This window comes from Porites lutea, chromosome 1, assembly GCF_958299795.1.
Source record: "Porites lutea chromosome 1, jaPorLute2.1, whole genome shotgun sequence".
Lineage (NCBI taxonomy): Eukaryota > Metazoa > Cnidaria > Anthozoa > Scleractinia > Poritidae > Porites > Porites lutea.
The window spans coordinates 18,346,336-18,418,424 of NC_133201.1; the positions used below are offsets into that span (position 1 = coordinate 18,346,336).

General features: G+C 38.8%; 2 protein-coding genes and 2 long non-coding RNA genes across 6 annotated transcripts; 1 reads left to right on the forward strand and 3 right to left on the reverse strand.

Annotated features, from left to right (window-relative positions):
- Positions 1-10,907: 10,907 nt before the first annotated feature.
- On the forward strand, positions 10,908-12,985 carry LOC140935835 (uncharacterized). Its single transcript, XR_012165266.1, has 2 exons — positions 10,908-11,019; positions 12,795-12,985. It is a non-coding gene; the product is annotated as an uncharacterized lncRNA (long non-coding RNA).
- Positions 12,914-15,617, reverse strand: LOC140935825 (uncharacterized). 3 transcript variants are annotated; one of them, XR_012165265.1, is made up of 3 exons: positions 15,342-15,617; positions 14,533-14,629; positions 12,914-13,257 (listed from the first exon to the last, which is right to left on the reverse strand). It is a non-coding gene; the product is annotated as an uncharacterized lncRNA (long non-coding RNA). The 3 variants fall into 3 exon arrangements; XR_012165263.1 differs by having other exon boundaries at positions 12,914-13,240; positions 15,342-15,616; XR_012165264.1 differs by lacking the exon at positions 12,914-13,257 and adding an exon at positions 14,351-14,401 and having other exon boundaries at positions 15,342-15,616.
- An 8,688-nt stretch (positions 15,618-24,305) lies between these two features.
- Positions 24,306-37,287, reverse strand: LOC140946170 (forkhead-associated domain-containing protein 1-like). Its single transcript, XM_073395255.1, has 6 exons — positions 36,943-37,287; positions 35,424-35,475; positions 34,547-34,660; positions 26,737-26,808; positions 25,398-25,467; positions 24,306-24,546 (listed from the first exon to the last, which is right to left on the reverse strand). The coding sequence occupies exons 1-6, from the start codon at positions 37,062-37,064 to the stop codon at positions 24,464-24,466; spliced, it is 513 nt and encodes a 170-aa protein (XP_073251356.1). The 5' UTR covers positions 37,065-37,287; the 3' UTR covers positions 24,306-24,463.
- Positions 37,288-59,950: 22,663 nt separating this feature from the next.
- On the reverse strand, positions 59,951-63,364 carry LOC140946180 (uncharacterized). The gene is made up of 4 exons (XM_073395267.1): positions 63,226-63,364; positions 60,888-61,042; positions 60,330-60,496; positions 59,951-60,064 (listed from the first exon to the last, which is right to left on the reverse strand). The coding sequence occupies exons 1-3, from the start codon at positions 63,257-63,259 to the stop codon at positions 60,350-60,352; spliced, it is 336 nt and encodes a 111-aa protein (XP_073251368.1). The 5' UTR covers positions 63,260-63,364; the 3' UTR covers positions 59,951-60,064; positions 60,330-60,349.
- Between the last annotated feature and the right edge of the window lie 8,725 nt (positions 63,365-72,089).

Genomic DNA, 72,089 nt, shown 5'->3' on the forward strand with positions numbered 1-72,089 from the left:
AGTTTCAGGTACATTTGCTCTTGTTAGTGTCCACTTAAGACAGCGGTTAGCTTGTTCCAGGCTCCGAGATGGTTGGGTCCGTGAGAAAGCGCGAATGCGAAAATCAAACGGGAGGTAACCTCCTTTTTCCAGATTATGCGCTCATCATTTTCGTGCGCCTTTCACTTACGCGTTATCCCTACCATCTGATAGTGCAATGATCTGAGAGCCTGGAAGAGGCTAGACAGTGAGTGATCCGCCTTCATGATGAAGGTTTTTCTTTAATGAAAAACAAGCCCGTTTGCGGTTTTTAATAAAGATTTTATTGCAATTTGTTCTGAATAACCTTTAAAAATTTGTTGAAAACGTAGATCAGAAACTATGGTCGTGTAATCTTGTCGGGTTGAAAGTGGTTCTTTGCAGTCAATGAAGTAACTAACAACTGATACAACTTGGCAATAAAAAAGACCAAAAACAGCTAACGTCGCTTTTGTCGAATTGGTATCCGCATTTGACATGAAGTGACGTATACCTTAATGGCACATCTTTTGTTTCTAATTCTGGTGTGGTGTTCTAGTCACCAATAAAGTGACTGGTTTTGAGCAAAATACAAATTGCCTTTTGGAGTCCTTTTTTAAACATGTTTCACCTATATTGAAACGTGGTTTCTATTATAACAGGAGACTCTCTTCCTACCACACTGACTACTGCCTGTGTACGGTCGCTAGATTCCAGAATTATTCTCTTTTGATTTGAGCCATCATTCGGCAAAAAATGGTTAATTCTGAGGTCACTAACAAAGCAACATGAAACTCCTCAGTCATGAAATTGCATGTAGAAGTGATGCAAGGGACTCCTTAACGAAAATAAATTGGGTAATTGCTGGGTTGGAAATTGCAGATTTTCAGCTTTCACGTAGGGTGCGAAAGACGGAAAGAATGACATTTAATATTCATTCTTGTAAAGGTGTTGCTCAGGTTTGTGCGCAAAGAAGCACCTGCATAAAAAATCTAAAACTCCGTCAGACTGTGTTGGATCGAGTATGGTCTTCTTTGGGGATCCAAAAAAGCATAAGCCACTCTAAAGGAGCTGAGCAACAAAATTCATTCCACCAAATTGAGAGAAACATTAAAGATAACCCCTCAAAACATTAAAAGAAGGTACAATTAACAAGGCAAATGTAAAAGAATGCTCGCATGGACAAAGTTTAAGAAGATTGAAACGGATTGCAATTCTGGGTTTTTAAAACTAATTAGCCCTACAGTTATTAAAAGTTGTTTGCAACGTTTGATATAATGCTTAGACTGCATAATGTTTGACAAGAAATTGTAAGTTTATCATTTACAAGTGATTTCTTTGCTAACGTTAAGTTTCATAGCGCATTAACACAATGAACTAGAGTCTCCTCTCCTTAAGAAAACCCAGTGAAAAAAAAACAAAACAACAACTCGTCAGGTTTATCAAACTTTTTGGTACGTTTGTAGCCGCCCACGGCTTACTGCACCACAACAACGTGACATTCTCTAATGCAACGTTTTATGGGGTGTTAACCCGTAAGCTGAACATTCGTTAAGGAATTCTACTCTTGGTAAAGTCACCTGCATTTGACATATTGAACAATCTGGAAAAATCCGGTGACAATTCGATGTTTGAAAGGATGCGAAAATCATCTTATTGGTAACTCGTTGCTACTGTCGCCTTTGTGATTGCTAAGCGATTGCAAAGCCGCTTGTGATCACTTTAAACAATCAAAATGCTGTTTGAAATCATTTCACGACCATTATGTGATGCTTTCTATTTTTACTATTATCAGAGCTGGAGGAGAGGATTCAGCGTTTTCTAATGCAAGCATAATTCATCAGCTTCGTGAGCAAGTATCGCAGTTGCAAGCGATTGTACAAGAGAAGGAAGAAAACGAGAAGGCAGCAGCGCAGAAACTAGTGATGTACCAGAATCAACTGCACGCCAAAAACAATGAAGTTGCTACTTTAAAGGACCAATTACAGGCACAGGTTTGTCCTAAATATTGCCAGTGGAGATACTCTCCATGATGCCTATACGGGGAGGCCCCGCCCAAAAGGGGTACCTTTTTCAGGCTTCGGGTATATGTATAGAGTAAGGATTTCGTGAGTTGAAGTATATGAAAGGGTAGGGAAAATCGTCTTTTTTATAGGTGTTCAGAAGGGGTTTTAACTTGAATATTTCTAGCCGACGCATCTTACGGCCATATCAATTTAATTTATTAAACGCTAGGCAAGAAGACTAACTGATAGTAGGTATGAGATAGGGGTACCATTTGTCAATGGAATGTAACTGATAGTAGGTATGAGATAGGGGTACCATTTATCAATGGAATGTAACTGATAGTAGGTATGAGATAGGGGTACCATTTGTCAATGGAATGTAACTGATAGTAGGTATGAGATAGGGGTACCATTTGTCAATGGAATGTAACTGATAGTAGGTATGAGATAGGGGTACCATTTGTCAATGGAAGGTAACTGATAGTAGGTATGAGATAGGGGTACCATTTGTCAATGGAATGTAACTGATAGTAGGTATGAGATAGGGGTACCATTTGTCAATGGAATGTAACTGATAGTAGGTATGAGATAGGGGTACCATTTGTCAATGGAAGGTAACTGATAGTAGGTATGAGATAGGGGTACCATTTGTCAATGGAAGGTAACTGATAGTAGGTATGAGATAGGGGTACCATTTGTCAATGGAATGTAACTGATAGTAGGTATGAGATAGGGGTACCATTTGTCAATGGAATGTAACTGATAGTAGGTATGAGATAGGGGTACCATTTGTCAATGGAAGGTAACTGATAGTAGGTATGAGATAGGGGTACCATTTGTCAATGGAAGGTAACTGATAGTAGGTATGAGATAGGGGTACCATTTGTCAATGGAATGTAACTGATAGTAGGTATGAGATAGGGGTACCATTTGTCAATGGAAGGTAACTGATAGTAGGTATGAGATAGGGGTACCATTTGTCAATGGAATGTAACTGATAGTAGGTATGAGATAGGGGTACCATTTGTCAATGGAAGGTAACTGATAGTAGGTATGAGATAGGGGTACCATTGGTCAATGGAAGGTAACTGATAGAAGGTATGAGATAGGGGTACCATTTGTCAATGGAAGGTAACTGATAGTAGGTATGAGATAGGGGTACCATTTGTCAATGGAAGGTAACTAATAGTAGGTATGAGATAGGGGTACCATTGGTCAATGGAAGGTAACTGATAGTAGGTATGAGATAGGGGTACTACTTCTCAATGGAAGGTAACTGATAGTAGGTATGAGATAGGGGTACCATTTGTCAATGGAAGGTAACTGATAGTAGGTATGAGATAGGGGTACCATTGGTCAATGGAAGGTAACTGATAGTAGGTATGAGATAGGGGTACCATTTGTCAATGGAAGGTAACTGATAGTAGGTATGAGATAGGGGTACCATTTGTCAATGGAAGGTAACTGATAGTAGGTATGAGATAGGGGTACCATTTGTCAATGGAAGGTAACTGATAGTAGGTATGAGATAGGGGTACCATTTCTCAATGGAAGGTAACTGATAGTAGGTATGAGATAGGGGTACCATTGGTCAATGGAAGGTAACTGATAGTAGGTATGAGATAGGGGTACCATTTGTCAATGGAAGGTAACTGATAGTAGGTATGAGATAGGGGTACCATTTGTCAATGGAAGGTAACTGATAGTAGGTATGAGATAGGGGTACCATTTGTCAATGGAAGGTAACTGATAGTAGGTATGAGATAGGGGTACCATTTGTTAATGGAAGGTAACTGATAGTAGGTATGAGATAGGGGTACCATTTGTCAATGGAAGGTATACGAAAAGGACTACCTTTTCTGTCAAAAATGGTATATTAACAGGTAACAGTTTAGATAAGGCCTTTACCTATGGAACGTTGTTGAATCCTGATTATATGAGCTTTGCTTCTACAATTATGAAAAGGCTTTTGAGGGTGTTTTAACTAGCCGGCCGTAAGCAAGATTATAGTTGTTATTATGATTAATAAACATCGTACTTGTTCTCAATGAGAGATGGCAAAAGCACGGTAGAAGAGTATTAATTATAGCTGGAGTGTGGTGAAACAGGGAATGATTACAAGCAGAATGTTTTCAATCTGCGTGTTGCTTCATGTGCTTTAAGCGCCGGCAACCGGAATTTTACTTGAGTTACTATGAAAAACTATAGAGAAAGTAGGCTTACTGCAGTAAATTTAAGGGGGGAATTTTTCAAGGCTTTTTTTTCAATGAAGGAGGAAGGATTAGCAGAGTTGGTTAGTACGCAGCCTTCTGTGCGGGAGGTCCTCAGTACGATTCCCAGGTGTGACCTCAAATCCTTCTTTCGACTTCTTCCCTTTCTGTGAAGCTTTAAATACGCGTAAAACGGATCACTGATGGAGAGAGGTCGGATAAAACGAGCGCACTGACGACCTCAGGGTTGTTAGGGTGGATTTCCACTGTCGCGTAATTTTTATCGTGAGAACGCGCGTAAATAAAATAGAGACAATGTGTGGAAGGTCACGCCTAAACGGAAAAGTTGATCCTTGCTCAACTTTCACGTTTACGCGTGGCCTTTCATACATGTCTCTATTTCATTTACGCGCATAAATTTTACGTCCGTTCACACGGAAACATTACGCGACAGTGGAAATCAACCCTTAGTCAAGTGACTATTTCGAGCTACCGACATAAAATAAGGACTCTTTACCTTTACCTGTTACTGTTTATTGGGGCGCTTGTTTATGTATTTTGATTTCCTGAAGGAAGTTTTCTTCGACAACTTGGAAAACGTTCTATTTTAAATAGAGTTTCACTGTAAAAGCTTATGGAAGTTGGATATTTTTGGTTATTATTCACAGCCTAAGGCTTCCGCTTGGGTTAAAACGGACCCAAACGCAACCACAAACAAGATCGCATCGTTGCGCACTGACATCGCTGAGAAGGAGCGAAGAATTGCTCAACTATCCAACGAAAATGAAAAGCTTAACAAGCAAAAAATGCAGTCCACGACACTGCTGAACGGGTTACAGAGAGAAAACTCTGCAAAGGACGCCTTAGTGCATCAGGCGAAGAGAGAGATTGGAAAACTTAAGAAGGAACTACGTGAAAAGGATTCAACAATTTCCACCATGTCGACGAAGGTTAGGTATAATACACGAAAACTAACGTTGCCTTAACCTCAAAGATAATTTTAAACGTAGCCTGCGAGTACAGCTTTCTCTCAACACTCCCCCTTCGTTGTGAGGTTTCGAGAGGCGCCCTCAGCTACGTGGAAAAGGCAGTAGCAAGCTCTCCATTTCTGGAGGTAACGAAGCCAGCCTCAAGGGACTCGCGACTCCACCAAATGGCCATGGAGAGTTTGTTCGCAGGGTACGACGTGAAACGATTACTTTTTCCGCGTTACACGTTCGGCTGTATCGAGGGTCACCAATAGGTTTTTTTTTTGGGATCCGGAATTTCCCTTATTTGAATCTCGGGATTCGGGAGTTGCCTTATTTGAGGGCCGGGATTCGGAATTTTAAAGCAAAATGGAGCTGAGATGTGCACGGGATGCTAGTCTCCCTCGCAGCCGTTTTAGTGTCGTCAGACAACGTTCCTAGTGGAGGCAAAATCCTTTCTCAGGTTAAACCATAAGAGTTAATGCAAAGATCTGTGTAGCCTACGTGGCAGGCGCTATATCCCCTACCCCTTTCGACGCCTGCTACGTAGGTTTTGAAATGTGGTGATTTGAGTTCGAATAGACGCCTTTAAACTGCCAACAGCTGTCTAATATGAAACTTTATAAAAAACAGCCTGCGAGCAAGCTTTCTATTTTGTGTGGGGCGAAGCGAGCACGTGTGAGGCAGAGGAAAGTAAAGCCCTCGTTTCTTTCTTCAACCTACTCTCTCGTGTCTCCTGTCGTGTGTCGCTTGCATGTGGCTTCAAACAATGTAACTCCACTGAAAAGCTTGCTCGCATGTAGAGTAACACGGAAGAGTCACTTGTACAATCAGTCGACTACACATAAGGGAGTTTTAGTAGAGGCGTTTTGAGCGACGCACGTCAATCGGACGTCAGGTCATTTCCCTGTTAATGCCCTGACGCCACCAGATTTGTATTGCTAAGTGTTTTAACTCTTATAGAGAAAATTTGCCCAAAAATTAGGGCGAGGCCACTAGCCAAAAGGCAAAAACGCTACTTCCAGTTGACGTGCATCGTTTCAAAATGTCTTTTTTTAAGCTCACTAATGAACCGTTGAAACTAAAGCTACAAGGCAGCTTAAGCAACTACGACGGCGACGGCCACGAAAACATCTCTTAAAAAGTGAATTCGCGTGGCTTTAAACTTTATCGCGCTTATTCCATCTCGTTCAATTCGTCAAATATTGACAAATTTTCCAAGAGTTGAACTCTAAAAGACTGTATTGAAGTTCAGAGAAAGAAAAAGAAGGTCGTTGTCTTGTGTTCACGTCCTCCACAAAATGTGAAATCAGGAAGTTTCACGTCGTAGTCGTGCAGTGACGGGAAAGAAATGTACAAAAAAGCGTGATGCACGTGCAAAGTTGTTGTTTTGCCAATCCAAACCTATTGCTTTTTTGCTGTTCTCGTTGCCGTCGTCTTTGCTTAAGCTCACTTATATGTCACTAAAAACGACAACGTTCAAAGTGCCCAATCTCCTTTTAACATCCTGTAAAGTATTTTTCACTTAAGGGTTAATGAGGGGCACCCAACGACGGTTTGCTCCTAAATACGTTGAAAACACTTTTTAGGCTATCCAGAGTACTTAAAGATATCTAGAAAAGCATTCTAAGCGGCGTTGTAAAATTTGTATATGTTCGGTCATCCTAGGGAAACTTGAGTCTTTTCGAAATTACAAGGGCTTGAATATTATTTTCCCGAAATTTTCGATGAAATTTGACGTATTACGAAAGTGATACATTTTCTTATTGATCTCTCCGTCACATTTTTGAATCGGAAAATTCTGGGTCTCCTTTTTTCTATGAAAAATAACCTAACTTGGGAAGTAAAATGCGAAAACTAATCTTCAGAAAATCGTCGGGAATTTATTAGATAAGCTTCGAAAATTGTTGATGAATGGAACGGTCGTCTAGAAATTTGTATCCGTCGTCCAAGTGACTGATAGAAAATTCTAGGGAATAGTTGCTTTTCCGAACAAATATTTTAAAGAAAACAGTCGTTGGGTGCCCCTGGGTTAATAAATATGTACAAACTGTATGTAACGTTCAAGCTTTCTTTCTCTTATTTTCAGCTGGGAAGGCAGAAGGCCGCTAAAGAAGTGGAGAAAGAGGCACAAAAATTAGAACAAGAGCTTTATGCAACAAAAGGGGTAAGAATTGAGTGATCTGTTATAAAGGTCTTCCCATCTGAAACATCACCTTTTTTTATTTTAGAGTTCTGGGTTTAACACCTTGTAATCGGTCTTATAATTAGTAAACAGCCAGTACATTGGTACAGTTTCCATCGTGTTTCATTTTCTATTATGTGGCATAATGGTTAAGGATGTACTAAATAATTAGTTAATTTAACTATCTTAACCATTTTTCTAAGAGCCTGTTTACAGGGAGGTGGGGGACCCAAGGCAGGTGAGGTAACCCGCCTGTCCATATAATCTCTCATTTTAATTTGATCACGTCTACATGATGGGTGGGGTGACCCGCCACATGTTACCACACCTACCTGGGGTCCCCCACCTCCGTGTAAACAGGCTCTAAATCATATGCTTCTCTTCATTGAAATTGCGCCCGCAGTAACATATTAAATTCCCTTTTCAAACGTTACCAAGGACCTGTCATTTGGTTAGTAGTCAGTAGTGAGCTCAGAAACTTGACAAGCCTCAAAACATTCAAGAAACATATACGCGGTGTGGACCTTTCTAGCCATATAGATAATAATAGTAACTGCTGTGACTTGTGTAAATTCAGAGTCATGAACATTTGTATATAGTTTTAGGTTTTAGGTAAGATCATTAATTTAAAAGTCATGTAATAGATTAGGGCCAAGTCTTACGAAAGTGTCCCCAATTAGCTGATATAACTGTTGAGCTAAATACATTGACAATAAAACAAAGTTATTATTATTATTCTTAAACGCTTAAAACTTTTTTGTACTTATTTGTTATTACATACATAACGCAACGGAGTGTTAGAGATATGTTAAGCCTATATTTTTCAGATGTTTACAGGATAATTTGGTTGGCTAAATTTCATAGAAATTGGTCAAATATTCGCAGAGTTATGACGCTATGAGGGATTAATTCATGGCAAGCCTTACATAACTCTAATCAACAATGTTTTTGTACAAAGTTACATGTAATAAGTAAAGCCAAGACAATTAAGTATCCTTTTATCGTCATTGTTAACACGTTTTACCCGAAGGCTATTGATAAACTCACATTCCTTTCTGTCCAGTTCATTCTCGTAAGCCGCCATTTTGTTTTCGTGCACAGTAATTTTTAGGGAGTTATTATAACTCCAAAAATGGAGTAAAAATTTTAGGTACAGGATAAACCCTTTTTGGGGGGTTTCTTTAACTCCAAATCTGGGTGATTTTTACTCCTGAAAAAGAGTTCTTTGAACTCCTTTTTGGAGTTAAAATAACTCCGAAAAAAATAACTCTACTGTAAGGTGTTAAATTAACCCCACTAGAGCAGTTATTATAACTCCTTGAAAATTACGGTTGCTATTAAGCTTCCGAAGTGACTGTATTACGCTTGCAAATGCGTGCAGCGAGCGTGCAGCAGGAAGTTCGTTTACTTGTTTACTTAGTGTAATGGATTCGGCTTTTGAGCTTTTGTGTTGTTGATACATCTTCATGTTTTAAAAACAAAACGAGACAAATGTCCTTTTAGGAATGTCAATAAACTGAATAGTTATGTTTCCCTATAGTTTCTTAGTTAATACCAAAGAAGTCTGGATTGTCCAAAATTAAGTTTTATCACAAATTAAATATCCTTGTGTCTATTAATGCTCTTGTCTGTCGCAAAATGTCTGTTTTTTTTTTCTCATTCCGTTGTCTTTAATGGGGTCATAATTCGTTCTATATTGTCTAAATGTCTAGGTTTGATCTGATCTGAGCGGCTGACAGGTTTTCAGAGTCCGTTGAAGTCCAATGAATGTCAAGCCACTTGAAAAAAACGTGTAAATTTTCTGCACAGAGCCACGCAATATTTTAGGTTTATCGGGAAAGTCACACTTTCAATTTTTGCGGAAAGTGAAGCGTTCAAGTTTCCATGAAAGCGGCTACTGGAAGAAGCTAATACCAACAGTAATCACAGTTTTATTTCGTTGTAGTTATACATGTAATAATTTCAATGCATGCTTGTATTGCAAGCTCGTTAGCGCAGGTAATTCCTTGTAACTAATTGTTCGTTTAAGTAGCTTTTTCTTTTTCTGCCGGTTTTTCATGCATTAAGTTTAGCCTCAGGATTATTTGTAAACGGCTTGCTTTGGCAGTTCATTGAGATATATCATTTGTGCAGCGTTGCCCAAGCCTGTATTCAAACAGAGCGTCGACTCTTGTCTGTTCCTGTGAATGAGAGTACCAATTATGTTATTTTAATTCTTTGATTTCTTTTTTTGCCCTTTTCAGAAACTTCAAACCACAGAGAAGCAATTGAAGGAAAGGATTAAAACCATCGCTGATTTAGAACACAAGTTAGAGAAGATGAGAGATCATCTCAGCGAAGGAAGACAGGTTAGTTGCCATAGCACCTAGACCTGAATATCCCGGATGTTGTGCCTGAATCAGAGCAAGTCCAACCACATTGCGGAAGTTCATAATATTACCAAATTTTATAATTCTCCAAGCAGGAGTCGAACCCATGACTTTCTGGTTATTGCCTTTTTATAGGAAATTAACGACGCACGAATTTAAGTCGCGTTAATTTTTTGAAACGTTAATTTTCCCGCCGTTAATGTGGAGCTTTGATTTCCACGATCATAAAGGGGCTGTGTCACGGCTGTCCAGTTCACTTTGTCAATATCTAGTGCCAATTATGCGTTCTTATTTGCTATGGAACTTACAGCTGAACTTAACGTTATCGGAGAAATTACTCGTAAATGACAAAATCCCACGCATTATAGTAAACGCTAAAAACCACAAAAATGAATCTTCTTCAAGTTTGTCCATCTGTGCCTTCTATTGTATTTGTTTTGTTATATATCTGTCTGGATTTGTTAAAACGTGGCTAAAGAAATTTCAAGTGCATTTTAACTATTTGACATGGGAAGCAGTTAAAAGTCACTAGCTGAAGCTAAACAATGACAGCATTATTGCTGGCAATAGACGGTAAAGTTCTGTCACAGAAGTAACAGGATTTTGCGATGAAATAAACAACATTTGAAACGTTCAGAAATTAGTCAGCCAAACGGTGAGGCCCACAGCTCAGTGTCGGCCGAAAACAGATTAAGAATCCACAATCTTTGAGCACAGAATAGGCTTTCTAAGACAAAATCACCTAAACTAAACACTCACGAAGCGTTTTTATGCTTGACACAAAGTATTCTAGTAACACCAGCTCAACCGCACATACCTGAGATTTGTCTGTCAACACTTTCGGTAAATCACACTATGAATGACTTTCGCGGCAATCACAACACTTCCCAAAACCACTCATAATATTTCCACACTTAACACGGGCGAAACATCGTCAAATTACTCCGTAAAACTCTCGCTTTCTCCACATAAATCGTCACATGGAACATTTCTCGACTCACTGACAGTCGATTTATTCAAGATCCCGGATGTAAACCAGCGGTTGAAAAGGAGACATACAGCCCCCGCCTTTTGCACAATTTTTACTGGGCTGCCTGTGCGCCCAGTCATAAAATGGTCGTGACTAGAATGGATACTCCAAAATCAGGTATCCGCTCGGAGACTGGAACTGAATAAAATTAGTTTTCGGCAAATCGCTCCGACTCTTGGTATAAGTATACAAAGACTGAAGAAGGCTAAGATGAGAATGGTTACTCCAAAATATGGATCAAAGCCTACATAGAGGTTAGTTGTTTTTCACGTTCTTTGTAAGAATTTAGTACAAGGAGCAAACAATGTCTGTTTAATTACAGTACCACTACCGCGACTGCCGTGTAAAGCTTATTCATAGCAAGTATCTGTTTGGATAGCTCAGAATAAGGTAGATACTTCAGAATAAGAATGGCTTAAATATGGAAGTTTTGGCCATCTGGATTATTATTACTGAACTTCCCAATATAAAAATGATTGTTACGTTTACAAAGAGGGTACAAATACAGTCAACCATTGTGTAATTATGGCTCAGTTAATTCGAAGCTTGCTTGTAGGATAGCAGCCCGGTGTAAGGTGGGGGGGGGGGGGGGGGCGTGGGAGGGGTACTCGACCAATATTTGGGTGTAGGTGAGCCGCGGAGGGTTTGAAACCCATACCCTCTTTAGGATAACACCCTCAACTTTAGTACCCAGATAGGACAACTCCCTCAGATGGGGACAAGGTTATTTAGCACACCTGTCAACTTGTACTTATCTTGTTTAGACAAGGGTGCCAAGAACAATAACATTTATATTTATTCCAGTAAATGCTTTGGGTGATGACGTACTAAATATCTGCAAACATTTGCACTAAGACGCAATCGATCATGCATGAAACACCCTGTTTATAATTAGAACAGACTCGCACAAATCATGCACACTGTTTAGGACAGACTTGCAGGAAATTGTATACCCTGTTTAGGACAGACTTGTGCCAAACTATATACCCTGTTCAGGACAGAGAGGACGAAAACCATACCCTGTCCAGCGGCACATCCCCATGGAGGCCATATAAGGGAGTGCCCCCCTCCCCCCAAGGGATAGCAGACAGTTGTTCAATTTATGGCTCAACATAAACTATTTCTGTTTTCATATATACTATTGTTGATTTTTTTTTCACTTTTAAGTGGAAAGTTGCTGTTTAGTTTAGTGTGAGAAGAATGGGTACTTTTTAATTATGAGATTATAAAAACCAATTGAAAGTGACCCTCACAACCTGTGGGATACTCGGGTCAACCTTTTGGTGCGCTGGGTATCTGGTACAATTAGCCAACCAGAACCCAAATCCTTTTACAGTCTTTTCTATGACCAAAAGGCCCAATGTTAGCTACTTTTGGCAAATGTAAACTATGTGATTCCAAGTTAGTCATTTTGTATTCCTGAATCTGCTGTATGAACCTTCGTAATTTCCAGTCACATTGAAGGTGTTGAAAATGCAGCCCCTTTATTGTCCATCCTGTCATGAAATGTTGCCCCATCCACAGGTAGCCCAAAATCTGAAAGAGTTTGTTGGACTTTGAATTTATAAGAGAATGTATGACAATAAACAAAATACGTCCTAAATTCCATTTTTTGACAAAAATAGAAATGAGAATGACTTACCTTGTGTTTTTGTTTTGTTAAGCTAAAACGGCCTGGATATACCCTACTTCAATAATTATTATTTATTTATCAGTATTTTAGTTATTCATTTTGATATTAGGCAGGTACCACAAGGAAATGATTTGGTTGTTCCTTTTTAATTTAGATGATAGATAACTTTGTAGGTGATAATTATGATAATTAACTGAACTGGGGGCCTTTCTCTGCTACCAAAAGAAAATCTTTAACTTTTAAAACAAAAGGGTCAAGGCTTCTTTGCTGAATTAAGGCACTGTATCGTGGAACACAGTGCTTTTTAGAATTACCGCCAAAGTAGCAGCTTTATTTCCTGAAAGAATGATTATAATGGAAGCTTTATTTAATGCATGGCTAATTTCAAATTTTCAGGTGACTTTCCACCCCAGGTATAGAGGGTACATAAAAGCACATTGTGGAAGTGGAGAAAGAGTAAGAGTAAAGTAAAGCAGAGGAAAGAATTATGGGAAAAGGAAGAAATGAAAAAATGGTTGTAGAATTGTAAACAAACAACTTTATTTTTATAAAAGTAATAAACAATTTTTTTTACACATTTTATCAAATTCTTAGAGTGGTTTGTTTGTGGTTTTGAGAATTTTATTAACCAAATGGTCAAGCTACCCAGACATGCAACTGAGCAGCCAACTGCTTGGCCTCAATGAAAATTGTTTTTTTTTTTTTTCATTTTATTTGCTTTTTCTCTTGAAGCCTTCTCCAATTTTCTTCATTTCTTCATTTTTCTCCAACTGGTTTCTCTGTTCCTCACAAGCACTTGACTTCAACACCCCCCGGACCTCCAACTCCTCCTCCTGTTACAGCTGCAACATGGATATACCTGCATGATCATTTTTATTCCATTTTAAATTTATGATAAGCTCACCATACTGAGTGAAAAACAAAAAAATAGCCCATAACCAGCTTAATGCTGAAGGTCTTGTCTCATCAGGAGCTCAGAAGGCAATCAAGGAAATAGGTAGTAGGTCACAGGGAGGGGAAGGAAAACACCTTTCCCCCCTCCCCCCTTGAGTGGAGGAAGGGGGAAGAAAAAGAAAAAGAATTCATCCCAGAATCAACCGGATCTATTTCCACACTTTACAACACCATGATGGTACCACTTGGCTGAGGACTGTTGTCAGAAAGTTCAGTGTGGAATAGAGTATTGAAGGCAGAGAGTTTTGGTGACAATGAGGCGCCTAGGATTTGAAAAAAAAAACAAAACAAAATACAAGTGCAAAAAAGCAACTATAAATAATTTTGCAAAAATGCTAATATTTAGGATAAATAAATTGAATTGATACTAGAGTTTCTAGTAAATGTAAAAAGAAAGCAGGTGAACATGGGCGGGCTGGCAGAGGCCAGCAGTAGATCTAGGGGAGGTCCCCGGCCCTCCATATTTCTAGATCAAATTGAGGACAACCGTGCCAAGAAAATTCTTTTCTAGATTGAGCTCCTCCATACCTTAAGGTTTAAGGTCTGGTGAGAATCCTCCCCCCCTGCCCCCCCCCCCCCCTCTTCTTATCTGAAGGTTCTGATCTGCCACTGTAGGCTCCAGGTCCTATATCAGAGCTATACAGAGACACTACACTAATACAATCTGCAGGACCATTTTTTTTTTTAGAAACTTGCGCATATGTCTGCCTGCGCTTGTAATAGTGATCACCAAGCTACAAGAAGTATGACCTGAAGTAAATTAGGGACCTGTCATTTATTAGAGGTGGGGCAGGGCTGGTGCAATTCTTTTTTCCAGGTGAATTTTTTTTATGCCCTCCCCCAATTTCCTGCAGAAAAAAATGTAACCCTCCCCCTTGTACGGCCCAAAATAGTTATGACCCTCCCCACGCTAAAAGATATGACAGAGATTATTAAAAGAGATTAACTTTTACCTTGTGATGAAGGGAGGCGCCAATCAGACATTCAGGAACAGGTATGTAAGATCACCTCATGCATTGAAGCAATATTGAGCACGAACAATCCTGGTGCTGCTGGAAAATTTTACACGACCGATTATGCTCTTGTCCCAGCTGATTAGTTAATACTGAGGGCGAACATTATGAAGCTCAGTGAGTTACTAGAGAACATATCAGATATGGATAGACGCATTAAAGCTCACGTTAACACCCTGTTTCACTCAAAGACTGGTAATTTTATACGAGGAGAAGAGTATTCTAAATCGTTTGATGAAGCTGTTATTACAAGGCTTGATGAAGCTAAAAAAAGAGTATATAAACAGTGAATTGAAATATCTTAATGAGGAACTTGATCAATGCAAAGACATGTTTCGCAGTGTGTTGCTGTTGAAAAACAAATCAAGAAAAAGACGTACATGTAGGGTTGTTGGGTAGTTCAGGTTGATCATTAAGAAAGTTTAAAATGCTTACTGTGCAAGGGACTTGTTTGTTAAATAATATATTGAATTTGTTGATTTATTTTTATTTTAAGTGAACAGCAATGTTTGCTAAAAATGGTATGGCCCTCCCCAAAGCCCAGCTTAAATTTTTGGTGACCCTCCCCTTTTTGGCTACATAAAATTTAAAGACCCTCCCCCCGATTGCACCAGCCCTCCCCCGCCTCTAATAAATGACAGGTCCCTTATGTGTTTTTTACTATTGTTAACACTTGGAATCAACTAACCCATAAAATTACAAGATGGTTAACTGACCTTAACTGTATTTGTACCCTCTTTGTAAACATAACAATCATGCTTGTATTGGGAAGTTCAGTAGTAATAATCCAGATGGCCAAAACTTCCATATTTTGGCCATTCTTATTCTGAAGTATCCACCTTATTCTGAGCTATCCAAACAGATACTTTGCTATGAATAAGCTTTACGCGGCAGTCGCGGTAGTGGTACTGTAATTAAACAGACATTGTTTGCTCCTTGCACTAAATTCTTACAAAGAACGTGAAAAACAACTAACCTCTATGTAGGCTTTGATCCATATTTTGGAGTAACCATTCTCATCTTAGCCTTCTTCAGTCTTTGTATACTTAACTCAAGAGTCGGAGCGATTTGCCGAAAACTAATTTTATTCAGTTCCAGTCTCCGAGCGGATACCTGATTTTGGAGTATCCATTCTAGTCACGACCGTCATAAAATGGGCTTTCGGTCGTCGGTGTCAAAAAGTGGTCTCCCGGGGGAGGGAAGACACGAGGGTCTGGTACCGAGAAACGATGTTCTCACAAATGGTTTCATATGAGTTTCTCTTGCACGAACCCTAGCTTGTACGGATACTTTTTGTACCTCGTCTGCGCCCCCCCTGAAAAATCCACAAAGCGTTGCGAACCTGAAGAAGGCTATTTGCGTTGTTCGAAGCGATTCGATCATGGGAGTCACTCTATAATTTTTTTATTGTTCGAGTTTAAGTCAGTTAGATGATGTTGGCGCTGGGAAACTCAGAGAAATGCTCGCGTTGCATTCAAACCGACACGCCGTTCACGGTAGGTTCACACTAAAAGATGACTTTGAGCGTCAGGTTTGGAACGCCGTGGCCGCTTCGTGAACTCAAAGAGAGAATTATCGATCGATGTAGTACATGAGCAATTAAGAAGCACAATTTATGAGCAAGGTATTTCACCAGTTGACGACTCTATGGCTGAAGACTTGATTGTAAGCCTTCGTAGTCAGTGAAGCGAACAACTCAGTTGCCGATGAATGGCACTACGCACGTCTATGAGCGAGGGACGTGACAACTTTGCCATGTTAGAAGACTGGCTTTTCCTTTAAATATTTCCTTCTATTTAATGCAACACACGCCACTTTTGAGGTCTAACTTTCGGATACTGAGGATAAAGAAGACACGGACAAAAATAGGGACTCTGAGAATTTCGCGCACTATGCACAAGTTTAGAGCTTCACCGGAACATCCCATCCGGGAGCTTCACAGAGAGCGACTTGAGGAAAATAGGAGCTATTACTGACAAGGTTTGGTGACTGAGTAGAGCATACAAGTGTAGCCCACGTCGAGGTTTCAGGGGGTTTGCTTTTGTTTGTATTTGTATCTTGCTAAGCTTTTATCATTAAATTTGTACATGATCTTGTGATCACAATTCTGTGTTTTCGCCCATTCAGCAAGCACACTATATTGATGTCAGCATTAGCGAGTTTCAGAAACATGCCTTTGAAAGTTTTTTAGCTCTCGTGATGTTTCTTAATATTTCTTTTACCATTTTATGAAGATGTTAACTGAGGTCACCGCAAAATGGAAACTTAAAAAAGCGTATAATCCATTTATCTCGAAACATAACACACGTGACTTATACGACCTTTATTTTCGTAAAGGTGTTTTGAATACGAACGAACACAGTCAATGTGAGGGGCAAAAACAGCATTAATATAAATGAACCATAGGGTTTTAACTAATATGAGGGTCAATTATTGTGCATTGAGATGAATCGCTTGAAAAGAGAGACTTCGCTTGAAGATGTGATCAGAAGTAAACAAAGGCATAATAGTGCGTCACGTTCAGTCTTTTTAATATCCAAGGAGTCACTGTGAATAGTGTTTCCATATTGTTTAGCTGGCACAAAAACTTCGGACGAGTTATAAAGCGGCATAGTTATCTTCCATGAAGAAAAGTTCGTCTTGGGTGAGACAAACAGAACTGGAGCGAATTTTTAACTCGCATCGGTATCAGGTAAAAAATATGTTATCGATCGTTTCATCTATTTACATTGTTTGAAGTGCGTGCTGGTGAACGCAACATGCGAGCGAGAAGTCTGTAAACTTTTTTAGGTCTCAAAATGCAAAGGATTTTATTTCTTTAAGTTAGAGAAAAATACCATGAAGAAAATCTTAAAACTGAATATTTTTCTTCTTGTGGAAAAAATAGTGCGTTTTCTTGTAGACTGTGGACCGCAAATTAGGATCGCACTTTTCTCAAGCATGCGAATTCCGAAGTTCAGAAGCCAACCGACGATTGCGTTTTTCGCTGCTGTCAATCATCTTAACGGACCTCTTAGGAAACAAAACTCTACTCCACGGGTTCAAAAGGTCATGGTTTGTGATTTGTGGATTTCGATCCGTTTTGTGTGTTTCTCTGTTTCAAGGTTCGTTGCTTTTGATCGTAATTATGATTGACGGCAGCGATAAACACTATTTGTCTCCATTTTGGTAAATATCCGTGCTATTTAAAACAACTGATCAAGTTAAGATCTACTGCTTACTCCCTACGGGGTACTAATATTTTATCACTTCCTAAGCCGTCTACAACCACATATGGTCTAAATTCCTTTAGCTATTTATCTGTTAAGTACTGGAATTCTCTACCTGATCACTTTAGAAAGACTGTAGATTTTAGTGAATTTAAGCGCAAATTGTTAGTGCACGGTTTTAGTTAATAATACATTAAGTAATATTATATTATATATGTTGTAACTTTTAAAATTAGTTAGGATCGGAGATACTAGCTATGTAAGCTACACTAAAATCCGAGGATAAATAAAGTTTATGTATGTATGTATGTATGTATGTATGTATGTATGTATGTATGTATGTATGTATGTATGTATGTATGTATGTATGTATGTATGTATGTATGTATGTATGTATGTATGTATGTATGTATGTATGTATGTATGTATGTATGTATGTATGTATGTATGTATGTATGTATGTATGTATGTATGTATGTATGTATGTATGTATGTATGTATGTATGTATGTATGTATGTATGTATGTATGTATGTATGTATGTATGTATGTATGTATGTATGTATGTATGTATGTATGTATGTATGTATGTATGTATGTATGTATGTATGTATGTATGTATGTATGTATGTATGTATGTATGTATGTATGTATGTATGTATGTATGTATGTATGTATGTATGTATGTATGTATGTATGTATGTATGTATGTATGTATGTATGTATGTATGTATGTATGTATGTATGTATGTATGTATGTATGTATGTATGTATGTATGTATGTATGTATGTATGTATGTATGTATGTATGTATGTATGTATGTATGTATGTATGTATGTATGTATGTATGTATGTATGTATGTATGTATGTATGTATGTATGTATGTATGTATGTATGTATGTATGTATGTATGTATGTATGTATGTATGTATGTATGTATGTATGTATGTATGTATGTATGTATGTATGTATGTATGTATGTATGTATGTATGTATGTATGTATGTATGTATGTATGTATGTATGTATGTATGTATGTATGTATGTATGTATGTATGTATGTATGTATGTATGTATGTATGTATGTATGTATGTATGTATGTATGTATGTATGTATGTATGTATGTATGTATGTATGTATGTATGTATGTATGTATGTATGTATGTATGTATGTATGTATGTATGTATGTATGTATGTATGTATGTATGTATGTATGTATGTATGTATGTATGTATGTATGTATGTATGTATGTATGTATGTATGTATGTATGTATGTATGTATGTATGTATGTATGTATGTATGTATGTATGTATGTATGTATGTATGTATGTATGTATGTATGTATGTATGTATGTATGTATGTATGTATGTATGTATGTATGTATGTATGTATGTATGTATGTATGTATGTATGTATGTATGTATGTATGTATGTATGTATGTATGTATGTATGTATGTATGTATGTATGTATGTATGTATGTATGTATGTATGTATGTATGTATGTATGTATGTATGTATGTATGTATGTATGTATGTATGTATGTATGTATGTATGTATGTATGTATGTATGTATGTATGTATGTATGTATGTATGTATGTATGTATGTATGTATGTATGTATGTATGTATGTATGTATGTATGTATGTATGTATGTATGTATGTATGTATGTATGTATGTATGTATGTATGTATGTATGTATGTATGTATGTATGTATGTATGTATGTATGTATGTATGTATGTATGTATGTATGTATGTATGTATGTATGTATGTATGTATGTATGTATGTATGTATGTATGTATGTATGTATGTATGTATGTATGTATGTATGTATGTATGTATGTATGTATGTATGTATGTATGTATGTATGTATGTATGTATGTATGTATGTATGTATGTATGTATGTATGTATGTATGTATGTATGTATGTATGTATGTATGTATGTATGTATGTATGTATGTATGTATGTATGTATGTATGTATGTATGTATGTATGTATGTATGTATGTATGTATGTATGTATGTATGTATGTATGTATGTATGTATGTATGTATGTATGTATGTATGTATGTATGTATGTATGTATGTATGTATGTATGTATGTATGTATGTATGTATGTATGTATGTATGTATGTATGTATGTATGTATGTATGTATGTATGTATGTATGTATGTATGTATGTATGTATGTATGTATGTATGTATGTATGTATGTATGTATGTATGTATGTATGTATGTATGTATGTATGTATGTATGTATGTATGTATGTATGTATGTATGTATGTATGTATGTATGTATGTATGTATGTATGTATGTATGTATGTATGTATGTATGTATGTATGTATGTATGTATGTATGTATGTATGTATGTATGTATGTATGTATGTAATTGTGAAGGTGGCTTTTGAACTTTAGAGTTCGCATGTTTGTGAAAAGCGCAGTAAAGTCTCCGTGCAGTCAGTGAGGACCCTGGATCAGGCGGGATCAATGGGCAGTTAACTGTCTGTTTTAGTATACTTCTGGTTTTCATATAATACAATATTTCTGTCTAGTGTAAATCAGCTCATTATACTCGTAGAACGACAACAATTTTTGTAATTTCCAGTTACGTCACGTTATACTGTCACGCTATATTTACGGGCACAGAGGGATTAGGGGAGGGGTACGTGGAAATAATGCAAATTGTTTCCTGCTTAGAATTAATGGCTAACTTGTCTATTTTTATTCATAGTGGTGGAATTTAAAAGTTATTATACAGCCCCCACTTAAAAATGGTACTCTTTTTTTGGGGTTACGAAAGTCTTTCAAAAGGATACAATGTTTTGAATGAGTTTATGTTTCAGTCTCACTTGAGGTTCTGTCGCATGCAATGGTTGCCGACAAGGTTTTATGGTAGCCTGAGTGTGTATAGCCGCCCCCTCCCCTCAGAAAAAATAGCCCCTTGGCAGCCCAGTTAAAAATCGCCTTTCGGCGATTCTTGTTTAACTAAGTCTTTGGCCTGGTCAGAAATCAGCATGAATTTCCATCTTGCCGAATATTTAATATTGTTTGCCACAATTTTGGCAACTGACAGTTTATTATTATTATTATTATTATTATTATTATTATTATTATTATTATTATTATTACTATTATTATTATTAATATTATTATTTTTCAATACTTTTTATTTTTATTGAAATTTGTTTTGTTACTTACTGACATATTTATTTACTTATTTATTATTTTACTTTCTGCTGTGTATTAATGTTGCTAATTTGTTGTCAATTAAAAAAAATCTTGCTGAATAGATTTCAACCCTAGAACCTACTTTGTGCGGCCAAAGACTTGTTACTATGGCGTACATTTGCGGACAAAAATAATTGAAAATAAAAGACAATTTGAAGTTCAAAAATTAGACTATCCATGTCGAGATCTCGTCCTATGAATTTGAAATCGCAATGAACGCAGTCGAAATAGCATCATTCGAACTTGAAGTTATTTGAACAAGTTGAAACTATAAAGGGAAAACTCGACATCGCGGATGTTGAAGTTCAAATCACCATTCCAACTAAAATGCAAATTACATGATTTGAACTTCAATTCACCTTCTCCACTCTAATAAGCCACTTAATCGTCAACAATGCAACCATAATCTTCCACAAAATTCCAAATGAAACCTTTAATTTGAACTTAAAGTCACGTCACATAAAAAAAAATTATTAGAATTCGAAAAACCAAAATTTTAATTCGAAAGGAAGCGGAAGTAAAAATACACAGCAACCGGAAATGATAAGAGTTTCGCTACATTGTACATACGGGATGTTTGCATAACTGCATTTTGGCGCGAAAAGATTTCCCTTCACTCGAACTCTCTGGTCAATATGGCGGACAATGTGAATGATAAGGGTGACTCTAGGACAATCCAACAGATTCTGGGCTGTAGTGGCAAACTTAAACTTTATAAAAGGAGAAGCGTTAAGGTTTCTGAGAACAAATTACTCTCAATTTACTTTTGAGGAAAACATGAGCAATTTCAAAACACGCCTGCAGAATAGAGATTACTCAGCTAGAATTGTAGAAAAACACCTTTCAGAGATTAAATTCTCTGATAGAGAAATGTCGCTAGCGCAGAAAATACTGCCCTTTGTAACACAATACCGTCTGACATTGCCTAACCTAATGGACACACTCATGGGGAAATGGCACCTTATAGAAAATCAAGCGCAACTGAGAGAAATCTTTAAGGAGCCCCCATCATCTCATATCGTAAGGGAAAATCCCTAAAGGACATCCTAGTTAAAGCTAAGCTATGAAGGCTTTATTAGAATTTATTCATCCGCGAACTGCAGGAGTCGTGTAGGCTTGTCAACACTGTTAGCAGAGTTGACAAACTTCTCTGGTGCATGGTGAGCATCAAGTCGACGAAATAAAAATTCAGAATTATCGTATGATGCTGAGTTAAGATTAGTTTCTGATGCCTCAAAAAGTCTAACCAGTCCAACGAAAAACTCTTTGTTGTTCGGTAGCCATCGAGCAGCCATGACAATGATCACATCAAAGATGAGAAAAGCTCAGGTTCCAAGCCTCCCATCCGTAGACTCGTACCTAGTCGTCACTCGGTTTCTGTGTATTTTTAGTTCCGCATCGTTTCGAATTAAAATTTTGGTTTTTCGAATTCGAATATGTGACGTGACTTTAAAGTTCAAATTAAAGGTTTCATTTGGAATTTTGTGGAGGATTATGGTTGCATTGTTGACGATTAAGTGGCTTATTAGAGTGGAGAAGGTGAATTGAAGTTCAAATCATGTAATTTGCATTTTAGTTGGAATGGTGATTTGAACTTCAACATCCGCGATATCGAGTTTTTCCTTTATAGTTTCAACTTGTTCAAAGTAACTTTAAGTTCGAATGATGCCATTTCGACTACGTTCATTGCGATTTCAAATGCAGAGGACGAGATTTCGACATGGATAGTCTAATTTTTGAACTTCAAATTGTCTTTTATTTTCAATTATTTTTGTCCGCAAATGTACGCCATATGTTACTGCCAACAATAAAGCTCGCAATATCCAATCTTTCCGTCTCAAGCCCGGGATCAGTCTTTCACCCGTGTAGCCCGAAAGGAGACGAAATACCAGAAGATATTGGACGCAGCAGACTTTTCCAGACGAGAGAATTGTTCCTTCGTAAGGCTTAATGATGCCTTCCGGAAAACTTTGCTCAAGGCGGCCAAAAAAACTCTAAGATAACCCACCATGAGAGCCGAGTTCAGTCTAATACGCTCGCTGATTTCAAACTGACATACAATGAGAACTATGGGAAGTTATGAAAAACTTTTTTTTTTTTTGGAGGGGGGGGCGGGGTAATAGGTTAAAAGCCAGCGAGAAACTCATCAAAGTCTATGTACTGTGGCCTATCCGGTACCGATTAAATAAATAAAAGGTAACTATGAAAAAAAAAAAAAAAAAAAAAGAAAACATGCTCCACTACAAGGTTCAGTCAGAGGGTATATAAGAGAGATTTCTGTAGCCATGTTTTTGCAAATCCAGACAGATATATGTTCTTATAATGTTTTGAGCTGTTATTTTTATGATTCACTCAATTTGGTGGCAGTTCCTACTGCTTGAATTTTGATAAATTTCGTGACACAGCTCCTTTAATTTCCACTATTTTGGATACACTTCTGACGTTCTTGACACCTAGGAAAGAGGAGTATTTTATCAGGTTGGAGATCCGTCAGTAACAGTGAAACTGTCAAGAACCCTCGAAGTGGCCAGATTTCTTCGTTAGACATAAGTCCGACATATTTCTGTACTACCTATGATCGGCGGAATTGTGAGACAATCGTTCTCAAATGGGATCTTTCCGACCTTATTAAAAACATCGCTGGTTCGTCCAAAATTGAAAAAGCCTGATCTTAAACCTGATTTATTAGCGAACTACAGACCTATAGCTAACATACCATTCCTCTCCAAGGTATTAGAAAAATCAGCTGCCATCCAAGTTCACAACTACTTGAATGACAGTGGTCTGTTTCCTGCCTTACAGTCAGCTTATAGGAAATATCACTCAACAGAGACTGCGCTACTCAGAGTTACCGATGACATCCTAAAGACTCTTGTCTCCAACGGTGAAGTAATACTTGTGCTACTTAACCTGTCCGCAGCTTTCGACACCCTCGATCACCAAATTCTCCTCGCGAGGCTAAGGAAATATTTTAATTTCACAGAAACAGCTCTTAAATGGTTCTCCTCTTACTTGCTTGGCCGATCTCAGCGAGTTTCTATAGCGGATGCAACATCTCCGCCACGATGTTTAGAGTATGGCGTTCCTCAGGGCTCAATACTTGGGCCGCTGCTTTTCACTCTTTATATGGCACCTCTCCAAGATGTTATACGCAGCCACGGTCTCGACTCCATGTTTTATGCGGACGACACCCAAATTTACATCGTCATTGACGATCCTAAACAATCCGTTGACTCTGTCGGTGTTCTAAAGGGATGCATCAATGATGTTTTTGCATGGAACTCTAAGAATATGTTAAAGTGCAACCCTGGAAAAACTGAAATATTACATTTCACGTCTCGTTTCAGCAAGTAACCTACAGTTTACGAAACATTATCATTAGCTAACACCTCAGTAGAAGTGAAAACAAAAGCCAAGAATTTGGGTGTCATCATGGATAAAACCTTGTCTTTCACTGAACATATCAACGAAATGCGCAAGAAAGCCAGTTATGCCATAAGATCAATTGGTCGTATTCGAAAGTACTTTCCTTCCGATGGATTGAAAATGTTAGTGAATTCCCTTGTGATTTCCAGGCTCGACTATTGCAATAGTCTCTTATATGACATCCCAAAATACCAGAGAGATAAGTTACAAAGAATTCAGAATACCACAGCTCGAATGATAACAGGAGCCCGCAGCTCTGACCACATTACACCTTTATTAAAGAGCCTGCACTTGCTACCTGTGGAAGCAAGGATTCATTTTAAGATTCTTCTTATCACATATAAGATCTTAAATGGAAAATCTGCTGGATATCTGGAACCTCTGATTAAGGATTATCATCCATCAAGAGCTCTACGATCGTCATCCCGTTCGCTATTATGCACCCCAGCCATAAAATTCAAAACATATGGAGGACGCGCGTTTTCCACTGCAGCACCTCAGTTACGGAACACTACCCCAGAATATATCAAAAATGCGGACAGTGTTACAACATTTAAAACAAAACTTAAAACATTTCTTTTCAGCAAATTTTTCAATTGATTCTCATGCTTAACATTTTAGGTTTTTTTTTTTAAAGTTTTACAACTGACTTGATTATTGATTTTCATGCCTTACATTTTAGGATTTTTAAGTTTTACAAGTTGGTTTTAAAGTTTTTACAAACATGATAACATTTTAGGATTTTTTTTTAAAGTTTTACAATACTTGATGAATAATGTTACAATTGATTTTCATGCTTAACGTTTTAGGATTTTTAAAGTTTTACAATTAGGATTTTTAAAGTTTTACAATACTTGATGTATAATGCCACAATAGGCTAGAAATGTAATGATCTTCAATCGGCTTTCATACTGTAAAGCGCATTGAGGATAGAAATGCGCTTAATAAGAATCTATATTATTATTATTATTATTAAGAAGATTGAAGGGAAAAAAAATAATCCCTTAATAGCCGTTGACATCGGGAATTGAACTATGTGTTCTCAGAGATAACAAAGTTCAATTTTGTGAAAACTTTTATGTTTTGAGCCAAAACAATGTCCGCTAAGGAAGGTTAATACATGTACAAAACAGAGTTCCATGCACTTACTCTGCTGGACTCGAAGAAGTTGCAAGTTGACTGCAGTTTCATTCAGTTCTCGGTCAGCGGACATAAGTTCCTATAAATTGACAAAATACAACCTCAGACACCTTGGCTTTTACACATTCACATCGCGCGTAGTCATTTATAAGGGCATTGAGATTGAATTTTTAGGGAAAATGGGGTGAATTGAGAATTAACGAAAGAAGAGAAGAAAAGGGTTTACATGTAATAAAGTAGGCAGATTTAGCACAGACAACGCAACCATAGTTTCGGCGACGCGCGCAGATCTTAGAAAAGCCGTGCCTTAACCAATGACAGAGAAGCAAATTGACAAGCCTGTGTACAGACCCCCCTCCCCACAGGAAAAGAGGAGGGGGAGGGGGGGGGGGGGGTCTGTACAAAGGCGATCTATTTATCACCGGCCATAAATTTTAATTCAACAGTTTTAGATCGAATGAAGTTTCGTCAAGATTTTAAGGGAAAAATGCTGAAATGTACGAAAAACAAGGCTTTAACCAAATTAGGCTCTGAATTTCAGCAAGAGAGGTTTTCAGTTATAAAGTAGGTGCATAGTAAATCAGAAAGATCTCTTTCAGCCCTAAAAATGGGGCCGTTTCGGTAAGTAAAATACAGTTCTATTTTTGAATCTCATTTTGACTCCCTTAAATCAGGGCCAATATAGTCCAACTACCTAGGGTTGATTTGGACCCAGTAGCTGAAATGGGCCCCAGCGTGGGCTGGAAGAGCGTTTAGATTGGGCTGTTTTCGCTTGAACTGTGTTAAATGACTCCAGGAGGGACTGGATCAGACATCGGCCTGCAGGGCTGAATTGGTACTTTGAGGCTGAAACAGTTCTTTCTTATTTTCAGTGTGGTCATCATCTCTACACGATATGCCACTGTAGCCACTACAGACATTCTCAAAAGCTTTTATAAATAATACTTTTACCATTTATTCAATAGATACATGTATAACTTGCATATCTCTCTATCTACCATTGGCGACAAAATTAATTGAGACACTGCGCCCTAAAGGGTTTGTCTGACTTTTTGCCACCCCCTCGGTACATTGCTGTGTTGCTGTTCGAGCTACCTGCAGAAAACATAAAACACTCCAACTTTGAATGGAGGAGACAGAGGAGAGGTGTGGGATTGTTTTGTTCTCCGGAGTTACACCATTTGAGGAAAATGTCTCAACAATGTTGTCGCCGATCTTCTTCTGTTATGTAGTCTGAAATTAAGCGACGCTAAGTGAAGTCAGTCATAGATTGCAGAATTAAATATTACCAATCCAGGAGGACCATTTCATACCATAAATACATGAAAAGCTCTCCCACATTTCTTACCTTTTTGAGTGACTCTATTTCGTAATTTTTCCTCTTAAGTTTCTCTGCTGCCTTTTTCTTTTTAAGTTCCTCCTGTAACGGAAATTACATACACAATTATAAACAATTATTGGATGAGGTTCGTGTGATATTAGGAATAATCTAGGTCGAGGTAAGTGTTCTTAATTGAGCCGAAGGCTGAGGCAGAATAAGAATTATAGATGCTTTGTCTTGGCATCTGACTCATCTCCATAATCATTCACTAAAGGTAATGGATCACGACGACGCATATTGCCCTTTCGTTACGGTCGTTGCCATTTTTAACGATCGACGCCACCATTGGTAAGATACATGTAATATATTCCCTGGATTAATTAAGTTATAATAAAGCCAGTAATAAAGGAGAGCGCGCGCAGTAAACTGTTCACAGTCACCGATTTTTCCGTGAGATTGTCGAGATCGAGCGCTTTGCGTTACGGGCTGCCATCTTGCATGAGTGTCAAAACTACTTAGGGGGCCGGGGGCGGTTTGGGAGGAAGCGAGAAAAATAGGGGGACTGTAATAACATATCTGGCTGGGATGCTTCAGAAGCATGTTGGCTTACGTGATTCATCCTCAAAATACCAAAAATCCTTCGTGTATTTGCGCAAGATGTGGCTTATGTGTTATGAAAGCGTACGTTTAAAAGAAACGACGACTTGTCAACGACTTGTCAGTGTCGGCGACTTAAACTAAGCCCGTTGTCAACGCAAATTAACATCTATCGTTTAATGACCAATCAAGCGCCTGCGTTGCTGGTACAACGCGCTCCGTGAACGCGAGCCGCAGTGATGTTATTACAGTCCCTCTATTTCTCTCGCTTCCTCCCAAACCACCCCCTGCTCCCTAAGTAGTTTTGACACTCATGCAAGATGGCCGCTCGTAACGCAAAGCGCTCGATCTAGACGATTTTACAAGAAAATAGGGGACAGTGAAACGTCTAGCGCGCAGCGGAGCACCATGAGTAAGAAAATTTGGTTATCTATGCATCCGAGAAAATTTGGAAATAACGTGACCGTAAGTGTTCCGTCCGCACCACAGGCATACCAATGTGAAATAACTCAATCCACAGGTATAGCAACCCAAATGCAACACTAGGTTTTTTGGCCTGTCATCGCATGGCCACCCGGACCTCTTAGAGAGAAAAAACAACAACAAAATCGAGTCTGACTACATTTTTTTGTCTTTACTGGCGTGAATAACAGGGAAAGAGGTAAAGCGTTAGATACAGAACAAAAGAGACGAATTTCGTCGGAAGAAAAACATGAAAATTGACGGTGAGAAAATGAGAAATTCTAGCGGCTAGCGAGGTGACAATGAGTGGCAGTGAAAAAAAAAGCGACCAAGGACACAAGCAACAAAAATTGTGGTGAGCACATACGACATTTCCTATATAAGATGTGTAACTGAGACAAAAAAATGTACAAGAAAGCGTGCTGCACTTGTAAAGCTTTTTTTTGCTAATAAGAACAGTTGATATTTTTTGCCGTTCTCGTTGCCATCATCGTTTAGCATTATATGATTGTATTTGTTTGTTTGAGTAACTCATAACATAACATAACATACACTTTATTACGTCTCCTCTATACGGGGCTATTCTGTCGAAATATACAATAATTAACAATTATTCCCCGAGCCCGAATGGGCTGTAAGTCAATAGCCCATGAGGCCGAAGGCCGAATGGGCTATTGACTCAGAGGCCATGAGGGCGAGAGGGATAATTGTTTTGGTAAAATCCAACTAGTTGGTCAAAAATATCGAGACAAAACAACTTTAGTTAGCAAAACGCGATTCTGCGCCATTGTTTTGGTTTTTCAAAGCCGGCGCTTTTCGCTAGTAGTGGGCTATAACATATAACCTAGTAGTAGCTCAACCAATCAGAACACAGCATTGATAATAGATTACTAGTTGGATTTTACTAATAACAAATATACAATAATAAAATTACAATGGGGCAAAAAGTATATTAACGAGAGCTTCGCTTTTAGCCCTGGTTAAATCTGTGTATTACGTTTTTGAATAGTCGTAGAAAGAACGTCGTTGGAAAAAAAAAAAAGATTTGGAAAAGGCTAGGGTCACCTATTATTGATGTATCAGTTTTAAGAAAGACAGTTTACTTGTTTATGTACTGAAATTTTTCCAAGTTTGTCGCGTCGGTGTTGTAGTGTAGTGGTACGGGAGAAGGATTAGGATAGGAAAGGTCTGGGTTCGACCCTGGGGTACGATTGACCTTAATAATAATGATAATGAATTTGTATAGCGCTAAAACTATAGAAGAATATTCAAAAGCGCTTTACATGAAGTTAAATTAATGAATAAATAATAAATAAAAAAATTAAAAATCCCTGAAAGCTATAACAATAACAATGATATGTTACGCTATGGTAAAATCTAAAAAAAAATGAAATTCGAAAATTCCAAACTAAATTAAAATTAAACATTAGAACTATTCCAACAAATAAAAGCTTTCTTAAAAGGAAATGTTTTAAGTTGCTTTTTGAAAATGGCTAGGCTGCTACTTGTTCTTATAGTTAATGGCAGCGATTTCATATTCACGAACCCGTAAGAACGTCTGCGTGGGAGGCTAATAAAACAGGTGCAGCATGAGCAAAGGCCTGATCCCCAAGTGCAGAGAAGTTGACTTTTGGAACGAACAGAAGAGATTGTGCGGACGAACGAAGGGCATAATTAGCAGCTGGTTTCAGGGATAAAAGATTTTTAATGTAGGATGGACTTGGTTGTGTAGTGACTTGTAAACAAGAAGGAGCAATTTGAATTGAACTCTAAATGTTACAGGAAGCCAATGTAAGTCGATAAGAGCGGGTGTGATATATGATCAAAAAGTCACTCTAGCCGCGGCATTCTGGACTTTCTGTAAACGATCAAGCTGATATTTAAGTAGACTAAATAGAAGTGCGTTACAGTAATCACAGGCTGCCCAGACGTAGTATGTGTTACTGAATGAATATATTAATTTCCACATGGACAAATTAATGCGATGAGTCGTCGAAACTCCCATGGACTAAAATAGTCTAAAAGTCAAAATATAACAAAGCAAAGCTAAGATACCTTCAACTGAACGTATCCTTGTCTTTCCTGGCCGGTTTAAGTGGCATTTTGTTGAGTTTTGAAATTGTAGGTACTATCCACTAAAGAAGAATTAAAGGCTGGCTACAAAACAAACAGACCATCTCCACGCGCCTTCACACGAAGCGCTATAAATTCGAGAATAATCGACGAATCCGCTCCAAATAACCATCGGCTAATCTGCAGGTAACGTGTGCTCCTGCTTCTGGCTCGCTTGCTCCACAAAACCCATCACAACTGCACAATAATTGCTCGCTCATCAACAACCACTGTTGACCTTTACGCTTCGATATGACCGCATACGACCAGGTTTAATACGCGACGTGAATATTCAAGCTTAGCGACCGCGTTCGCGCAACAATGCAGCACTTGCTATGGGAGGGATGGTACTATTGCTTCCAGGTCAATCAATCGGGAAAATAATATTGATGCCCTTGTCATTTTTTAAAAAGATCCAATTTGCCCAAGGAGCACCGAACAGATACGAATCTTATAGCGGAGCTAAAAAAAATGAGCGGCAGTGGAAAAAGTGAATAAGAACATGTACCACATTTTCTCCATAAAAAGTGAAAACCAGGAAGTTTTCTGGACGTTTCACGTTGCAGTCATGCAAATCAACGGCAAGGAAATGTACAAGAAAGTGTGCTGCAATTAGACCTATTGTTGTTTTTCACAGTTCTGGTCAAGGGCATCCAACTTTTAATTTTTCACATTTCACTCACCGGGTTAGGCTATTTTTCTTAGAGAGTAAAATGGAATCCTAAAATTTTCGGATTCAAAAATGTGATGAAAGAAGGTATCTGAAAAATTATCTCCTTCGTAATACGTTAAATTGCATCTCAAATTTTCGGGAAAATAATTCTGAATTCCTCGTAATTTGGAAAAGACTCAAGTTCCTCTAGAATGGCCGAACACTGAGATGCAAATTTTATAGCGCCACTTAGAATGCATTTCTATAGAGCTAAAAGTACTTTATGAATAGCTACAGAAGTGTTTTCAATTGAAAGTATTTGAGGAAACAGTCGTTGGGTGGCCCTGTCTCGTTGCCTTCTCCGCTTAGCATTACACGATATATTTTATATTTAGTATGAGCAAACTATAAATCATTAGCTTCGCTTTTAGCCCTCCTGACTAAATTTATGTAAGCGCTGTTTAGAATACATTTTTCGATCAAAAGTACCCTGGACAGCCTTAAATGTGTTTTCGATGCATTTAGGGGGAAATCATCGTTGGGTGCCCCTGAGTTTTGAGAATAATAATAATAATAAAAAAAGATATCGCGCACATAAATTTTACCTTACGATATCTTCAGCTGTATCTTCTATTCAGCTGCATAGCGGGGGCCAGATTTTGCCTTTTTCCTGGGCGGAAAATTCTCGTCCTCCTTCACCAGTTTGGACAACATATTATGGAGTAAGACGTTGTTAATCTAAGCAAATAAGTCTGGTAGAGTCAAGAACCTATGCAAGCGGCTGGACGAACAATGTGACAGCAGCTGAGACAGCGAACGTTAGAAGAATTCGAACATGAAAACCAGGGCTGCCCTGTTGAAAACTTACGGACGGTCCCGCGATCGCCTTTTGTTTTCTGGTCAAAACTAACGCAGCGAACCTTCGGTCAGTCGATTGACCTGGAAGCAATAGTACCATCCCTCCCATAGCAAGTGCTGCATTGTTGCGCGAACGCGGTCGCTAAGCTTGAATATTCACGTCGCGTATTAAACCTGGTCGTTTGCGGTCATATCGAAGCGTAAAGGTCAACAGTGGTTGTTGATGAGCGAGCAATTATTGTGCAGTTGTGATGGGTTTTGTGGAGCAAGCGAGCCAGAAGCAGGAGCACACGTTACCTGCAGATTAGCCGATGGTTATTTGGAGCGGATTCGTCGATTATTCTCGAATTTATAGCGCTTCGTGTGAAGGCGCGTGGAGATGGTCTGTTTGTCTTGTAGCCAGCCTTTAATTCTTCTTTAGTGGATAGTACCTACAATTTCAAAACTCAACAAAATGCCACTTAAACCGGCCAGGAAAGACAAGGATACGTTCAGTTGAAGGTATCTTAGCTTTGCTTTGTTATATTTTGACTTTTAGACTATTTTAGTCCATGGGAGTTTCGACGACTCATCGCATTAATTTGTCCATGTGGATATTAATATATTCATTCAGTAACACATACTACGTCTGGGCAGCCTGTGCAGTAATCAAGGTGCGAAGATACAAAGACATGGATCGATGTCTTTGTGGATTGCACGGTAAGGAATTTTCTGATCTGTCTTATGTTGTATAGTCCGCGAAAAGCCTTGCTACAAATCTTGCCTATGTGAACATTCATTCGCATATGAGCATCGAACCAGGACCCGAGGTTCCGGACGCTTTCTAAAGGTTTAATGACGGTGTCACCAATGATAATAGATTGTAGATGTTTTTTCAAGTTGTTTACGGGTGCCAATAATTAGAAAGTCAGTTTTCGCGTCATTGATCATTAAACGATTTCTTTGTTGAAGTGCAGCCTTTTCTACTACCTTGGAAATGAATGGAAGATTACTGACTGCACGGAAATTTTTGTAGACCAAATCAAGTCCAGGTTTTTAAAGAGAGGGATGACAACAGCAGTTCTCCAATTTTCTGGAACGCAACCACTGAGAAGAGAGAGAGATTAACCATCTCAGTGACAGAGGGCGCTAATACACCAAGACAGGACTTCACTAGCCATGTAGGAACAGGATCCAACCGATTAGAGGCATTGGAGGATTCTCGAACAATCTTACACACTTCTCCTATGGATAGCGGAGAAAAATTCTCCAGATTCTCCTTTGGAGTAACAGGAGCAAGTCGAGGCTCTTGAACTTGAAACTTGTCAAGATTTTCCTTTATGATTTCAATTTTTTTGAGGAAGAAGGTGCCAAATTCGTTTGCTAGCTTAGTGGGATCATCGTGCTCTGGAAGAGCCGTCTCAAGTGGTTCCCTGGACAAAGAATTAACCACACGAAATAGCTTGCGAGAGTCACCCGCACACTGATCAATTAGGTTTGAATAATAATTCACACGTGCAGATTTAAGAAGTGCAGAGTACTGATTACGAACTTTATGGTAATTATTCCAGATGCCAGGGAGGTCAGTTTTCAAGGCTTTCTTTTCAAGGCGACGACGTTTACGCTTGAGTTGTTTAATGTCATCATTAAACCACGGGATCTTTGGACGATTTATCATAATCCTTGTTTTAAGCGGGGCATGCTTGTCCAAAATGTCAGTAAGGGTCATGTTAAAGCAGTCGGAGAGTGCATCAATGTTGTCCCAGTGTACGCTTGCACAAACCATAGAAGAGGCAATATCAGCCGAGAATTCGGCAATATCAATATTTCTGAGTTTACGAAAAGTCAGTTCTTTGCATGATAAAGCTGGTCGCGGGAAGCCGATAGGACACTGAATAATAAAATGATCGGAGATGGGAAAAGTAGCTTTAGGAGAAGCAAGAACAACATCATCCGACGAACGAGTAATAATTAGATCCAAGGTACCTTATTATAGGAAATTAACGCTCCATAAAATTAACGCGAATCATTAAAATTCGCGTTAATTTTGCTGAGCGTTAATTTCCGCGACGTTAATTAAGTGCAGCGTTAATTTCCGCGCTCTTAATTTCCAGTATTTTAACCCCAATTTAGGAACCTGCCCAGACATTCTTGACACCTAAAAAACATTAATTAGAAGCTTTCTTTCTTTCCATTTACCCTTTATTTTTTATCTTTCGCAAAATCTAGGGCGAAGGTCTACAATATTTCGAGTTCATCTTCATCTTTGTCGCTGTCAGAAGTAATGTCAAAATCTTCTCCTTTTATTTCGGCCACCAACTGTGTCTTAATCGCGTCAATTTCCTTTATTATGAAATTCTACCTCCTTTTTCGCGTTAATTTTCTCTATTCGAAAGTCGTTTTCCATTAAATTCGCGTTAATTTAAGTCGCGTTAATTTCCAATACCTTAATTTCATGGAGCGTTAATTTCCTATAATAAGGTATGACCCGATAAAAGGGTCGGGCGGAAACGTGTTGCGAAAGACTAAACGTTTCCAGTAAATCCATAAATTTCTTGGTTTCATTGTCACGGAGGTCATCTAAATGAAAGATGAAGTCTCCAGAGATAACAAGAACCTTGGGGCACATCAACATTCTCTAAAAACTGAGAGAATTCATCAAAGGAAACAGAGGCAGGAACAGGATGTAACGAAGAATATGGAGGTCGATACACCATTATATGTCTCATTGAGCGATCGTGCTCTTTAACAATCCACTCAGAATATTCGAAGGACTTGTTTTCGTTCCCATCCACTAATGAAACGTTGACAGAGTCTCGAAACACAATCCCACTTCCACCACCACGGTTTTGCGATTGTCGAGAAAAATTCCTGAAGAAATAACAGGCCACAGATAACTGAGCAATCAATAATGCTCTCGATCTTGTTTCTAACAGATGTAGAATTGAAGACCGCAAAGTTTAGGAAAGTTGAACGTGGATTGACGAACAAATTTGTATGAAGTGAAGAGTTAGTCGTGATTAAAGAAATCGGGTTTATCACTCGTATGATTAAAGACCGAACTGGACTGCACTCAGTCCTATTACTATTATTAAGTAGCTATGTAAGGTAGTGTTGCTTACGGGCTCTTATTGTGAGCTTGGGTTACCTGTGGTCACAGGTAGAATATCATCTTACCTTTCTTTCCTTTAAACAAACATTAAGTCTCCGCTGTTGATCCAGGTCGTCTCTTAATCTACTCATTAATGCTCTAAGGTAGGCGGTCTCTTCCTGGCGATTTCGAACATCCATCTATGTGGTACAATACGACAAAATCAGAGTGAAAAATTCCAGTAAAAACAAGACAGCTTTAATATAATCTGGGCAGGGATGTTCAAAACTGGATTAAGATAACCCAGGGTAAGTAGGAAATTTGAATTCAGATAAGAAAGCTTAAAAATCAAATTCAGTTTAATAAATTTCGCTTATAATTTGATGATTGGATGTTCTCAAAAGTATAGATAAAATTATTCGGGGACATGCTTTTGATCAAAAGAAAAAGAAACCCGAATTAACATTTAACCTTGGTTTAGCGCTAATTGGCCTTCGAATAACTGGGCCCTGCACATTAACCAATATGAATCACACAATCCACTTCCTTATGACCCTTTACAGACTTTATGGCAATAACTTCACGGCTTAACGCTGATGTTCTATGTCAGTAAGAGCCTTAATGAAAACAGTGGTAAACAAATAATTTTTAGGTTAGGTGAATTTAACGTTGATCCCATTATTTAGCCTTCTCTTCCTACAAAGTTATTAGAGAGGGATGCGGTAGCCTGCGTTACTGGCAGGATGCTTGTGCCCGGGGTAATTTATTGGCGAAGCGAGCCGTAAAGCCGCTAGGGTTCTTAATCTTCACGCGGCTCCGCCGCCAAAAAACTACAGCACTCCCGCTAATCCCGCCAGCTGCGAAGGCTAAGGGATGCGGTAGAAACAGATGTTACATCATCTTATATTGAAGAGGACACGTTCTACACAACTGCAACTAACAATATCCGAGCAACACGACAACCTTAAGTCCTGTAGCTTCAGCCGTTTTCTGTCCTGCCACTGTCTCACTATTTCTGAAACGAAGGACAAAATATTTCGCGTAATTCGACCACAAAAATCTTCACTTTTTCCATCTATTTATTTTATATATGTGTGCACATTTACCTTCCCGACATATTACCCCGACTTCCAAACGTTCACTGTCGTTTATTCTGCCGTAACATCGTTGAGATCGAGCACTTAACGTTACGAGTCCGTTACGGGCGACCATTTTAGTTTCGAATGTAACGAGGGTCGGGTGGTGTCGGGGTTTTAGCGGTGGTGGGAGGCAGGGAAGAAAAACAGAAATTTTTCTCGTCTCCTCCTAAACTTTCCCCCGCCCCCTAAGTGGATTTGTTACTCGACGGAAATCCCCAGGCCAGACCCAGTACAATTGAAACCAAGCTGGATGCCCCCAAGGGTAAGTACTCGATCTCGACGACCCTACTGAAAAATAGGGGTCTATGAACAGTCTATAAATCAAGAAAAATAGAAGAACGAGGCCATGACGACAAGATGTAACAGGAACTTTGCTTTTATCGTTTGAAATTCTCCTTTTATAACCGAGACCATTATAAGACATGGGTGATGAGAATTATGGAATTGATCGCGGATTAATTCAGGACATTTGCCTGGGTTTTAGCGTTCCAGAACAATTGTGTGATGTTAGACTGTTATCAGTCAACTATTTCTTCGTAAAATCGTCGAAATCAGGCGGCCATCTTGGTTTTAAATGTTCCGAGTCCAGTCTTGGGATGAGCGTGAAATCTACTTACTGCGCTTTTCACAAACATGCGAACTCTAAAGTTCAAACTGCCGTCAATCATAATTACGATTACAAGCAACGAACCTTGAAACAAAGAAACATACGAAACGGATCGAAATCCTCCGATCACAAATCAGAAACCATGACCTTTTGAACCCGTTAAAGTAAAGTTCTGTTTCCTAATAGGTCCGTTAGGATGATTGGCGGCAGCGAAAAACGCGATCGTCAGTTGGCTTGTGAACTTCAGAATTCGCATGTTTGTGAAAACCGCAGTAAGGGGCGGGGACCCCGAAGCCCGCCCCCTCGGTACATATGAGACCCAGATGGTCGCCCGTACCGGTGAGAGCTCGGCCCTTAAGATCTTACCAAAAATAGAGGACTGTGAACGGTCGAAGGAGATGTTAAATTAAAAGCATTTTTTATAGGACATTTTATTACCGCAGCAGGATTAGCTCAGTCCTTGACTGCAGAGCGGGAGGTCGCGGTCGTCGCGGGTTCGATTCCCGAGACCGGACCAACACTCAGGGTCTTAAATTGACCTAAGAAATGAAGGTACTCCCTTTGCAGTGTGAGCGGCTAGACCGTTGGGTGGCTCGGATGACCACGTAAAATGGCGGTCCCGTCTCCAGTAGGAGACGTAAAAACAGTGTCCCCTTTGGTACTTTCGTTCTAAATACATTGACACTAAAATAAAGTGCATTTATTTATTTACATATTTTGTTTCTTGTCTCTTTACCTTAGATGCTCCAAGTCATCTTCATAAGAACCCAGAAGCTGGACTTTTCTTTCCATTCGATCGTTCATCTGTTGAACTTTAGTGACCATCAGTAAGTACTCTTCTTTTTCGAAATTTGACATTATTTAGCCAGGGACACCAAACGACCGTTTTCTGTAAAATATCTGTTCGGAGAAGACGGCTAAAAATTTCTAGATGAACGTTCCCTTCATGTACAATTTTCGAGGCTTCTCTAATAAATTCCCTACGATTTTCTGAAGTTTGATTTTTCATATTTTAAGACCACATGAGAAAATAATCTAATTCCCCTTAATGAGATGCATATTCACCAATAGAACCATTGGAATAGGGTGCTTTTCCATTGGTACCAATCGTACCATTGGTACCAATGGAGATCCTTCTTATCACCACTAACACCAATGGAGTCTATTTGTGAGTATTGGACAACCCTCCTCGTCAATTTTTGTGGCCAGTTGTTCTTTGTATTCAACCTGTTCAGTTCCCTTCTTGACCGTGTCCCGCTTTTGCCTCACTAACGCCTAGGAAAAGTTAAAAACACCAGTCTCAGGCTCTCAGTTGAGTTGCAACAATCGAATAGAAAAACTACGGTGAAAAAAGGACGGGCAAAGACTGGGGAGAGAGAAGGTAATCTGCGGAATTTACCCTCTTTTTATTTTGCTGTTGCCTTTCATTTCGCTCCTCGCAACAAGTTTGCTTTTCAGATTCTAATGCACTTTTATGTGTGGGTTCTTTAACGCCCCACAGTTTTCATAACAAAAAAAACAAAATTTAATTTAATTTTATATTAATTAAATTACGTTGTTGTACCGCTTTATTTCTTTTGCACTGTACTAATTCAACCATTAATTCAGTTTAAAAGTTTTTTCCTGTAGTCGGTAAATGTGATGAACAATAAAAAAAACGTCCCACAGTTTTCATGTGAACAAAGGCTGCGGCTATACAGAGCAAACGGTTTTTTCTCCTTACCCGTTTGCAGATGACATAACAAAGGTAGCACTTTCTCCTCATTTATTTGACGACCACCACGAGTGTCGGTCCGGCCGGGGTTTGAAGCCGGGACGTCCCGCTCGGCAGACCGTCGTTAAGCCAACCGAGCTAATTAAGCAGCGGCTGGTAACCCGAGGGATCTTGAATCATATTATCCTGATCTGGACAGCACTCAAGATACTTTAAACATAATAATATGTGGTGTATTCATGGTCTTACATCACCACCAATGAAGACTCTTAGCAATAGAGTTACATATCTTACAAACGTCACATACCTTTTGTTGTTCACTAAGTTTGTCTTCCCTGGAGTTAATGTCCTTTTGCTGTTCATCCACCAATGCAGACAGCTGCACGAGCTGTTTTCTTTGTTCTTCCAGCTCAGTGTCTTGCTCTAGTATACTCTCCTCGTATTGCTCCAGTTTCTGTTTCTGTTATCGCTTAACTCGCCGGCCATATCAGACATGCGTGCTGCAGCACCCGCCAGATCCCTTCTTAATGCTTGTACCACATCTCCTTGACTTTCAGCCTCTTTCTTAGCTTGGGCCGCTTCGCGTCTAAAAAAAATCTATATTTCAGGGGTCTGGGTCCCAGCAGGTCACGTGCTTGTAAGTCCAGCCCCTCCCTTTTGTATTTCATTTATTTAGTTAACCTATTGGGATTCTTTTTGAATGTCAGTTATTTTTATTCTTTTATAGACTGCGAGCAGTCCCTCTTTTCCTTCAGATTTAGCGAGGGGAGTGCACTCGCGCGAGAGCGTCGAGCGATAGTTTTTCTCGACGGACCAAGAAAAAAGAGAGACCGCTGGTAGTCTAATTTTTTCATTCACCAATTTGTAAACAAATGATATTACAAAAAAGAAGAAAAATTCATTTTTTCTTGAAGGTCGTCGAAGGAGTCAACAGGTGAAAAATATGTGTTTTTTGCAAAAAAGTGTTTAAACGTATATCGCGGTCTTTAAAAAGTCTTGTCTAGACTGTGTTTTCAGTGTAAAGTAACTACACGCGTCACCCATGCACGCGAGGGTGCAACTTCGTTTGCAATTGCCCTGACTGGGATAAGAACTGGATTGTAAGGGAAAAGGCGGACAGCAAACAGGCAAAGTTGAATTTAGCGTTAGTGCACATTGGGGCAATTGAAAAATGTATTGTTAGTAATAAATGTAGCCTGCGAACAGCAGACGCATTTCCGGTCGTCGCTTCTCTCCGTCCGAAAAATAGCTATTTTCGGAGGGAGACAGAGGGTCCAGAGGAGTTTCGTGTGAATAAATGAATTACTTATTTGAAGTCTCACCTTAAAAAATGTCTATACCTGTCGCTTAGCAGGATTAATTAGCTTAATGGGATCTTTATGAGTCTACCGTAAACGATTTCTTCGCTTCTTATCTGACCCAGATCGACTTTATGGGTTCGCCATTTTGAAAATCAATAACCGCCAGCCATATCCTCGGTGGCGCACGGCACGTCGCCCGAAGGGCGACCGAGGCACGAGGTGCGTTTCGGGAATTCGAAAATCGGCCCCAAATTTGTTTCCTCCCTTTCCGTATTTTATACTGTAAGCCGATCTTGCGAGCCCTCAGTCTCTTAGTTTGCGGTATATAGAATGCGTAACAAAAATGTAACGCGATCAAAATAACCCATTTTTTCAGAGGTTTTCGACGGGTTTTGATGTTCTAAGGGACGGACCATCAAAAAACTTATGGGTGGGGTGGGGGAGGGCGGGCGAAGTACAAAAAAAAAAATTCGCGCAAGGGAAAATTAAATGAAAAAAAATTCTTGCACGCCAATTAACCCTAAAAACTATTCATGCTATGGCCTAAAAAAAATTCATACAAGGAATTTGATAACGAAAAAAAATTTCTGCGGCTCGAAAATTCCTCTCCCCCCCGCCCCCATAACTTTTCTAATGGTCGGTCCCTAACGACAAACACATCTCTTCTGGACCCTGTGAGGGAGAGAAGCGACGACCGGAAATGCGTCTGCTGTTCGCAAGCTACAATAAATGCTGAATTTTATAGAGACAATATACTTGAAAAAATTTGAGAGTGTGTAAGACCTGTAAAAGGTTATTTTCGAGTTGCCCCAAGCCTCTGTTTCAAAGCGAGGCTATGTGTGAAGCCACTGATATGAAAATAATATTTTATTCCCATGCACTGAAATAAAACCCTTAGGGTGCTTCCATTTGTCAAAACTGAGCGGCCAGCTTCTTCCCGTCGTAACGAGAATTTCACTTTTGATCAAAACTATCCAGCTAGATCAGTCAAATACTGAATAGTGTGCACGAAAAAGATGGTTTTTCCAGGAAAACTCTTAAAAGGCCATTTCATTTCAAACTGACTGGTCCGGCAATGGTCCGGCCGCCAAGTTCGGGCAAATGGACTGAGCGCCCTTAGCTTCGTTTTGAAAGTGAGAGTTTTTTGGAACTCGGAAATTGCTTGTGACTTTATTCCTTTATCATGAAATACCACAGCAACTGACATATCCGAAGATAACTTTTTTCAGGAGGTACTTTGCTTTGAACGCGTTAAAGGAAAATAGGATTCAAGTATTTCGCTTTGCATTTATATACGGTCCTGCAGTAGCTGTTACCTCAGTAACAAGACCAGTTGTTCCAGTTTGTAGACATCTGACTGCAGAGTGGCTTCCACGCTTGACTGGGGCACAGTCTCCGTCTCGACTGATCTCGTCTGGGGTTTAGGTTCCTTTCTGGGAGACTGAGGTCTAGAGAAGTTCGTAGGATCTTTCTTAGGGGAGGAGGGTCGGGATGATTCTTTGCGCGGAGATGTTGGTCTGATTTTGCGTGCAAAAAATGATATCTTTCACTCTTCTGTCCATAAACTTACGTTAACCAAAACGTCCTTATCTAATGTTCGCATCCACTTTTTTGTTTTGCTTCATCAAACAAGCAGTAAATAAACAGAATACAAACATTTTCTTCGTGCACAAACCTACTGGCCTGTTCCAGGCTCTCAGCTAGTAAGAGTGACGTGCAAGTGAAAGGCACGTGAAATGTGAGCGTGTGATTTCAATTTCGCGTACCCGACTGTCTCGGATCATGGAACAGGCCAGAAACCTACTGACAGACAAAATGAAAAGTATTTACACTGACAAGCTAAAGTTATATACAAACCGAATTTGCATAGTTAACACTAATGTTATGCAACGATTCCTTCATAGGGACTGTCTTTTAAAATATACATCTTTCATGTTTTAATTTAAAAAAGACAGAATTCGTTTTTCCTAGTTTGAAAGAAAACGGAGAGAATACTTATATAACAAATGATGTTCATTTACCATCTAAGTTTCTCAATTTTTAGTAGAACGATCCTGATACGAAATTAATTTCTAACAATGCCTAAGTGATACATAACGATTTAAGTGCTAAATAGATTACCGTTAACAGCCATTAAAAAGTCGTGCGCAATCAGATCATTTAATGTACAAATGCAAAGCAACAGAGAACAAAAGAAAGTTCTCTGAATTTTGCTTTCAACGTTTTCCAATACCAAAAGGGAGATACTAATTTTTCATAAATAGTTTAACATACCACCAAAATAGTCAGTCAAGGCCTCTTACGATACTTTAAAAAGTTGACGTTGAACACTGTTTAACAGATCTCGAGTGTCGATAAAAAGAAACAAAACAATTTATATCTAGAATGCTAAGTCTGTCCTTAATTATTCAAAGCTTGATTTAGAAGCAGTCTTCATTAAATTTAGAACTCAAACTCAGACGTCTGAAAATAAAGCAGCTATAAATAATCTGAGAACAGATCTTTTATTTTTCGCGAACTGAAAAGAAGGATTAACGTGTCTTGAACATTGGATTATTTTAACGACTTAAAAACGCGTCAGAGAATGTGAGCAGAAAGAAAATCAATACTACAAAAATTGAAAAGCAGAAAAATGCGTTCTCCGTAAGAAAACCGATATTTTTTTTCAAACTGTAAAAGGAAAACAGGTTCGCTCGAATGAACAATGTTGTACTACTTTTTTGACTTTTAATATCTAAAACGGACGCGAGAGCAGAAAATTTGTTACGATTTGAAGAAATAACACAACAGTTTTCAATTAACAAGACATGTTGCGGCAAACTTATGCCATCTTCAGGTGTAGAAGCTCGTTACAATGTTATTTCTTCAAATCATATCTAAAACCAATGACAAAACACTGGTTCGAAACACGTGGGCCAAGCTCAACAGCTTTAGGCCCTATCATAGTTAATTGAGTGGAATGGTTATGAAACCCGTCAGACTCCTTTGTTATATGTTTTTGTGGACCTGAAAGTGCACAACGTTCAAAAGAATTCCTATCATTTTGATTGTATTGACCAATAAAAACGTTGCATTAATTTATTCCCTAACAATTTGCCAACAGAAAACAAAGGATTGTGCACTTTCAGGGTGCTTCCAACATAAACTGCAGCACTGTTGTTTTTATCATTGATGTTTGCCGCTTTTCATAACCAGTCTCCTCTAATAACTATGGCCCTATCCACACGAATCCGGATATTTTTTGAAACTGCATCCTTTTTTTGGCACGAATAAGCCTTTTTTGTGCACAGGAAAACAGTGAATCCGCCAAGCGAAATTAGCTCTTGTTCGGTGAAAACGCTCGCAGTTCGCACGAATCAGGGTGAGAAAATATGCGGTTTCAAAAATGTCAGGACTCGTGTAAACATGGCCTCAGTCACAGCTAATTGTGAAAAGCAATGGAGAAATTCAATGGAACGAGCTTTTTACTAACCTACGGTCTGTTTAGCGTGCATTGCCTCCTGTTCCAACTGTCGATTTTGCCGAGTCAGTCTTAACAGCCTTACTTCCATTGCCACTATCGTGACTGCGTGTTGTCGAGTTTGTTCCTATAAGTATACATGCATAAAACAAATGATGTAATCTCTGAAATCTATTGCTGTCTTTTCGATGTGAGTTTATCGGGTAATCGTGCGAGGTCGCTGGTACTCTAATGAGCGCGCGCAGAGCTCTGTTTTTCCTTCAAAGGTGTCTCACATGTAAGTGATGTAGCCTATTTGTTCGCTTGACCTAGAATTATGACAGCAACAAAACGTGTCGGCGAAATTTTTTTTTTCCCAAAACTTAAGAGGCATTTCTGTATGATCATCCGCCCTCTTTAGCTTAAGACAACAAATTGACTCTTAGAATTAAAAGACTAGAACACACGAAATAACTGAAAAACAAAAATTAGCTGTTGACAGATTCGGACGCTCGTATTAAAAAATCGTAAGAATATCGACAGTAGCCAGTGCAATAAGCTTAAATTTGTTCTAGGGTTTTAGGTATCTGCAGTTTCACTGGAACGCCACATCACTTGCATGTGAGACATCCCTGAAGGATCAATTAACGAATTCAATTCCTTTCAAGAACTTCTTCTACTTCTCAATTCTACCTTGATTCTGTTTTGTTTTTTTCGTTTAACACTGGCGGGAAATAGGAATTGCAGGCTTAAATTCACATTTCCAACAAAATCACTGAATTGCTTCATTGGGGTATTGAGTTAACTTGAGTTTCACCTCACCATTTGGGATTGGCCAAGGAACTAAAGCAGAAATTGCAGGTGTTTATTAACAAGTGCTTAGGGTGGCTTTGGTGGCCCAAAAGAATCCGAAATGAAGAGTTGTGGAGACAGGAAGGGCAGCGGCCGATGGAGGAAGAGATAAAAAAAAAAACGAACATGGCGATGGATTGGCAAAACACAGTGGGGACCAGACGAACATGTGGTCAAGACAACTCTTCAATGGAACCCATAAGGGAAGCTTCAGAGAGGGAGATCCAGACACACTTGGACGCGCACAAGAAACTTGAGGAGAGAAGACTTACGTATAGCAAGAGGCAATAGTCACTGCTCAAAATAGAGTCAAAGGGCAAGAATTAATGGGGTTTAAAGGTTTCAAGACTCATTCATAGTGGAAAGTGCACTTAGTTTATTCAGCTACTTTACAGGCACTCCATTCAATACTTAGAAACAAAAAGATTCAAATCAGTACAACAAACGATTATTAGAAATCCCAACTGGCAGGAGGCACCAATTGGCTATTTCCAAGCGTGGCCGAGGATTTGAACTGGGGACGACCGAGAACAAATCCAGCAAGTGTCCAGAGCGGGACTCGAACCCGGGACCGCGGGATTGCGAGTCCGACGGGCTGACCACTCGGCCACGAAGAGGGCTGAACGAAAAGGACTGATGAAGATGATAAAAACCCTAAATGATCGATCGTTTACAGAGTATTAGCCAGTCACTATTTAACGATGATGTACTAAAGCTACTTGAAAGAAGCGACCTCGTCTTCTTTATAATTCCGCAGTTCTTCTTTCTCACGTTCAACACGAGCCAGCTGTTCTTTGTAGGCTGCGGATTGTTCCTGAAGCTGACTTCGTAAGTACGCCTAAGGAGAAAGTTCGGTCATTTCGTTATTAAACAGCGTCTTGTCGCGCGTAACAAACACATACAAAAAACCCCTTTCTTTCAGACCGATCTTTGGTTTTCAATTGTGGAATCCACTCTTTGCTGAAGTACAGGTCGCAAATCGTTATAGGCAACCGTAATAGGAAAATTTAAGTTCATTTTTAGGCAAAAAGCAGGTAACGGTTTTTCGTCCTTATCCGAGAAGACTAGAAAGTCTAACCGTTTGCAGATGTTATTGCAAAGGTAGCACTTTCTCCTAGGTTATTTTAAAGACCCTGAGTTTTGGTCCGGCCGGGGTTTGAACCCGCGACCTCCCGCTCAGCAGACAGGCAGCCATCTGGGCTTTAAATATATCGAGGGGGAGGGCCCCGGGGTTTACAATGGTGAAACCGTCCCTCGTCCCCTAAATAGCGGTTATTTTACAGTGTACTTAATTTGGTGGCAGCCCCCACTGTTGTTTTTAATTTGATGGCTTATTTCCAGTAACTGACATCTCCGCAAATAGTCCTGGTTGTTGTCCCTCTAAACTTTTGCTTAAGCATTGCTTCAATTTCTCTTGGGGCGATTATAAGTCACAAGAGAAATTGAAAACAATGCTTATGCAAAACTTTGGAGGGACAACAAAGAGTATTATGGTATTTTTGAAGTTCAGTACCTGTTGTAATTGGGTAACGCTACCATGTTGTGACTCCATGATCTTTCTCTCCACATCCACTGCTGCTTGTATCCGCTCTCGCTTTTTTTTGTTTAAATTCATGCATCATCTCATGCTGTTTTTATTTTTCCTCGGATCTCACTTGAGCCACTGCGCGGGAAATGTGTTTTTCTTCCTCTCTCTTCATGTCCTCTCGTAACTTTAACACGACTTCCTGATGCGTCTCCTCCATTTCTGCAATCCTACACACAATGGAAAGAAGAAAATTAATGAAATTTGTTTTGCTTACAAAACTATTCTTCCATCGACACAAAAACAACCAAAATTATTGAATTTATGTAGTTTTCCCAGCTTAATGAAGATCTCTAACAGTCTTCTGTATTGTTTAACGCTAAGAGGTATTTTAATTATTGTTAATATTATTATTATTCACTGATCTTAAACTGAGAAATCTATTGTTGTTTGCTATGAAGACGCTAAGCCACTCCAACATGTCCTTTTTACAATGCGCTACAAATGGTCTAGTCTCCTTTGCTGCCGTAAGAAGATTTTCGTAAGACTTTTGATCTTTCGTGACATTGAGTGGGAAGACTCACAAGACTTCAAAGGCGATAAATTGTAATAGCAGAAACATCATTTAAATAGAATTTTTAAAAAACAAAAACTCGAAAAATATTCTGTTTCCTTACTATGCGTGTTGCGAATTGCTTGTCATTTGCCTGGAAAATGAACATCCTTGGTGAAACGTGATCCTATGAACTACTTGGTTGCCTAGTACGTGACCCAAAGTCTACGCAAAAATTTCATTACACAAAGTAACGATACTGATGTTTTCACAGGAGTTGATTTGGAGAGGAGAAATCTGTTATACAAATATTGTGAAGATACGAATGAGAAATGAGGATACGCTTCTTGAGAAATGATGTATTTCACTGCATTTTCATTCGGTTACACTAACTATCAAAGCAGACCACGAGGCAGCCGAGCATTTCGTTTTGCTTCCTGTTTGCAAGGGGTTATAAGCTACGAGCAAACGGATGCAATTAATTCTAACATTGTTGCGCCAACAATATTGCGTGTTGCCGCGTGCGTGTTGCACTGGTGTGCAAACGGACGAAACATGTAAAATCCGACAATTTTGGGAGTTGTTGGCCAACAATTTTGCGTCCGTTTGCACGAGGCTAAAGCATCATGATAAACTTGCTTTTCAATGGCAGTGTTGTCGAGAGCGATCCGTTTTTAATCTCTCCTGTGTTAATTGTTTTAACTACATAAAGTCCTTACTGCAAAAACTCTGTCAACCTATTTACAAGAAATTCAAACGTAATCTAATAACAATCCTAATTTTGACCATAACAACTGAAAGCATTTCAAAGGACGGCAAATTTCTATGTTTATAGATGGAAAATAACAACCTCATCCTCTCTCCTTCCTTTTTAGGCGCCTATTTCGCGATCTTCGTTCTTTCCGGCATATGGTTCGTTTATTCCAAAGCCGGGTAAGGAACTTAAAGACGGTTAAGTTTTAGTTGTGGTAAGCTTACCTTAATCCACGACAGTGAATCATGAGTTGTAAGCTCCTCAACTAAAGTCAGCTCTTCTTCCAGCGCAATACATATCCGACCTGACTTCGATAGTCGTTTCTATGGATGGAATATACAGTAGAGAAATAAAGATGTTTCTGAATACGAGTCTAAGTAATAAAAAGTACAGCTTTTTTGTTCAGACCGTTTCCGGAAAACACAGCATAGAAATAAAAAATATATGATTTTCTTAACATGAAGTTTAAGCAACAAAACGACTGCTAGTACTTCTTTCAATGAAGTTCCCACTATCGTCACAACATTATTAGCAAAACGTCTGGAATGTATAATAACCCATAAAGCACGATCCAAGAAGTGAAATTATGAAAATTCAATGGTATGGACTTTAAATGATACTGTATGCATTTCTAGCATCGCTTTAGAGTGAGATATGTAATCCCTGCCTTATGAGGGGGGAGTATTCTTTGAGGCCATAAAATCGGTAAGTTGTGACATTTTTGTGACTGAAATCAAGTTTACAAAGAGATTTCCCATAAGAATGGGAAGACTTGTTGGCTGGTTCAAAGTTAATGAAATACATAAGTTTACTAGTATCAAACGCTCGCCAGGTAACATCTATGTGCAAAAATTGCATTTTTTTTTTAGACTCCTCTCTTTTACATAAGATGTCTGAGATACTTGACACTTTCGCGCGTTCAGTTTCAGAGTTGTGAATTGAGTTGTTACCTCGTTTGCTGTATAATCTTATAATGACATGCAATGACACGGTAACCTGCAATTCTGTTATTGCAAACATCTCGTTAGATTTTTCTTATGATTGTTGAGAAATGTTGTGCACAATAAAGGCTGGTTTTCACTAACGACAGAGTCGGAGTCGGAGTCGTAATCAGAAGCGGAGAACTTTATGATCTAGTGAACACAGCGTTCTTATTCTGCTTACGACTCCGACGCTCACGATCAAGTGAAAACTAGGTTGTCGGAGTCGAAAGCTGAAGCGGGAGAACTAAACCAATCATCAAGCGTGGGAACGTGCATTGTGATTGGTTTATCCTTCCTCTTCTGCTTCGAACTCCGACAATCTGGTTTTCACTTGATCATAAACGACGGAGTCATAAGCGGAGTAAGAAGAAAATGAAAACATTCTGATTCTTCCGAATTCGATTCCGTCGCGCTTATGACTCTGACGACTCCGATCTTTGATTTTCACTAAGTCATAAGAGCTCTTTCGACTGCGTTTTCGACTCTGACTACGACTCCGTCGCTAGTGAAAACCAGCTTTAAGTGGTCCGATGTTGGGTGTCCTGTGATTTACTAACCAGCATGCCTTCTAGATGTTTCCGCAGTTCACCCGTTGAATCTTTTAAGTCTTTGTCTTTTGCTTCTTTCTATCATAGTCAAAGAGAGAAAAAAGGGTAAATGGTTGAAAAAAAGCATAACGAAAACAGAAATCCCATTTAGTTCTAAAAACCTTACTAACTATTTCAGATTTAGCAAGCTAGCTGTCGTACTTTCATTAGCGATAACATAAACTGAATTAAGAGTCAAAGAGCTGCGACAGAAGGGTCGCCATTGACCGATAAATTTAAGGGTGTGGAGGGGAGGGGTAAGGAACTTCAGTTTTCAGTTTTTCAGCCTTTCATTAGCAGTTAGGTAGGAAGCTGCGGTTTTTAAGCTTTTTAGCTAAAGGGTGACATTTTGTCCAAGGTTCAGCGATCACTTTACCACACCCACACTAATAAAATCTCCACACAAAAGAACTGTTACCAAAGAACTCATCTTCTTAATAAAATACAAAAAATAATTCATTTTTCCTTTATCCGAACACTCTCGATTATTTCTTGGCGGTGGGAGGGGGGAGGGGGAGGAAAAACCTCCTTCCATTTGAGGGAAAAAGCCGCGAATGGGGGTGGCGAAGTACAAAAGACCCTCTCATTTTATAAGGGGGGAGGGGAAAGGCTCATTTGGGAAGTTTTGAAGAAAATAAAACATGAAACAAGTCGTGTTGGGGGTAGGGTTCACGAAGCACTTTACACTATCACACTCGAAACTAACATAGTCTCCTCCGCAGCTACTCGGGAAGCATTGCGTGAGAAAAAGTAACAAGGATCTTCGGAAAACTCTGAACTCACTTCATTTTCCGAGTTTGAGTACTGCTGGATTTCTTCCACTAGAGTTAACTTCTCTTGAGCCAGATTCCTCACGTGATCAAGCAATTCATCGTCATCCAGTTCATGATCAACTGTTCTTTGAACATCGCCACGGAATGTGTGTTCAACCAACTTCCGCCGGAAACGATCAAACTACAGAAGGACATAAATACACAGGCATTTTGAAGTTATTTCTGTAAGCCCCACCTATTCCCATTTTGAGAATCGCTTTGGCGGCTCGCTTGCACGTGACCTGATTCCCGTGATACCCAAATAAAATGGCCGCATGATATAACAAGATGCCGGGGGACTGTGAAGTGTAACCTTTAGCAAAGGACACCTTAATACTGTGGATTTCATCCAAGAAATTTGCCTCTAACTGTTGGCTGATAATGTTATTCATTATACCAGCGTGTTGTTGCTTACTTGCAAGCTACAAGAAGCTGGGGATGGGAAAGGCTTTCCTTAAATATATTTCAGGCAAAATATTTGATTTTTCCTGCTCTTTTTCAAATCAAGTCTGTAGAATGGCGAATGATGAAAGACACTAAAGGATACACAATTCCACAGAGAGCACAAAACCATGCCCTATATCAAAACCAAATGGTTGAAATTCTATTTTCTGTTTTAAACAAAAAAGGGGACTAAAAACTGTACCCTTTACCCATAAAGCTGACGTAAGGGAATAGTCCCCCCAGCAACATTGTTTCATTGTTTCAAAAAAGCCATGTCAACAACGCTTTAACAAAATGCGTTACTGTAAAATCCCAGTTCACTAACTCTTTTTTCCAGTTGATGAAAGTCAACCTTAAGCAGTTTCTCAGCTCTTTGTGCGTCCAGACACTGAGCTTTAGCATGATCCAGTTCCTGCTGAATCGCCTTGTCGCTCTTTTAAGAGAGAAGGTTTGTTTACTGATAATCTGACTGGGTCATTTTCAAGGTTAAGCGTGGGTGGGACTGGGTAGGTTTTTGTCGAACTGCGTTATGGGACTGATTCAAGAATACAAGGTGGGTAAATATAAAATAAGATCAACCCAAGGGAGGTTTTTGAGCCTGCAATCAAGACTGAGCAACCACCACTAACCCTTATTTTTAATAAAAACCGCTGGACACAAAATCTCCCCTGGGTCGATGTTACATTGTCACAACCTACGAAATGTTCCTCAGTGAACCTAGCTCAATGGTCTTATTGTCCTCGAGTTGCTTGAAGCTCAGTTGTAAGAGCATGTGGACTACCCTATTTTAGGTAATTAAAGCCTCATGAAATTATGGTACAGTCAAACCATTTTAATACGGACACCAAAGCTACAGAACCAAGTGTCCGCTTAACAGAGGTGTGCGTATTATAGAAGTAGGAAATGTATGAGTTCTGACTTTTCTGGGACCAAACGAACTGTCCGTAATAGAGAGGTGTCCGTATTATAGAGTTGTCCGTAAGGAGAGGTTAGACTGTACTGGAAATAAACGCGACTTAGAGAAAACGACTTTGAAATAAAGGAAATTAACGAGGAAGAGAAGATAACATTTCAAAATGGAGAAAATTAACGCGATGCTCACAAAGAAACTAAACTTTTCGGGGCAACAGAAACAAAGCCAGGCCCAGTTCAAACGTCGAACTTTGCATGTACCAAACTTGATACCTATTTGGGTCGGCCCAAATCACAACAATTCGACGGTTGATTCGGGCGTCGAACTTAATTAGTCGGACTCAATTAATTTTCACAACGTACAATGGTCTACAATGTTTATCAGTGAAAATGAATTATAGTAATTTATGTATTAGTTTCGACACATGAAAAGTTCGACGTTTGAAACGAAGTCGCTCCACAGTCCAAAATCATGTGGGCCGCTCGATCTTAATTCATGGGTTGACCCAAATTAAATATGTCGGACTTAATTGCTTCAAATGTGGATCTCTTCATGTTCTTAATTGAAGGGATTAGAATCGGTACATGAAAAGTTCGACGTTTGAATTGGCCTAAACGTATAATCTGAAATGGAAACTTTGTTCGTGGTACTGTCCCTAACGCACGAAGGGAGTCTAACGAAGAAATCTGGCACTTCGAGGGTTCTTGACAGTTTCAGTGTTACTGACGGATCCCCACCTTGATAAAATACTCCTTTTTCCTAGGTGTCAAGAATGTCAGAAGTGTATCCAAAATAGTGGAAATTAAAGGAGCTGTGTCGCGAAATTTATCAAAATTCAAACAGTGGGAACTGCCACCAAATTGAGTGAATCATAAAAATAACAACTCAAAACATTAAAAGAAAGTATAAATACCACAGCAGATACAAAAGAAGGCACAGATGGACAAACTTGAAGATTAAAACGGATTGCAATTGTGGTTGTTAGCCTAACAGTTTTCAGAGTTCATTTTTGTTGTTTTTAGCGTTTGATATAATGCATGGTAGATACATTTGTTTGGCACAAAGCTGTGATTTTGTCATTTACGAGTAATTTCTCTGCTAACGTTAAGTTCAGCTGTAAATTCCATATCAAATAAGAACGCATAATTGGCACTAGATATTGACAAAATGAACCGGACAGCCGTGACACAGCCGCTTTATGATCGTGGAAATCAAAGCTCCACATTAACGGCGGGAAAATTAACGTTTCAAGAAATTAACGCGACTTTAAAATTCGTGAGGCGTTAATTTCCTATGAAAAGGCAATAACCAAAAGGTCATGGGTTCGACTCCTGTTTGGAGAATTATCAAATCTGGCGATATTATGAACTTCTGCAATGTAGTCGGACTTGCTCTGATTCAGGCACAACATCCGGGATATTCAGGGCTAGGTGCTATGGCAACTAACCTGTCTTCCTTTGCTGCTCAGATGACCTCTCATCTTCTCTAACTTGTGTTCTAAATCAGCGATGGTTTTAATCCTTTCCTTCAATTGCTTCTCTGTGGTTTGAAGTTTCTGAAAAGGGCAAAAAAAGAAATCAAAGAAGTAAAATAACATAATTGGTACTCTCATTCACAGGAACAGACAAGAGTCGACACTCTGTTTGAATATAGGCTTGGGTAACGATGCACAAATGATCTATCTCAATGAACTGCCTATGCCTATGCCAAGCCGTTTACAAATAATCCTACGGCTAAACTTAATGCATGTAAGACCGGCAGAAAAAGAAAAAGCTACTTAAGTAAACGAGCAATTAGTTACAAGGAATTACCTGCGCTAACGAGCTTGCAATACGAGCATGCATTTAAATTATTACATGTACAACTACAACGAAATAAAACTGTGATTACTGTTAGCGTTAGCTTCTTCCAGTAGCTGCTTTCATGGAAACTTGGAAGCTTTGCTTTCCGCAAAAATTCAAAGTGTGACTTTCCCGATAAACCTAAAATATTGCGTGGCTCTGTGCAGAAAATTTACATGTTTTTTTCAAGTGGCTCGACATTCATTAAACTTCAACGGACTCTGAAAACCTGTCAGCTGCTCAGAACAGAACAAACCTAGACATTTAGACAATATAGAACGAATTATGACCCCATTAAAAACAACAGAATAAGAAAAAAAAACAGAAATTTGGCGAAAGACAAGAGCATTAACAGAAACTATGATATTTAATTTGTGATAAAACTTAATTTTGGACAATCCAGACTTCTTTGGTATTAACTAAGAAACTACAGGGAAACATAACTATTCAGTTTATTGACATTCCTGAAAGGACATTTGTCTCGTTTTGTTTTCAAAACATGAAGATGTATCAACAACACAAAAGCTCAAAAGCCGAATCCATTACACTAAGTAAACAAGTAAACGAACTTCCTGCTGCACGCTCGCTGCACGCATTTGCAAGCGTAATACAGTCACAGAGGAAGTTTAAGAGCCCACAGTTAAGTAATTTTCAAGGAGTTATAATAACTCCTCTAGTGGGGTTAATTTAAGTCCTTACAGTGGAGTTATTTTTTCGGAGTTATTTTAACTCCAAAAAGGAGTTTAAAGAACTCTTTTTCAGGAGTAAAAATCACCCCAGATTTGAAGTTAATACTGAGGAGTTAAAGTAACCCCCCAAAAGGGGTTATCCTGTACCTTAAATTTTTACTCCATTTTTGGAGTTATAATAACTCCCTAAATATTACTGTGCACGAAAATAAAATGGCGGCTTACGAGAACGAACTGGACCGAAAGGAATGTGGGTTTATCAATAGCTTTCGTGTAAAACGTGTTAACAATAACAATAAAAGGATACTTAATTGTCTTGGCTTTACTTATAGCATGTAACTTTGTACAAAAACATTGTCGAGTAGAGTTATGTAAGGCTTGCTATGAATTAATCCTTCATAGCGTCATAACTTTGCGAATATTTGACCAATTTCTATGAAATCCAGCCAACCAACTTATCCTGTAAATATCTGATTAATATAGGCTTAACGTGTCTCTAACACTCCGTTGTGTATGTATGTAATAAAAAATATGTACTAAAATAATAATAACTTTATTTTATTGTCAATGTATTTAGCTCAACAGTTATATTAGCTAATTGGGGACACTTTTCTAAGAATTGGCACTAATCTATTACATGACCTTTAAATTAATGATCTTACCTAAAACCTAAAACTGTATACAAATGTTCATGACTCAGAATTTACACAGGTCACAGCAGTTACTATTATTATCTACATGGCTCGAAAGGTTCACACCGCGTATGTGTTTCTTGAATGTTTTGAGGCTTGTCAAGTTTCTGAGCTCACTACTAACTTTTGACCACATGAAAGGTCCTTGGTAACGTTTGAAAAGTGAATTTAATATGTTACTGCGGGCGCAATTTCAATGAAGAGAAGCGCATGATTTAGGGCCTGTTTACATGGAGGTGGGGGACCCCAGGTAGGCGTGGTTACATGTGGCGGGTCACCCCACCCATCATGTAAACGTGATCAAATTAAAATGAGAGATTATATGGACAGGCGGGTTACCTCACCTGCCTTGGGTCCCCCACCTCCATGTAAACAGGCTCTTGCAAAGTGTTAAACCTAAAACTCTAAAATAAAAAAGGTGGTGATTCAGATGGGAAGACCTTCATAACAGATCATCCAATTCTTACCCCTTTTGTCGCATAAAGCTCTTGTTCTAATTTTTGTGCCTCTTTCTCCACTTCTTTAGCGGCCTTCTGCCTTCCCAGCTGAAAATAAGAGAAAGAAAGCTTGCAAAGCAAGAACGTTGTCGTTGATGGTGACGTACATGACTGTATAAGCGAGCCTAAGCACCGACGGCGACGTCAACCAGACCAGCAAAAAACAATAGGTTTTAATAGATTGGCAAAACAACAACTCTGCACGTGCATCACGCTTTTTTGTACATTTCTTTACCGTCACTGCACGACTACGACGTGAAACTTCCTGATTTCACGTTTTGTGGAAGACGTAGGCACCAGAAAATGACTTTCTTTGTCTTTCTCTGAACTTTGATACAGTCTTTTAGAATTCAAATCTAAAACAATTCGCCAACATTTGACGATAAAGTTTAAAGCCGCTGGAATTCACTTTTTAAGTATTCTTTTTGCAGCCGTCGCCGTCGTTGTTGCTCCAACAGTTCAATAGAGAACTTAAGCAAAGACATTTTTCAGCAATGTACGTTTTTGCCTCCTTGGCAATGGCCTCGCCCAAATTTTAGGGCAAATTGTCTCTATAAGAGTTAAAACACTTAGCAATACAAAACTGGTGGCGTCAGGGGATTAACGGGGAAACGGACTGACTTCCAATTGACGTGCGTCGCTCAAAACGCCTCTACTGAAACTCCCTAACATGTAGTCTAATGATTCTACAAGTGACTCTTCTGTGTTACTCTGCATGCGAGCAAGCTTTTCAGTCGAGTTACATTGTTTGAAGCCACATGCAAGCGACACACAACAGGAGACACGACAGAGTAGGTTGAAGAAAGAAACGAGCGCTTTACTTTCCTCTGCCTCACACGTGCTCGCTCGCCACACAAAATGGAAAGCTTGCTCGAAGGCTGTGTTTATAACCTTTCATATAAGACAGCTATTGGCAGGTTAAAGGCGTCTATTCGAAGTCAAATCACCTCATATTTTTTCATTATCTTTTATGGTTTAACCTGAGAAAGGATTTTGCCTACACTGGGAGCGTTGCCTGACTACACTAAAATGGCTGCGAAGGAGACCAGCATTCCGTGCACATCTCAGCCCCATTTTGCTTTAAAATTCCCAATCCCAGCCCTCAAATACAAAGGCAAATCCCGAATCCCGAGATTCAAATAAGGCAAATCACGGATCCCGAGATTCAAATAAGGCAAATCACGGATCCCGAATCCCGAGATTCAGATAAGGCAAATCCCGGATCCCGGGTCCCGAGATTCAAATAAGGCAAATCCCGGATCCCGGATCCAGAGATTCCAATAAGGCAAATCCCGGATCCCGAAAAAACCTATTGGGAAACCTCGATACAGCCGAAAGTGTAACGCGGAAAAAGTAATCGTTTCTTGTCATAGCCTGCGAACAAGCTTTCCATGACCATTTGATGGAGCCGCGAGTCCCTCGAGGCTGGCTTCGTTCCCTCCAGAAATGGAGAGCCTGCTAGTGGCTTCTCCTCGTAGCTGAGGGCGCCTCTCGAAACTTCCCAACGAAGGGGGAGTGTTGAGAGACAGCTGTACTCGCAGGCTACGCTTAAAATTATCTTTGAGGTTAAGGTAACATTAGCTTCGTGTATTATATCTAACCTTTGTCGACATGGTGGAAATTGTTGAATCCTTTTCACGTAGTTCCTTCTAACGTTTTTCAATCTCTCTCTTCGCCTGATGCACTAAGGCGTCCTTTGCAGAGTTTTCTCTCTGCAACCCGTTCAGCAGTGTCGTGAACTGCACTTTTTGCTTGTTTAGCTTTTCATTTTCGTTGGATAGTTGAGCAATTTTTCGCTCCTTCCCAGCGATGTCAGTGCGTAACGATGCGATCTTGTTAGTGGTTGCGTTTGGGTCCGTTTTAACACAAGCGGAAGCCTTAGGCTGTGAATAATAACCAAAAATATCCAACTTCCATAAGCTTCTATAGTAAAAGTCTATTTAAAATAGAACGTTTTCCAAGTTGTCGATGAAAACTTGCTTCAGGAAATCAAAATACATAAACAAGCGCCCCAATAAACAGTAAAAGGTAAAGGTAAAGAGTCCTTATTTTATGTCGGAAGCTCGAAATATTCATTTGACTAAGGGTTGATTTCCACTGTCGCGTAATATTTCCGTGCGAGCGCACGTAAAATTTACGCACGTAAATGAAATAGAGAATGTATGAAAGGCCACGTGTAAACGTGAAAGTTGAGCGAGGATTGTCTCTATTTTATTTACGCGCGTTCGCACGACAAAAATGACGCGACAGTGGAAATCCACCCTAACAAACCTGAGGCCGACGGTGCGCTCGTTTTATCCGCCCTCTCTCCACCAGTGATCCGTTTTACGCATATTTAAAGCTACTTAAAGCTACACGGAAAGGGACGAAGTCGATAGAAGGATTTGAGGTCACACCTGGGAATCGTACTCAGGACCTCCCGCACAGAAGGCTGCGTACTAACCAACTGTGCTAATCCTTCCTACTTCATTGAAAAGAACAAACCTTGAAAAATTCTCCCCTTAAATTCACTGCAGTAAGCCTCCTTTCTGTGTAGTCTTTTATAGTAACTCAAGTAAAATTCCGGTTGCCAGCGCTTGAAGCACATGAAGCAACACGCAGATTGAAAACATTCTGCTTGTAACCATTCCCTGTTTCATCACATTCCGGCTATAATTAATACTCTTCTACCGTGTTTTTGCCATCCCTCATTGAGAACAAGTACGATGTTTATTAATCATAATAACAACTATAATCTTGCTTACGGCCGGCCAGTTAAAACACCCTCAAAACCCTTTCATAATTGTAGAAGCAAAGCTGATATAATCAGGATTCAACAACGTTCCATAGGTAAAGGCCTTATCCAAACTGTTACCTTTTAATATACCATTTTTGACAGAAAAGGTAGTCCTTTTCGTAAACCTTCCATTGACAAATGGTACCCCTATCTCATACCTACTATCAGTTAGTCTTCTTGCGTAGCGTTTAATAAATTAAATTGATACGGCTGTAAGATGCGTCGGCTCGAAATACTCAAGTTAAAACCCCTTCTGAACACCTATAAAAGAGACGATTTTCCCTACCCTTTCATATACTTCAACTCACGAAATCCTTACTCTGTACATATACCCGAAGTCTGAAAACGGTACTCCTTTTGGGCGGATAGGAAAAGTGTCTTCCGTTATAATAAAAACCACGTTTCAATGCGAGCAAAACATGTTTAAAGAAGGACTCTAAAAGGCAATTTCTATTTACTCAAAACCAGTCACTTTATCGTCTTGACTAGAACGACACACCAGAATTCGAATTGGAAACAAAAGATGTGCCGTTAAGGTATGCGTCACTGCATGTCAAATGCGGATACCAATTCGACATAAGCAACGTTAGCTGTTTTGGTCTTTTTTATTGCCAAGTTGAATCAGTTGTCAGTTACTTCACTGACTGCATGCAAAGAACCACTTTCAACCCGACAAGATTACACGACCATGGTTTCTGGTGTACATTTTCAACAAATTTGTAAAGGTTATTCAGAACAAATTGCAATAAAATCTTTATTAAAAACCGCAAACGGACTTGTTTTTCATTAAAGGAAAACCTTCATCATGAAGGCGGATCACTCACTGTCTAGCCTGTTCCAGGCTCTCAGATCACTACACTATCAGATGGTAGGGATGACGCGTAAGTGAAAGGCACGCGAAAATATGAGCGCATAATTGGAAAACGTTTTTTTTTTTTCAGTTTTATTTTCGTGTTCGCGCTTTCTCACGGACCCGACCATCTCGGAGCCTGGAACAAGCTAACCTCTGTCTTAAGTGGACATTAACAAGGGCAAATGTACCTGAAACTGCCATTTGACTGCAGAGCTCCTTTCAGATCAACAACCTCATCTCTCAGAGCTGCAATGACGCCATCTTTACGGTGACACTCTGCTTCGTATGAAGCTAGTCGGCTGAGTTCATCACCCATGCGTAACAGACGCTCCTCCTGGAAAATATAAAAATAAAAACAAAAACAAAACCAACTTTGACACAAGATAGTCAAGATAAGGATAAGATTTGGTAAGTTGTGACACAAAAATAATTTCCAAGGGTATTTGGTCGGAAAAGTACGCAGACAAAATTTATTCAATTGTTTTTACATTAAAAATTGAGAACCCTACACGATGTAAAAAGTGATAAATTTCAAGGTAAGAAAAGATCCTTGCTGAACCCTTGTCTTGAAAAATATTCAGCATGCATTGCGGCTTTCATAATGCACCAAGCTGAAGCAACATTACTAACAATATTCATGGTCCTAACTCGACACTATCACCATGACCAGCAGTATGCAGTCTATGGAAAAGACTTTTGTGAGACAATTTTAAACGAATTTTAAATTTTAAACAAAGCAATCAATGACAAAGACTTTTGTGAGACAATTTTAAACGATAAATGAGCTTACCATGCAGCATAATATTTCTATGGCATCCACGCCCTCCCCAAAAACCATTCCAAATACCTCATAGCCCTACACAAGGACTTGGCTTCCGGGACGGGAAGGTACTGAACAAATGTTTATACAAGGAGGCTCTACTCCGAGGTCAAACCCCTTACCTTTTTATGTACCATTTTTTATGAAAAAGTTACCCCTTTCGTATACCTGGTACCGCTTTCGCATACCTTGTTTAGACGTTTGCATCCCTTTTAACTGCACTGTCTTTTGAATAGAGATCAATCACAACAATAAAACGTTTTCTCGACTTTATAAAACCATAAAATTCATCTGTTAGATCTTTTGGGCCCATTCACAGACCCAAATGACAGATTACCCTACCCTTTTATACACTTCAACAAGTGAAATTCCTACCCTTTTATATACCTGAAGCCTGAAAAACACACCCCTTTTGGCCTGAGCCTCCCCGCATAGGGAGTACCCCCTCCCCCCGGGCTTGGCTCCCCAGCGTATATACCATCAACCCTCCACTAAAAGAAGGTTTTGAGACAACAAATTTCACTGAAGCTCAAAGAAGCTTACCAGATCTTGAATGCTTTGCTCCCCTGTTATCTGCACTGGACCATTGATCCATCCAACTGTAAATTCAGGAGACAATTCACATGAAAATCTCAGCATTATTAGCAGGGGGTACAGGAGGGGGGTCTAAACTTCCTACCTCCCATACCTTGCATTACTGGCTCCGGCCCCTTTTTTCTTGCCTTCTTCCCCGGTGGGGTATTCCTGAGAAATCTTGGTGGGGATGTGCCACCCAGTCCTCAAAATCCTGACTCTATTTCAGACAAAACATTTCATTATCCACACCTGTTTTCAGACCTAAAATTACTTACATAACACTTGTTTAAAATCCATTTCAAATTTGCATATCATCTTGCTTTCTTGTTCATTTGGAATTAAAATGACAAACACATTTATACACCCCCCTAATTCCCTTGAAAACCATTCCTGGTTCCAGACCAAAATGTGCAAAGTCTATACCCTTTTTCAGGTGAGACTGAAACGGCCCAATAACCCTACCCTTCGAGGCAGTACATATCTATACGGCTTCTAAAAGGGAGTACCATCCCCGGGGTTTCCTCCCTTTAGACTTTTTTCAATTGCAAAATATTACATGCAAGCTCTGACTTCCAGCACTTTTAGAACTCCCACCACTCATATCCCTCCTGCTGCCTATCCCTCTGGGCTCCCTAACCCCCCCCCCCCTCCCCCACTCACATCCCTCCTGCTGCCTATCCTTCTGGACTCCCTAACCCCCCACTCACATCCCTCCTGCTGCCTGCTGCCTATCCTTCTGGGCTCCCTAACCCCCCCCCCCCCCCACTCATATCCCTCCTGCTGCCTATCCTTCTGAGCTACCTCGGTTTTTTTAAATTTCAATTTCACCAAAAATCTTCACTTGTCTGTCAAGCAAGTTGAGAACAGAATATACACTAGATTGATTGCAAAATCTACCACCCCCAAATTATCACTAATCAGACATGACTTTCTTTACACGCTGGCATTCATAACAACTTACTAACCTTTGGGTCAGATGGGCCTCTTATTTCTGATACTGGGCCACCAGTCCCAGGCAAACTGACTAGTTCAGTGCTTGTATACAGTGGTACACCATCAGTACTCACTGATGTCACAGGGTTGACATAAGGAAGGGAGGTGACTTCACCTGACTGTGATGTTGCCATCGGTGATGACAGAACACGGTGTCTGTATGATTGCTATGGCTTATACAGACCCAAGGATGGGTAATGAAGTGTTGAAGATGAATCAACAAGAAATTCAAAACCTGCATTTCCTGTTTAGTTGTACGCATGTTAAGGAAGTTCTGCAATCAAATACATTAGGTATGCATTGTTAATTCATTTAACTATATCGAGCAAAATATCAAATGTCATCAGCTGAAAAGATACAACTCACTTTGACCCTGACTGACTATGACTTTAGGTTGTCGGTTGTCGAAACGTCAGTCACTGTCAATGAACAGTCATATTGGGGCATTAATTAGGACTACACTCACCACACACTTTCTTTTACTGTTGTTATTATTTTTAAAAGGATACCAAATCCAAACCTTATTACATCAATGGAGGCAAAGTCTCACAGCTGCATTCAGTACACGACAATCATTTATATAAGTACCATGTGCTGAGTTTAGATCTTGAACCACAAAACAGCCCTCCACCTCATTGTATTCTATAACAGCATGCTGCCGCTCTACGTTAGAACACTATGATAAAAAATAAAGGAAAAAGGTAAACTACACTGTAAATTTCATTTCCTTCCATACATGCAACTGGGCACCTGGAAGTTACAATCAGTCGTAAATTACATAATTATTATTTATTAATAAATAAAAACTAAGAGTGACCAACAACAATCTTTTACCAACAAAATTAATGCATTATCAAGAGAAGGTTATGAGAATTAGTAAAATGATCACTTTAAAGAGAATGCTTTGATCCTTTATCAAATTCTCTCAACTAACTCTTTAACAAAATGTATGGAGATCAGTCTAGAGAATTTGTGTTCGAAAATAATTTTGAGCTTCAAAGGCCCTAAGTTCCAAAACAGTATTAAAATTGGTGCCAAACGGGTATATCGTAGGGGTGCAATTTTACCTGGTTTGCAATGTTCTGTGTTCCATGGAAGTTTCCAATGTCACCATTCCAATCTTCAAAAACAAAAAGTGAACTAGACTCGAGGGGCCCATGGTCAGACACGTTTTTCTTCAAGTGTAGCAGCATACGATGGTTCATCAACACATATCTTGGGCCTATGGAGAAAAAATGAAAAGGTACAAAATAATTACTTTCAAGAAAGGAGAATTCTGACACCATATAGCTCCTAAAGAATTCCGAGCTCCAGGTGAAAATAGAACTCATGACCCTCTGAGTTCTAGTTTGGATGCTCTAACCCCTGAGCTACTGGAGGCTTCATGGCAAGCAGAGTCGAAATTTAATTCTAACAAAACCAGTCATAGAGGACAAGGTAAATAGTAGAAATTATTTTTATCACGAAACCTTTGTTATGTTAATCATTATAAGTATAGTACTCACTCAGGCTATAATACCAATCTATTTTTTATGATATTTCTCTATTTCTGATTGGCTTATTAAAGCAAATCATAATATTATTCAACTCGCCTTTTGTATAATTTAGGGATTAGTGCAGATCAGTGGTATTATCTGCTAATGTATGAATAAAACTTAATACCTAATCATTAGTGTCTACTCGTGATAGTAGAAACTGAAACCAAAGGTATAAAAAACGCGTCCAAATATCGGTAGGCAACCCGATCATGGGAAACGGACCCGATTAATTTTCCGATTGATCGGAATCGGTACCTATCTGTAGGCACTAGTTGCCGTTTCCGATAATGATAAAAACTTTGCCGATTCAATCGGAGCCAGAAACATTCCGATGTGGATAATGGGGTATCACATTCATCTGATAAGGATATGTGATTCTGCAAACATGTCACGAAACCAAATAATGAAAGAGTCATTTCACTCAACAAAACAGTCTTTAAAACTTGCTTTGTTCTCAATAGTAAAATAATTATAACAATACTTCAGTAGATGTTTTTTCGCCTTATAAGTTGGTTCGAAGATGTCTACAAGGCTAATCGACGATTTGTTTTCTGTCAGCCGATCGGTAATTGCTTACAAACTTTTCCACGCTGTTCAAACAAAATGTAGAGCGAGGCATATTTCGAAACCTCTCATAAAAATTCGTGACTGCCTAGCGGCCAAACTGAAAACCGACAGAACAATAAGAATATTCAGCGTAGGCCGGTAAAACAACATTCTTATAATAGATTATATATAAAATAAGTGTACTAACTTGCTGTTTATTTACAAAGCTTATTCAATCTTGTAGTTGTCACCTGTATAACTATAACTTGTAAACATTGCTTTCAAGCTAGTTTTGTATTTTGTATTTTGTTTCACTTGTAATTAAAAGTTTATCATAATTCAATTCACTTCTGATGAGCTGAAAATATAGGGAACGGCGTTTTCAAGTTGCTTCTGCCTACGTATCCAATACGTATCGCACGTCGCAAGCCGGATCGTTAAAAGCAGTTTTCTTTCCTTTCTTTAACTCGAGTTAATACATTTTATAGAAAGCTTTGTTTTATCTCGTTTCAGAAAAGAGCGAAAAATTAGTTGTTTCTTTAAAAAAATTTGGAGCGTCAACGGAATGTGCAATCAACGTAACAATGAAAGATCCAGTGAGTTTGACTCGACGAGAGAAGTTTACAAGCAAATAAACAACTTGCCTGATTCTAGCCGGTTCAACTTCGCTCCTGTACACGCAATGTCATGAATGCCTGATCTGACAGTATTCTGTCCCCTATTTTCTTGGCTAAACGATTTTAAAATTCCTCCAGCAAGGATTCTTCAATCACGCGTTTTGGATTCTAAGGTCGTAAATGCATTCAGCGCGCTATCTTTCGCTTAAAGATGCTCGATACAAAAATTCTTCATCTTGTCTGGTATTGTCTTCCAAAAGAACTCTTCGATGAAGGCATTTGTCGCTAATTTTTTTTGAAACAATACACATTTCACAAAGACAAGATACAATACGGCGATAAACACTTGGTCTTACCCTGCCTGTTTGTGCATTGAAAACTCAATCATTCACGCTTTGCTTTTGTTGACATAAACATTGCCCTATATAATTTTTGTCAGTAACGTAGCGTGACCGACGATTTCAACCCTTTGACAAACGCTGACAGATATAAGTCAAGATTTGATGAATTCTGTTAATTGGCCCGATGAAGAATTTTGAACGGTGCCGATTCCGTTTCAATCGGTACCGATAATATCGGTACCGACTGAAAACGGAATCGGAAAAAATCGGCACCCGATTGATCGGCATCGGCGTGACCCGATGCCGATATTTGGACGCGTTCCCTTAAAAAAGTCTCTAATTTCATGTCATGAAGTTACTAACCATAGTATGCATCAAACATCTCAACAAAGTGCATCAGAAACTTTCCAGCTGTTTCAAGTTGTTCAGGAGAAATTGATCTGCCAGACAACAAGAAAATTCCACCAACCAGTAAAGCATATAATGTTGATAATATTCCTCACTGAGAACACGTTTCATGCAGGGGATGGAATAGTAAAATAACCAGTTGCGCTACTCTGTTGCTGCAACAATAATTATTGAAAATGAAAATATTATTGTTTACTTCAAAGTTAAGACATTTCAACTCTAGCTAAAAGACCTACAGTTTTTTTTTTTACAGCCACAAAAAATGCAACCTTTTTTCATGCGTTGTTAAATTCTATATGTTTGTTCCCAATATAAATAAAAATAGTAATAATAATATTAATCAAGCAGATCTATAAATTTTAACAGTATGATATTACCTTTCCAAAATTTAAGGTGATGTTAAACACTTTTAAGGATTCTACTAATTACACCAGGGGGCTTGATCTCCAACAGACGTTTGTCAACTTTTCAACACTGTTACCACAGTACCACCTCTTTGAATTGAACCATGTGATGATCGAAATAATGCTACACCATCTGTATTGAGCTTCACTGAGAGGTTATATTTCTCTGAAAGGAAACCACCTGGTCCACATTTGTTTTGATAAATGGCACCATCATAGACATCTTAAATGTTGTTTCACCCCTAATTTTACTCATTGAAACCAGTTTTGCAGGCTATTTACAAATTCTGGGTCTGAAAGAAAAAGCAAGGACCATGGCCAAAATTAGAGAAATGTATGAAAATTAATACATGTTAGTGCATATATATGCAGGGTTCATACAGAGTCTTGAATTCTTAAAAAAGTCTTAAAATTTGCCCAGCAAATTATCCCACAGAACAGGGTGAGGATCATATGGCATTGCTATGGGGCACACCATACCATTCCCAAGCAAAAAGCTATGGAGAATGTATGGACCTTTATTAGTAAGCAATGTAGTCATTCCATAGCAATAGACAACAGAGCAAAAGAGAGAGATATCTATGGGTTTGATATGTGGGGCTGTAGCCCATATCAAATCCACATAATAAAAATACATGGACCATAGCTTTTCCCATATCACTTCCAGACTTGGGCCAGATATGTCCCATACCATTTAACTCAATAAGGGCAATATGTTTAGACAATAAACTTTACAAGTCATGTTCATTGTACATGTAAGTGACATATAAAGATTAAAAAACTACGCATAGCTAGTTTACCATTGTTTGTCATGAGGACTGAAGTAATTTATGAGCCTTTGATCAACATGGCTGACTAGAGCTTCTTTTCCAGGATAAGGCAAAACTTGACCTTTAACACAGACATCTATGTTTGCCGATGCCTCTTTAAAAAAGAGAAACATGTAGAAAATTAAGTAATTTACAATGGATGTTTCTGAAACAAAGACCTTTTACCTGAGACCGTTTGGACTAAAAAGAAAACTCATGGACCAGAACAAAGACCCAGTGGACTAAACCAAAGACTGTCTCAAATATGTACTACCATCCACCCCCCATGATCTGTAATGGCTTTCCACAGGGTCTGGAAAGGTATTTTTTTGGATCTTGGGTTTGACCAAAGTTCGGTGCATGATTCGGAAAAATGCAAAATATCCTGACAGGAAAAGGGATAAGACTGCTGCTACCTGGGAAGCATGATCCAGCAAATCTGGGCATGGGAAGCAGGATTATTTGAATGTCTGTCGGGAAATCTTAGGTTTTAGCAGCAAATGTGAATCAACCAGGTGAGCGTTCAGTGGTGTCTCCTATCAAAGCAAGAGCTCTATACAGTGTAAATAAAAATCGACCCAGGCTGTCCAGTAATAATTACAAACAGACAAGCAGACTAAAGCCTCACTTTTACAACTGGATGCCAGGAATGAGCTTGTGGTCCTAGCATACTAGTGATTGCTCAAGCCTTTACATCTATCGTTAATCTCAAAATTATTTGATCAGATAAACTTATGGGAAACAGTACAATGATCTCAGCTCTGTTCCCTTAAATCAGACGAGTCTTCTAGCCCCAGAGAATAGCGTGTTCAGGCGTTCAAATACTGGAAGAGGTGCAAAGAAAAGTGAGCAGGAAAAAACATCCAGGGGATGGGAGTAGGGAGACGGAGAAAAAACCCTCCTCTCTTCCTCTTCATTTCTTCCACTTTTTTCCTTCCATTCCATCATACTGACTCAGAGGTTAATAATTCAAAATATCTACATCATACATTTACAGGGTTTTGCAGCAATAATTAGACTTTCAACTATAAATGTACTAGGGAAACAAAAAATGGAATTCAAGAAAGCAATGATAAAAAGTGCAGGATAAAAATGTGAAAATGGAGTGGGAATTAATACAGGAGCAGAATCCCTCGTTCCAGACCCTGTTTCCCCTTAGGCCAACGGTCATCTATTGTGTCATTTTATTAATGACAAACATAGACTGCAAAATAGTTGTATTTTTCTCAATAAAAATAGTTTTCTTTGCACAAAGCATGCACAAAGCATGCAAGCCATCTCTCTCATATCTCTCTCACATCTCTCCCCAGTCTTGCATTCAATTCATTCACAATGTTTACTAACCTAAAAACCAATATATTAATTTTTTTGGCCCCTATCTCTCTCTTCTTCTGTTTCAGCATAAAGAAGCAAAAGCTGGAACAAACTTGTTCGCATTTTACTTTTTACACCTACATACAATGTTAAACTTTTACGACTGCCAAAAGCCTTGAACATAGCATTGTGCATGTGCCCAAAAATAAGGCACTATGACATTACAGTCTAACCTCTCCTTATGGACACCAACACCACGGCAAAACGCACTGCGCATGAGCACAAAATTTAACATCCGGTCAGCTTTTTATTTCTGGTCTAGTATATATACCAATTGCATAAGCATAACATTGCCGTCGTGTCAAGTTTAAAAGCAAAAAGGGAGAAACAGACAAAAAAGGGGGCGAAAAAAATCACTCCATTCGAAAGCTTACCCTATTATAGGAAATTAACGCTCCATGAAATTAACACGAATCGTTAAAATTCGTGTTAATTTAAGTCGCGTTAATTTTGTTGAGCGTTAATTTTCGCGACGTTAATTAAGTGCAGCGTTAATTTCCGCGCTCTTAATTTCCAGTATTTTAACCCCAATTTTGGAACCTGTCCAGACACAAGTTCTTGACACCTAAAAAACATCTTTCAATTAACCCTTTATTTTTCATCTTTCACAAAAGCTAAGGCGAAGGTTTACAATATTTCGTGTTCATCTTCATCGTTGTCGCTGTCAGAAGTGATGTCAGCTCAGTTTTGTTCAGTTTTGAATTTTTTTGCATCCAGTGTTGAAATAAATTTGTTCCAGTTGTCACCACCAACTGTGTCTTAATCGCATTAATTTCCTTCATTATGAAATTCTGCTTCCTCTTTCGCCTTAATTTTCTTTATTCAAAAGTTGTTTTCCATTAAATTTGTGTTAATTTAAGTCGCGTTAATTTCCAATACCTTAATTTCATAGAGCGTTAATTTCCTATAATAAGGTATATATTTTTCTAGTGTCAAACTTTTGCACCACATGGTTATCTGTTTGCACCAACGGTGAAAATGATGTTTGAAGTTTGCAGGTCGCGAGCGCTCAACAAGACGAATTTGTTTTTACTGGCTTTCTTGCATGCTACTGGTTTGGCATAAGTTAATTTGGGAGAAGGTGATAACTACGAAAAGAATAACAATACTTATGAAAGAAACCAAAATAAAGACATCATCATCATCACAACACCAGGAAATAAAATTTTAACCCGTTCAATAATTTTTTTATTATCAGAGAAAACAAGAACTCAAAACAAAGGATGGGCGGGATTTAATAACAACTTCGACTTTGATGACTGCAGTCACGAACAACCAGAGCTTTCAGTGCCGGGAAACTAAACATGCCTATAAATGACTTTCATTCAAGAAAATGCCTATTCCATTCTTTTACATGGTTGTTCTTTGGTTGAAGACTTCAGTAATTTCAGACTGTGCGGCTCAGCTGCTAAATACATATGACATGAAAATTTCCAAAAAAAATAAAATAAATAGAGTTGTCAACTTGCTGCCAACCTCAACAGTATAATTAAGCTTATGTTTCATGGCAATCAACTCTGAAGAGTTTCGTTTCAAAACACGGTAAAACTCACTGGTAAATAAAACTACAAAGCGATTGTCTGTTGTTGTTTTCCAAATCAAGCTCGAATCGGCTTTAAGACATGAAGACTGAGAAAATGAAGAACTGAAAATTAGAACTACAATACACAAGCTTGCAATGATAACTTTTTATGCCTTAGTTTCAGTCAGGTTAAGTGAAAAATGATAACAGTCAAAAACTTTGTTTTTGTAATGAAAATCAGTTTACCTGACGCTCTAGCCAAAATTAAACACTGAGTTATCATCAACTTACCTTTTCTGAATCTAATCGACTAATAATTGTTTGAGTGATCTGTGCCTGGTTATCCATAAAAGCAATTTCAATAACTACAAAATAGTCAAAAACACGAGCAGCATGAAGCAAAACAACTGAACCACAAGCTGCACACAGAATGAATCCGAGCACACGTGGGAGACTTTGATCTGACTGGAAAGTGTGACTGAAAAAGAGACCGGAAAATTTTAATGCTCAAACTGGCGCATGCGTAGATGTTTTGCTGCGGTGTTACAGACACCTTTCTATTACGGACAGTTTGTTTGATCCAAGAAATGCCAATTAATATCATGCATTTCCTACCTTTATAATATGGACACCTCTGTAATGCGGACAATTGGTCCTGTCCCTTTGGTGTCCGTATTAAAGAGGTTTGACTGTATTATTCTCTTCTGTACTAAGTTTCTAGCTATATTTAAATCTCTACTCACTTGCTAATGATTCTGTGATTCCATTAAAACAGGATACCGTGAAAAGTGGCGCTGAATAGTTCAATAGATGTTGCTTACTCACTGCTTTTTATTCCTGTCCAATAAAGTAGGAAAATTAATAAACAAGGATACAGTGGTAGTATAAACAGCAGGGCACAAAAAGGGTTTTGGACTGTTGTCGGTCATGTTGACAAGCCCAACAAATTTAAGCATGGTCATGGCTCATTAATTTTTGTGATGGGTCAAAACAATGGGTAATTGTGAAGAACAACTACCCTACACCGACAGATGACTGACAGTTAACTGACACATTACCGACATACTATAAGCGACACTTTTTGTATTGAAGGTCAGACCATATTTTCTGGTACATGTATGCTAAAAAACTCTTTGCATTGCAAAATGGGGACAAATATTGAAAGAAACATTTAACAGTTTTTGAATCCAGGTACACTGCTGGGACCCAAAACAAGGATTTCAGTGCTGTTTCACAGATGGACTTAACCAGAGTTTAGTTTCATCTGTGACGCAGGTAACAATCACTACATAAGTAACTAAACTGTGCACAAAAGGTTTATAGGGCGAGGACCTGGTTCCTTGAGAGATGGATAAGTTAAACCCAGGATTAAGCAAAATTGTAATTAAAGTTTTCTTGTCTAAGAAAATGCAACTCAAGCCTACAAAATAGTGTTGAGCCTTCACTCCAAGATATGGTAATGATAAGACAATGTTAATGTTACTCTAAGCAATACACGGGAAGGTTAATACAAAAACAGAACAAAATTTCAATCCTGGATTAGCACTAATCGGCCTTTCAGGAACCGGGCCCAGGATTTCATTGGGTGTTCCAACCCAGACTTTGCCAACATCAGAGAACTTTTACTATTATTTTACCACTAATATTAATCATAGAAAAGTTGACAGGCGGCAAAGAAAGCCAGTTTTATAGCCTGCCATTTGGGCAAGCTGTAGCTAGTATGTACTAGCCCACAAGTCATTTTAACTAGCTTCAAAACCCTTTTAATTAGCAGGATTGATTACAATCCTTCTGTAATTTGAATTTCCCAAAAAACAGCACTTGCCTATCGGGCAAGTTAAAGAAACGCGATCACGGTTATGTACATGCACGCTGTTTGTCTGTTCAGAATAAATTTGTCGGGTCAACACTAAAAAAATTAATTCGAAATCGCCATTACCGGTACAATCATTGAAAATCCTTTGTTTTATTCGGACATCCGTCGCTTTGGCTGGTCTAGTTATACTTCGGTAGTGGTGATTAACCTGTGGCTGCGTTGTTTGACTGGTTACGTTTTAAGAAGACACAAAAACTAATGTTTTGATCATGGACGTTTAGAAGAGCATCATGGCCATCCGGCAACAGGAAGTTCTCAAGAGTCTTTGGAGATAAAGAAGCTTAGCCAATTGATCTGGTATAGTTCTAGGGGTTGTGTGTGGCTTACGAAAAGAATACACGACACTTGGAAAGTGGTTAAAGGCATGAGTGCGTTCAACTTTGATTTGATTTTTGACTCCGACCTGTAGTTGTACCACAACAGGCCGCGCGATCTTCACCGATCTGGTACACTTGAAATAAAAAATAAATTAAAATAAATTATTGCCTGAATATTCTGTTTATAATCTAGTTTCTTTATGTGTTCTACTCGATAACATTGTTTTGTGGAACACTGACCCGATGCAACGCGAATGAATTTGTTCATTTGCTGATAAGCAATTAAATTTATGCTCAGTTAAGGATAATCTTTATACTCATGCGTTGTGTGTTTTTGTCACCAGTCAGGCGCTATTTGTAGGTATTTCTGGGTTTACATTTAAGGTGAACTGAGAGAACAGTAATCAGGTGTTTGTTTACAAATTTTGTTTGCCGATCGGTGACTGGTTTGTTAGTATGGGTACGACCTCGTAAAAATACACATAATTTGGTAAAATGTTTGTTTCAAAGCAGGACAGGGCTGTAAGTCTTTTTCTTATCGGCCGCAACATATAATCTGAGGAGTAGCATAGAATAAACTTGAATTATGGGGATAAATAAAATAAAACCAAATGCCCGGAAATAGTCTTGCGTCACGAACAATTAATTTGAATTTTGTAAATTTACTTGCGTGCATCTAACTCGCTTCCAATTGGTTTAAAAACAATCAGCTACTGTCAGAACTCACACATGCCTTATCGTGAACCAGTCCCTTTAGAACAAACACCACAAGCCCGATAGCAAAATCCACTAGCCCCGGGCTATTGGACACAACCTTCTGACTTTGCACGCTGAGTTGACTAAAACTGGGTTTTTCTAGTTACACTGTACCATAACTGCTGGTTGAATATGCTTTTGAAACAGTAGAAGCATAAAAAAAATCGAAACCCCTTCTACACATTAATTTTTAGCTACCTTCAGATTTAGATTTTTCACTCTTCTGGATGACCGGATGGGACTTTTTTCAAGCCCTGCTCCTACTCTTTAAAAACAACCATGCTTTCACACCAAGAGGAAAACATTGCCTTTTGAGGATACCTCTGGGGTCAACATTAAAATAATTCTTCTGTACACACACAACACACACTACCTTGGCTTGATGGAATGTCTTTATCACCAAAGTCACCATGACCTGTATGTATAATTATCACATAATCAGCATATTTTCTCAAAATTAACATACACACTGTAGCTAACCTTACAATGACATTGACAATAATAATCCAAGGGCTCAGCATAGTACTCAAGTTTTGTCTTTAAAAAATTTAAAAGTGTTAGAAGCTTGGAGTACAATTTTCACCTCTGGTGAACTTACTGCATGCAATGTATTAAATCAATTTTTTCAATTTACATCAAAGACGAGATCACTGGTTCATGCATCTAGCCATCTCTCTTCATTTGGCAGGAACAAATTCACCAGTGAGTAATGCAAATGGCACCTATGATTTTCATCATGGTATTTTTTTTTAATTAAAGACGTGAAAAATGATGCAATTTGTTTTGTGTTAAATTCCCCACCTCAGTAAGAACTACAGTAAGTTGTCAAACCCCTGCATGACCCATTGATGTACCCAGGGTTTGCTAGAGGGAGACATGTTGACGTTGATACGTAAAGTAAACCCAGTGGTTATTTGTACGGGATCCATACACCAGCTTGTACTTCCTAATCATGGGATTCTTTCTACAGAAGTATATTTGTGATTATATTTTATGAGTTAACTTCATACCATTTTCACTAGTAATGTATTCTACCCCCATTGAAATTCTGCTCAACAAAATGTTCATAAAAGAAGTCTGTTCAATTTTAAATGAAAAAAAAAATTAGAGTAACCGGAGTGGGATTCAAACTCAGAGTATGGGTCTGCAGTCTCTACTGTACTACATAAACCAATATCTAGAGCACCGTGGGGGGGGATACTCAACAAATTTTTTAGATGGGGAGGCTCCGCCCCAAGGTCCAACCCCTTACCCTTTTATATACCACTCTTCACAATAAAGGTGCCCCTTTCATATACCTTCTATTGACAAATAGTACCTCTTTCACATACCTTGTTTAGAACTTTGCATCCCTTTAAACAGCTGTAAATCCACTGTTATTTAAATAGGAATCAATCACAAAAACAGAATGTTTTCTCGACTTTTATCTGTTAGCCCTTTGGGCCCTTTCACAGACCCAAATGACAGATACTTAACAAGTGTAATCCCTACCCTTTCATACACCTGAAGCCTGAAAAAGGTTCCCCTTTGGGGCAGAGCTTCCCTTCGCTGCTGATGTAAGTTTGATTTGAAGTTACATAACAATGACCCCAACCCTAAATAGAAGCCTACTATTTCGAGTCAGTGCTTAGCCCTAATCTGACTCTTGTCAGGGCAAATTGCCATTCAGTATTAAAAGTAAATGGCATATTGTGTGATGCAGGGTTTTCAATAAAAGCTGGTGGCAGGCTAAATCGCCAGCTATTTCACATGAACTTACCG

Bases quoted from the DNA above. Each gene is read 5' to 3' on its own strand.
- LOC140946170 (XM_073395255.1), bottom strand. From the start codon at position 37,064: ATGTCAAATTTCGAAAAAGAAGAGTACTTACTGATGGTCACTAAAGTT. The intron at 35,476-36,942 runs GTAAAGAGACAA...CCTTCGTTTCAG, and splicing joins GATGACTTGGAGCATCTAAG to AAATAGTGAGACAGTGGCAG. The intron at 26,809-34,546 runs GTAAGATGATAT...TTTCCGTTACAG, and splicing joins TTTGTTTAAAGGAAAGAAAG to GAGGAACTTAAAAAGAAAAA.
- LOC140946180 (XM_073395267.1), bottom strand. From the start codon at position 63,259: ATGCACTTTGTTGAGATGTTTGATGCATACTATG. The intron at 61,043-63,225 runs GTTAGTAACTTC...TTTTCTCCATAG, and splicing joins GATGTTTGATGCATACTATG to GCCCAAGATATGTGTTGATG. The intron at 60,497-60,887 runs GTAAAATTGCAC...TTTTTATCATAG, and splicing joins CACAGAACATTGCAAACCAG to TGTTCTAACGTAGAGCGGCA.